Below are 71,492 nucleotides of genomic sequence, written 5' to 3'. Positions count from 1 at the left end.
TGAAGTCCAGCCCAGGAACGAGGAGCCGGATCCTAACCGACCTACGAAGGAGGCCAGATCCGTTGAAGCCCATGAAGTATCCGGATCCAGCACGTATTTGGAGGAAGGCGGATCCTTGACGTACACGGCAAGACTTTGTACCGTAGTTAGGCAACTTGTATTCCGGCTAGGACTCTCCGTGTAAACCCTAGATCCGAGCGTCTATATAAGCCGGATCCTAGGAGCCCTAGAGGCACAACCACAACTCATTGTAACAACGCGAAAGCGCCCAGATAATTCCAGACAAGCAGCAGTAGGCCCTGTCATCGTGCAGGTGTTCCGAAGCTGGGTAACTCGCGTACCACCGTCCCGAGTGCACTCCGCCCTATGGCCCCTACTTCTTCTCCCCCTCGTGAGGATCCCTCCTCCGAGGTACCGTCGAATAGGCAACGACAGTTGGCGCCCACCGTGGGGCCTGTGGCATCTGGAGGCCGGAACCGGGAGGGTTCCGCCATGGGAAGCTACGACGACACCATCGCTGTGGGGCGCGTCCTCTACGCCGGAAATCTGCCGATCGTCCCTCCGGATGAGTGCTGGATTCCGGCTAGAACAAACCCCGTCAAGCTCTCCATCGTCCCAATTGGCGGCATACACATCTTCATCGGGGAAACCGTCGATTCCGACGGAAACCCACTGGTAAGTAACGCAGACGCGACCGCCGCGGAGCTGGACGCTGTCGCGAAGATCCGATCTGAGACGCAGGAGCTTCCTAAGGAAGATTCCGCCTCGGATCTGGAAATTTCAAAGCCCACCCAATCCGCCCCTGAGCAGGAAACAACGGTGGAAGACCAATGCAGATCCGCCTGGGTCTCCCAGGTGTTAGAAAAGCAGAGGTGCCACTTCGTACACTTCTTGGCCCATACCGCCGGAACCGCCCCTCAAGAAGACGGAGCTGGTCCTGAGCAGGTAGAGGCACCGGAAAACGGCGCAGATCCGGATCAGGCTGAGCCTGTCGGAGAAAGCGAAGCTCCGGTTGAAGAGTCGATTTTGGGCAACCTGAGCCCAATTTCCGGAGATACCCCCTCCATGGATACTGACGAGTTCAACCGCAAGCTAGGGGAGTACGGTTTCGGTGATCAGCCTGAAGTCGACTCCGCCCAGCCTAAGCAGGTTCTCGCAATGGTAGCAGCGCAGGGACAAACTCAATCTGAAGAGGCAACCAACCAATCTGACCCTCAGCCATCCCACCAAGGATCTCCAAGGTCTCAGGAGCGACCCCGCAGAGATTCTTCCTCGGAGGAGCTCCTGACAGCTGAAGAGATGGTCGCGCGAGCAGTTCTTAACAAACCTATCACCCCGGGCGACGCCGCAGATCTGGAGGCTCTAGAAGCCACCAGACAGGAAATGCTGGCCACAGCCAAGAAGCTCGCCGATACCGAAGCCGCATTAAGGGAAGAGAGGGAGCAAGCTGCAGGTCTGGCGGAAACTTTCGACAGACAGGATCGCGAAATTACTGCCACACTCGAGCAGGTCAAGAGCATGGCGAAAGAGTGGGAAACAAAGATGGCCTATGCGCAGGCGGAGGCCGATCGAATTGTTAGAGAAGTAATTCCGCCTCGCAGGATCAACTTCGCCACGCCCGCAGAGCATCGGCCGCTGGAAACTCCGAAGGACAACATGCTAAAAGCCGCGGAGCTGCTGAAGAAGAAGGACGAAGAGGTCGATATCAACTACCTCCGCACACTTGTCGCTTCAGCAATGCAGCAGCAAAGCAAGGCGGATACTTCGCGCAGGTTGGAATCCAATCCGGATAACTGTGTATCTACCGCGCAGAAGGACGCCCGCGCCGATCGGCATCCCGATGACAAATCACACACCGGATCCTCGGAGCGCAGAAGAAGAACCAGGGAACACCCAAATCCGATCCCCGTTCCGTCAAAGACGCCTTCGTCGGATCCAAGGAAGGGAAAGGATGCCATGTACCCTGGACGAGACAAATATCGCAACCCCTCTCCTCCGCCCAACGGTTACCCGCGACCCCACCGCCGCCGTAGTCCAGCCGGAAACACCAGGCCCCCAGGGCATGGTGGAATTATTATCCGCGACAACGTGCTGCCAAGAAACAGAAACAGGGAGCGTTCGCCGGAACCTCGCCGGAACCAGAACAATGTTCACGAGCCCGAGCCCAGGAGGAGTCGGAATGAGGAACGCGGCCCAGAGCCTCGCCGGAGCCGCGACCCAGAGCCTCGCCGGAGCCGCGACCCAGAGCCTCGCCGGAGCCGCGACCCGGAACCTCGCCCGAATGACCAGGGCAGCCAGCGCCATGGCGAAGGCAGCCACAGGAGCCGGAGCCAGCACCGGGAAGGCCGAGGAGAATCAGATGGCGGAAGCAAGAAATCGGACCGCCCACCTCGCAGGTCTCCCTCACCACCACCCAGCGGTGGCGGCGGAGGTGGAGGCGGAGGCAATGGCCGGAGATCTCGCTCTCGCTCAAAATCTCCTCGCCACGGCTCGCGCGACGCGCGGGATCGCCTTAACGAGTACAGAACCGACTACATTGGTCCGAAGTGCTTTGGCAGGATGATTCGAGAGGAACCAAAGCCAAGGATGAACCTCAAGCTACCCGGAAATCTGAAGCATTATGATGGCACCGAAAGGCCGGATACCTGGATTGAGAACTACTATAATGCAGTAACCTTTGCCGGAGGAACCCCTAACATCGCCTGCCGCATGCTTTAGTTGTACCTTGTAGGTCCAGCCCGGATCTGGCTCAGCGACCTCGAGAAGAATTCCATCTTTTGCTGGTTTGACCTGAAGAACGCTTTCGAGAAACACTTCAGGGGCACCTACAAGAGACCTGCCACAACAAGCGACCTGCAGGCATGTATCCAGAAGAAGGGCAAAACATCGAGGAATTTCCTCACCCGATGGTTGGCATGCAGAAACGAGTGCGAGAACGTCGACAACCGCACAGCAATGCACGCCTTCATTGGGGGCTTGCAGCGAGGAGGATTGCTACGACACAAGCTAACTTGCTTGGTCAATGCAAACAAACTGACGTTGGACGACATGATCACCATCGCCAGCGACCACACTACCGCCGATGATGACGCAGGCGGTGATCTCGCAGCTACAGCAATCCCCCTGCATCAACAAAAGAAGAACCGTGACAACGGTAGCAGCAGCAGCCATAAGCGCAAGAACCCTGATGACCAGAAGAGTGGCGGATCCGAGATGGTCGCCATGGCATTTCAACGCGGAGGTCTAGGAGGCGGAAGAGGACGCGGACGTGGAGGCGGAGCCGGCAGGGGTCAGCAGCATACCTCCGAGGTCACGGCTGGCGGATCCCGCGCCCCGCAAACCTACGAGGAGTACAGAGACATGCCCTGCCTGGCCCATCTGGATCCGGTTACAGGGAAGTCCACTCACACCAACCGCAACTGCAAGTGGGTCAATGATCTAAAGAACGACCCGGAGGCAGGTTACAAGCGCGCCCGGAAGCACCGCCCACGCGGCAAAGGTGGCAAGGGCAAGAACAAGGACAAAGAGGAAGATAGTTCTGAGGCGATGGATGAGGATGATAACTCGCCGGATCCCAAGGCAGGATCCGCAGGTAAATCCAATCCATTCGATAAAAAGAGCGTGGGGGCTTACCACACTTTCCTCGGGACCCCAACAGTACGCGCCTCCAAGTCAGCTACCCGGATCCTGAACGCCATAGTTCCGGCTGTGCCGCAGTATGTCAGGTGGTCGGAAATCCCGTGCACATTTGATAGGAAGGATCACCCCGCAATTGTGCCAAAGGAATGCTACGCCTTGGTTGTAAGTCCCCGCATAGACGGGTATGACTTCTCCAAGTGCCTCATGGATGGCGGAGCCAGCCTGAACATCATGTACCTGGAGACTCTAGAGCGGATGAACCTCACCAAGGAACAGCTCAAACACAGCACCACTGAGTTTCATGGCGTAGTTCCGGGTAAGAAGGCGAATTCCCTCGGCAGCATCACACTTCCCGTGGCTTTTGGCGATGTTCATAATTTCCGCGAAGAGAAGATCACGTTTGAAGTTCTGCCCTTCAAGAGCTCCTACCACGTCATCTTCGGCAGGCCTACCTCCCACAAGTTCCACGCAAGAGCGTGCTACATCTACAACAAGCTCAAGATTCCGGGTCCTAAAGGTATGATTACCGTATCCGGAGACTACAAAAAAGCTCATGAGTGCGAGTTAGGCGAAGCCGCCTTCGCAGAAGTACGTGATATCTGGAGAAGAGCTGAAAGGCTACAGAGCCGCGGTGGATCCGACTGAGATGCAGACCACCAAGAAGCAGATCTCCGAACAGAAAACCTCCTTCAAGGCCGCGATAGAAACCAAGAAGCACGACCTGATCAAAGGCGACTCTTCCAAGCAGGTTTCAGTCGGAGCCAACATGGACCCCAAATAGGAAGACGCGCTCGTCGAGTTCCTCCGCGCTAACATGGATATCTTCGCATGGCAACCTTCTGACATGTCCGGAGTACCTAGGGAACTCGCCGAGCACTACCTCAACATAAATCCGGGGGCTAAATCGGTGAAGCAAGCTATGCGACGCTTTGGAGATAAGAAGCGTCGCGCCATAGGAATGGAACTAGCAAAGTTACTAGAAGCAGGTTTTGTAATAGAAGTTATCCACACCGATTGGGTCGCGAATCCCGTCCTTGTACCCAAAAAGAACACTGAAATACTAAGAATGTGCATCGATTACTCTGGCTTGAACAAGCATTGCCCGAAGGATCCGTTCCCCTTGCCGCGCATTGACCAAGTCATTGATTCGACGGCGGGGGCGGAACTTCTGTTTTCTTGATGCGTATTCCGGGTATCATCAGATCCGGATGAAGGAATCCGACCAAAGGCGACTTCATTCATTACCCCGTTTGGTACTTACTGCTATGTTACTATGCCTTTTGGGTTGAAAAATGCAGGTGCCACCTACCAACGTACGATGCGGCGGTGCACGAAGGACCAAATTGGCCGAACGTGCACGCTTACATCGACGCCCTCGCGGTCATGACCCGGAAAGGATCCGACTTGATCAGCGACCTCACAGAAACCTTCGACAATCTCCGCAGGTACAAGATGATGTTGAATCCGCTGAAGTGCGTCTTTGGCGTGCCAGCCGGAAAACTCCTTGGCTTCATAGTCTCTCACAGAGGCATTGAGGTTAACCCGGAAAAGATCAAGGCGATCCTGTGTATCAAACGGCCAACTTGTCTCAAAGATGTGCAACGACTAACTGGTTGCGTCGCAGCAATCAGTAGGTTTGTTAGCCGTCTTGGCGAGAAGGCGCTACCTCTGTACAAGCTGCTGAAGAAAACAGACAACTTAGTATGGGACGATGCAGCCGATGCAGCTCTTCGGGGTTGAAGGAAATACTCACCTCCCCACCTATCTTGGCAGCCCCAGAGTCGAGCCAATGCTCCTCTATCTGGCAGCTACCAACAAAGTCATCAGCCTCGTCATCGTGGTGGAGCGAAAGGAAGAAGGTCATGAATATGACGTCCAGAGACCTGTCTATTACATTAGCGAGGTGCTGACGGAGTCAAAGCAAAGATACCCTCACTTTCAGAAGCTAGCCTATGGAGTGTTCCTAGGCAGCCGGAAGCTGAGACACTACTTCCAAGAACACCCGATGCTGATTGTGAGCAAGGCTCCGCTGTCAACAATTCTCAACAACGGCGACGCAACAGGACGTACGGCTAAATGGGGCATAGAATTATCCGCCTTCGACATCGCTTAAAAGCCTAGGAATGCGGTTAAATCCCAAGTCTTGGCAGATTTCGTCACAGATTGGTAAGAAGCTCCGGATGCAAGTCTGGAGACGGAACCAGAAACATGGGTCATGCACTTCGATGGATCCAAGCAGCATCAAGGCTCAGGAGCCGGAGTCACCCTGAAGTCCCCTACCGGAGAAGAACTGCAGTACGTTCTGCAGATTCACTTCGAAGCTACAAACAACATGGCGGAATACGAGGCTCTACTACACGGTCTGCGCATCGCTAAGGAAATCGGGATCAAGCACATCATATGCTGTGGGGATTCCGACCTGGTAGCACAACAAGTAGCCGGAACCTGGAACGCCAGAAACTCCGTCATGGCGGCCTACAGAGACGAAGTTGATGAGATCGCCAAGTGCTTCCTCGGATACGAAGTCAAGTACGTCAGGAGAGACGATAACACAGCGGCAGACATGCTATCCAAGCTCGGATCCGGCAGGAAGCGAATTCCGCCTGGCATTTTCCTGGAGCATCTCCGGATACCCTCAGTTAAGGGCGCTAACCCGGAAAACCCAGAGGTGGCAGTATCTCCGGCTAGGGAAGTGATGGCTATCATTCCGGCTTGGATACAGCCTTTCCTGGACTACCTCATCGATCAGAAGTTGCCAGAGGACGAGGTCCTCGCGCGACAGATCGTCAGACGAGCAAGAACCTACACAATTGTTGATGGACAGCTCTACAAACGAAGTGCAACAGGGGTATTTCTCAAATGCGTCTCCAATCAAGATGGCATTGAAATCCTCAGAGAGATCCACGCAGGGGATTGCGGGCATCACGCCGCTCCCAGATCCCTCGTTGCCAAAGCTTTCCGGCTAGGATTCTACTGGCTCACAGCTAAAGAAGATGCTGACAAGTTGGTAAAAACCTGCCGAGGTTGTCAGTACTACGCTACCCAACCAAACGCTCCAGCCCAAGAGCTGAAGACCATACCTATCACCTGGCCATTTGCGGTGCAGGGCTTGATATGGTTGGTAAGTTAAAAAGATCATCTCCTGGCGGTTTTGAATACCTTCTGGTCGCTGTTGACAAATTCAGCAAGTGGATCGAGGCAAAGCCAGTGAGAAAAGCCGATGGTGCTATGGCACTAAAATTCGTCTGCAGCCTCGTGATGAGATTCGGCATCCCACACAGCATAATCACAGATAATGGCACAAACTTCGCTCAAGGAGAGTTGAGGGATTATTGTGACATAATGGGGATTCGACTGGACCTTGCATCTGTGGCTCATCCACAATCTAACGGTCAGGTTGAAAGGGCTAACGGTCTAATATTATCAGGAATTAAGCCGCGCCTTGAAGAACCGCTGCGACGAGCAGCTGGAGCTTGGGCTGACGAGTTGGAAGCTGTTTTGTGGAGTTTACGAACTACCCCTAACAGATCAACAGGGTTCACCCCATTTTTCCTGGTATACGGATCCGAAGCCGTGCTTCCCTCCGACATCATCCATGATTCACCGCGAGTTTCCGCCTATAATGAAGAAACAGCTGACGAGGCCAGACAGCTATCTGTGGACCTGATCGAGGAAGCTCGGAACCTAGCTGACCAGCGCTCCGCCATCTATCAGCAGAAGCTCCGACGCTATCACAGTCGTCGAGTTCGGAATCGCTCCTTCATGGCAGGAGACCTGGTCCTCCGCCTTCGACAGGTGAAAGACCATAAGCTGCAATCTCCATGGGAAGGACCCTTCGTCGTTAGCAAAGTGCTTCATAACGGGTCGTATTACCTTGTTGATTTCCGCGAGCTGAAGGATAGACCTGCTAATTGGCACCGGAAACGCAAGCGTGAGGATCCGGATGACATCTACGACGAGACAGATCGCCCTTGGAACATCGCACAGCTACGTCCTTTTTACACTTAGCATATTTTTTCCGAGTTACAAACTCTGTAATAGTTATACATGATCAATGAAATAAAGCTTATGGTTCACTCTTTGAGTCTTTTACCTCCTTTACTTGTTCATTTTAGATCGTGTATGTTTTTCCGACTAAAACCGCAGAGCTGGATGTTTCCGCCTAGGCGTGTATGAAAGTTGTGATTTCCAAAACCGTCCTTTAGGACGTAAGTTTAAGTTTTCTGATTAAGTTGTTATCTGTTGCGAACTCGTGGATTCCTAGTAGCGATTTCCGGCACCTATGCCTGGGGGCTTGTTTCCGCGGTTATGGACGGATTGCCATTGGGCTTCGTCGCCGCTGGCGAGCGTTTCCGGCTAAGGTCTTCCGGCTCGCGGAAGGTCAAGCGGGTAAGCCGGAAAACAACGAAGTCAGCACTTGCTTTCCGACATAAAACGAAACATGCACATAACATTAACGGATAGCAGGATAAGTATTTCCGCCCCATGCATAATCGTTTCGTTCCTAGCTACTTAAGAATTTAAAGTCTTATTACAAACCCTCGCTGGGGCCAAAATGATGCATTGTTTTTCCCGCAGGAATAAAAGTTTTCACTCCCCCTTAGCCGGAGAAGTCTTGCCCTCTGGATCCTTTTCCTTGGCGCCTTCGGCCGGAGAAGACACGTCTTCGTCACTTTCTTTTTCTTCAGAAGCTGCAGTGCTGGTCTTGGGTTCTTCTTGGGGAGCGTCCTTGGAGCTGGTCCAGGTATATTGGGTCCCGGATTCCGCAGGTCGCGCCTTCGCCTCGAGCTCCTTTTGAAGTTCCGCTTCCAAGGGCTCGTCTGCGGGAAGAACGACCTTGTCGTAGAATTCCTCGTGCCGGATCCTGCGCGCGATACGGGTGTCGTAGCCGCTCACTGCATCCAGCAGCGCGTTGACATCCGCATCCGGAGGAACGCCCGTGGTCACCTGATCAAGATCAAGATCCGGATTATGTGCTAGGCACATGGTCAAGGCCATTGCAGCTGCGCCTCGGGCTGATGATGCTTGTAGATCCGTCACCAGCTCCGGAAGAATGTCCATCTTTCCAACAAGCTTCCGGACGTTGCAAGTGCGGCTCCTCTTGATGGATAAGTTATAGCATATCTTGCGGGAGGCGGAGATGAGATCTTTGCAGTCATCGCCTGCGAGTTGAAGAAGGTCATCCCGTGGGAACAAATTCCGGCGCTGTTCCGGATACCCAAGCGGCTCTGCGTAAAGATAATCAGGATATAAGCATGCAATTTGAGCATAAAGTACAAAGCCGGAGCAAACATCTAGACAAAGATTTCAGCATCGTACGTAAGATGTTTTCGTTGAGCAAGTCCCAATGATGCTCCGCGGTCTCCATGTACTTCCGGAGTCCATTAAGCTCCTTTTGCTGCCTCTTGATGGTTTCACTGTCAGCATTCTTCTTCAATATCATTTCGCCCTTTTCTCTGATGAGCTCGGAGTTTTTCTCCGCCAGCTGCTTCTCGGCCTGCTCCCTCTTTAGTTCCGCCTCCTTTAGCTTCGTTTCCAAATCTTGGTACGAGGAGCGCAGGTTCTCAAGTTCAGACGAGGCTGTAGCAAGGGAAGAGGATGCGCTTATAATAACATAAGTTAACAGCAAGTTTCAAGTCGGAATATGACCAATGACGAAGAAGACGGAAACCAACCTTGGGCGTCCGCCAGTTGTTTGGTCAGCTCCGCATTTTCATCCTTCAGAGTCCGGATATTTTCCGCCTGATTCAAAGTAACGCGGCGCTGAAGGGCGATGTTCTTGTGCAGCTCATAGTGCAGCGCCTGTTGTTCCTGTAAGACAGAGCAGGAGTAAAAATTCCGCCTGTAACAGTGGTTTCCTCAAAAGCATTATTGCCGGAACTTTTCCGCCTAACGCTTGGGGGCTACTGATCCAATTTAAAAACTTTCCCGGAAGTAATCTTTCTCTAAGCATCTAAGCGCTAACTACTTTTTGAGTTTCCGCCTATATGCTTGGGGGCTACTGGGGAGTACCTTTTGCTTGCAGACGAGCTTGTCGAGGAACTGGCCGACGTTCTTCTTGAAGTCCTGGATTTCCGATGTCGCTGCATCAGGCTTCCCCCAGGCGTTGTTCAGCATAGCATTGAGCAAGTCTTGCTCAAGTTCCCATTTCTCCGCCTCGGACAGTTTGTTGAAAAATTTGGTAGCATACGCCTTGGGGGTGGAAGTGGTGTCAGCCGGATCTCCGAAATTCTTCGGAAAAACGACGATGTCGCCAGCGCCGTCTCCAGCCTTCTCAGAAGAAGTGACTTCAGCCTCTCCTTGGCCTTGTTCTTCCGCGTCTTCTTGGGCAGGGCCTTTGGCCTTAGGATCTTCTCCGCCCACCTTCTCGCTGCTAACCGGAATTATTTCCGGTGGAGTGTTTGCGGCCGGAGGGGGAGATGGATCAGCCTGAGGAGGTGACGGCTGAGGAGTAGGGTGGGAGGCACTTGGCGGAACCGGAGTAGAAGGACCAACTGCCGGAGACTTTTTCATATACTTGGTGATAGGTTCTTGGCTGGTGGTCCGCGTGGCAGTGGTGCTCGGATTCCTGCAAACAAGTAAAAGGGGTTAAATAAGAGATAATTTCGCTAAGATAAAATCGCATCATGTTCGGAAACTTACGGGGCGCCGGGGATGATGGGGCGCGAGCGCTGACCAGCTGTTGAAAGCATTCTCAGGCGCGCACGCTCCGCTTTCCTTGAGTCTAGCGGAGGTGGCTTTGTGGTCTTGGGCTTCTTGGCGGAGGCCTCGCCGCTAGCTCCGGCTTCAGAGCCGGAAGCCTTGGCGCGGGGACGCTTCGTAGGACGAGGGGCCGCCTTGCGGGGTGCCTGTTCCTCTTCCTCCTCATCATCTTCCGGAGCCTCCTCCGCCGCGTCGCCGGTGACAGGGACACGAAGAATGGTGCGGAAGCTTTCCTCCGCCAAAGTGTTGAGCTGGAAGGAAAATGAATAAAAGTTAGAGTTAACATCCAAAAACTTGTGAAGTTTGAAGCAAAGGACGAAGAGAACAAGAGCTTACCGGAGGACACTGGTCGTTTGTGTAGATGTCCTTGATCAGTTCCGGGACCTGTTGGCCCCTGGGGATCTTCACCAGAGTCTTGAACCTCCTTTTCAGGGAGTCGGCCGGAAGATCGTGGCGGGTAACCCGGAGGAGATCATCCGCCCCGGTATAGGCGCACATCAAGCGTGCGTTATAGCGCAGTGGCTGGATTCTCCGGGAAAACCAGCTAAGAGTGAGCTGGGCTCCGGTCAGTCCGTCGTGGACTAGCCAGGAGATTCTCCGCGCTGCCTTCTCCAGGATCGGGGTTTGGGCGAGCGAAGGAACGAAGCTCCAGCTTGCGAGCTCTTCCGGAGGCTCGTTGATGAACTGGGGCAGGCCTTGATGGACATCCGGAACTGAAGCGTTCTTCTCATAGAACCATCCGGCGTTCGATGCGGACGGATTCGTGCGAGTCGTGGGGAGGATACATGCGACTAGGGCGGAGCATAAACGTCATGCTCCCACAGTTCACCATTGCTTTGTCCTTGGTTTCCTTCTTCACCCGGAAAAAGAATTGCCATAACTTGACATCTGGCCGGATCCCAAGGTGCCCTTCGCAAAGAGTTACGAAGTTGGACATGAGGAGATATGAGTTTGGGCAGATGTTGTGGGGCTGGAGCCCGTATGTGCTGAGGACTGAGAGAAAAAACTCCGAGCAGGGAAGTGAAAGTCCGCGTTCCACCCAAGCTTTGGTCATAACAATTTCTCCGGCTTCAGGCTTGGGGACGTCGGAGTCACGTGTGAAACTCCAATGAGTGGAGATCATGCCCTCCTTCTGGAGCTCTCTAAGCTCCACATCAGTTGTTGCGCAAGGCCACCACTGACCCCGTTCTCCTTCACGGATCCGGGCCTTGGACGCCCTCTTGTTTTCCGCCTCCTGAACCTTTGCAGCCATCCTAGCTTGTCCCTCAAGTTCTTCTTGGAGCTCTTGGAGGGAGGGGATCCGGCTTGGAGCGGTGCTGGAAGATGCGGAAAACGGTTGAGCTAGTCTAGTGTCGGAAACATATGGTGGCAGGAATGATATGGGATCCGGGCATATTGGTTCTATTTGATTGGGATCCGGGCTACTCGGAGAGCTACCAGTACAATGCGAAGAATCGAGTGGCATGCTTCCGGCTGCACCCATACAAAGTGTTTGAGTACCCGGATCACCTAAGTCTATCTTCTACACTAAGTCTAAGTCTATCTTCTACGAGGCCGGCGCACTTACCGCTAATGGCGCGGTGGCTCGACGGAGTTCCGGTGAAGATGGGGTCGCCGGACTTGAAGAAAACCGACCCGCGAGACCACGAATCGGCGGCGGAGGGAAATTCCCGTTCAACCGCAGGAATCTTGGCGCGAGAGGGGTCTTGGTTAGGCGGCGCGTGAAGCTCACCGTGGCGAAGATCGCCGGAATCGAGATCCGTCGGGCGGCGCGGCGCGAGGAGGAAGACGAAGTGGTGAGGAGAGGTGAAAGAATGAATTTTTACCGGGCCGCGGGGTATTTATAGGCCGCACGCGGAGATTCGGGATTCGGATCCGACGGTGGAAACTGAACGGTCACACCGTTGGATGGATGACACGTGTTTTAGGTCAACTGCGGTAAAACGACGTGGAAGTAACTTAACCATGCACTCCCGAAATTTCCGGCTAAAGATTCGCATCTGCGAAAATTTAGCGCGGGAAATGAGGAGGTTGTGCGCGGGAAAATCGGAGCTTCCGTTGTTCTGCGTGATCTGAAGATGAAGGATTTCCGAATGAAAGAACCCGGAATCAAGTAAGAAGTTCTGAAGCTCTTCAAGATTCTCTTCGTTTCCGAGCAGAATGAAGTCGGAGGAATGATGAATCTCGGAGAACTTCGGGGGCTACTGTTGTGGGTATACTTTATGGGTATATCAACGGCATGGCTTAGATCCGGCAAGCCCGGGTGGCCCATAGTTGGTGGTGAGGCATGTGGCCCATCGGGCGGCCCGATTCTTGTAGATCCTGAAGGATGAAGTCCAGCCCAGGAACGAGGAGCCGGATCCTAACCGACCTACGAAGGAGGCCGGATCCGTTGAAGCCCATGAAGTATCCGGATCCAGCACGTATTTGGAGGAAGGCGGATCCTTGACGTACACGGCAAGACTTTGTACCGTAGTTAGGCAACTTGTATTCCGGCTAGGACTCTCCGTGTAAACCCTAGATCCGAGCGTCTATATAAGCCGGATCCTAGGAGCCCTAGAGGCACAACCACAACTCATTGTAACAACGCGAAAGCGCCCAGATAATTCCAGACAAGCAGCAGTAGGCCCTGTCATCGTGCAGGTGTTCCGAAGCTGGGTAACCCGCGTACCACCGTCCCGAGTGCACTCCGCCCTATGGCCCCTACTTCTTCTCCCCCTCGTGAGGATCCCTCCTCCGAGGTACCGTCGAATAGGCAACGACATCTGCGCCGGAGAGGGTCGGCATGCGGTTGGTGGTGGTGGATCTTTTGATCTATCACCGCGATCCGGCGGCGAGATGGAGGAGCATGGAAGCCGCCGATGGTGTCGCCGGTGGAGGGCTGGATTGGCCAGCCCGGGATGGTCGCCGACGTGGGGGGTCCGACCTGTATAAAGGCGGCGGTCCTAGGGCCTCTCTTGCGTGAAGAGGAGGACCTACCGGAGGCTTGGACTCGTGATCTGGCCGGAGGGTTGAGTTCCGGAAGGCTCCGCCGGCGAATGTAACAGTGCTTTGCCTGGAGTTTGCTGGATCGGAGGTATTCGGTCGTGCGCACCCATGCTTTTATTCCGACCGTTTGGTTCTGGAGGGAGCGGCGCGAAGCTCTTTTTCTGTGTTGACATCAAGTGACTATGGATCCATGATGAAAGTCGGAAGAAGAGAATTTCATGAATGCCGGAGGGGAGGACTAGCTAAGGGAGGTTCAAGTCTCCGCGCTGTTGAGAGACTGGCTTGGTGTTCCGGGCTTCACAGCAGCGGTATGAAAGTGGGGGCGACAACACAGGTGAAGCGCAGAGTCCTACCTTTCAGGGTGAAAACCCAAGGTCTGGCCTTAACTAGTTGTGCCTGGCAATGGCCTTGGTGGAGGCATTGTTTTGAGAGCGGGGACTATCTTCAGGGTGAAAACCTAAGATCTTTGATCGGGCGACGATGGTGTTTGGGCACTGTTCCCTTCTTGGAGGCGTCGTTTTTTGAAGAGTCTGTAATTCAGGTGTTGTCTTGGCGGTGGATGTACTGCTGTTGTTAGGCCCGAGATACTGTAGCGGGACTTTTGTTTCTTAGTTTTCTTTTCCTTTTTTTGGCTGTGTGCATCCGTAGTGCCATTAGGGTGATGCGTTGTTGCAGAAGCTGGATGCAATTGGTATCTTTTTGATATTAATATATTTTCTTTATCGAAGAAAAATGAGTGGTCAGCAACGAAGCTGCTGCACGCTGTCAGATAAAAATCAGAGCTGCTCCGTTCCGACATGAGGCGTCGCCATCAATCTACACGAATCGCACAAAAATAGCTATGCACATCAGCTTTGTAGTTATTGGGTTTATGTCTTAGCTAGCAACTGTTTGCCGGTTCATGAATGATCAGGAGCAAGTGGGCGCGTGTCGTCTCAGATCGATTTGCCTCTCCGACCATCTGCTGCTGCAAGCACGCCGGGGCGCCAGTACCGGTTGCCACTCGGATCGATCGAGACACGAGACTGGGAACTGGTCGAGAACGACCTTCCTCGTGCGTCTTGTTGCGTCGGCGTCACATACGGGCCACGAAAGCTTACGTTGGCGTTTCAGTGTAAAGGGGCAAGACGTTGTACACGTACATGTGGAGATCCTCAGGTCACGGGCCGTTAAGATTGATATTTTTATATGATCCTCAGGAGAGGCAATTCAGAATTTGAATGCTAGCTAAGAATGCACATTAACCAGTATCAATTCAAGCGATTCTCGCATTTGTTCAAAATAACTCTTTTTCAATCAAGTATGTGTTGATGGCTGTAATCTTTTATTTCATGTTGCAACACACTATCCATTTGTAGCCACCTTCTTTCTTCTCGCAGTGATCCGTGTCCATGGCTCGCAATAAGGTGGCATACATCCCGAACGACCCAACCCAGAAAAGCAAAGGCCGGCTAGCTGTCTGTCTTGTGCTGCTTCCAGGCGTGCCTATAATCATGCTCGAGGACCGGTCATGACACGTGTGGCCGTCGCTCCTGGAGGCGATGAGCGTTATCGACCGTTATAATTACTCCTTGCCCGAGGTTCACCATGTGATGGAAAAAACAAGGTTTGACTAAGATTTTGTTAAATCCCAGCTGTACAAAAAGGTGTATGTTGCACTTTTCTGAATTCATTAAGACCTTTAATTTTTTTTATTATATTGATACATACCAAAGCTAATTTCCTTTTTAGCAAACCACACTAATTCGACCGGGCGCTACAAAAGGGGTGTGTGTGTGGGGAGGAGGATGGTACCAATGTCGCTGGATTTGGCTCCGACGAGGCTCTCACCAGTTTAATTCATCGACGTCGAGATTGGGGATGATAAGTTTGGTGATGGTGGATGTCAGTGTTTTTTTCTTGGAAATTTTGATGTTGCAAAGGGTGTTTCAAAATGCTAAAGATGATTGTTCGCTTTAGTTGTGTGTTCACAAGTAATATGGTACAGTGATTTGTATTATACGAGGGATGTATCCGGGGCTACGACAGGTGTCTGTGTGATGTTGGATGCGTCATGCCCATATGTTGGATGTGTTGGTCTTTTTTGTTACAAACGGGATAAGTTGTTATTGTTTGCTACTTACTATCAAATGGAGATTTTTCTTTTGCATATGCCATTGCTGATTTTGGCAAGACGAGTATGTTTTATTATCGCAAAAGTTTGATCAACATTAGAGATCACTTGAAAAATGTTGCAAGCAATATTACACACACACACTAAAAGTCGTTGCGCTCAGGAGGGGGTGGGGTGGGGGGCTGTTGCAAAGATCGGCCAATGTAGGAGGCACTCAATTCTCCCCGAGAATCCTAGCATCAGCCACTTCTCTTAGGGCGTGTTTGGAAACGCCCTAGCTTCTCAAAAATCCGTCGATCTCGCTTCTCACATCGACTCCAGCGTCTCACCTGGAGCAGCGAACGTTCGGGTCAGCTCTACGTATTCCACTTGGGCTGACAGCCCAATAAATGTCGATTCGGTCTACTGGGAGAGAAACTGCCAGCCTAGCCCAATAAGCAACAGCCAGTGACAAATTGACCCCACGAGTCAGGATCTTCTTCCCCACGGATGCACGCAAATCCCAGCCCCATTCTCGCACCGATGCGCAGGATTCCACGCTCCCCACCCCTTTCCACCATCGGAGTGAGGCAGATCCTCCGCTCCCGGATCAAATCGTGGCGGAGCAGCCCGGAGAAGAGGCCTTGGTGGAATGGTGGGATCTAAGGAGCGAGATTCCACGTTTTGCTTGATGCCGGCGGCCATGGCGCACATCCATCACAGGCACGAGCTTGATGCAGGGGAGGCGCGCATGCATCACAAGCAACATCACGGGGAACATGGGGCGGCAGCGGACAGGCAGCAGTAGTGGGAGCTGGTCGCGGCCATGGTGGACAAAGCTGTTAGATGTATATATCTGTATATTGTAGTTTCTCCCTATGTTAGGGGGCTTTCTGCATATGTGCACATGTACATGTACTATATATTGTGGCCTTTGGCCCCCTGGTAATACAACAAGCATATTGCTCTAACATGGTATCAGAGCCCTAGGTCTCGAGTTCAAATCCTGGCTTTCACAATTTATTCTAAAAATTATCTATTCTCCCCCCTCTTCTCGTAGCCGCCGCCCGCCCCGGCACCCCGTTGTCCCGCGCCCGGCCTCTTCTTCTTCTCTATGTTGATGACATGATCATTACTGGTGATGATCCTGAGTATATTGCCTTCGTCAAGGCTCGTCTTCGTGATCAGTTTCTTATGACTGATCTTGGTCCTCTTCGCTATTTTCTTGGCATTGAGGTTTTCTCCACTTCTGATGGCTTTTCTATCTCTCAGGAAAAGTACATTCAGGATCTTCTTGCTCGTGCTGCTCTTGGGGATGAGCGCACGGTTGATACTCCTATAGAGCTTAATGTTAAGCTTCGTCCTACTGATGGTGATCCTCTTCCTGATCCCACCCGTTATCGCCATCTTGTTGGGAGTCTTGTTTATCTTGCTGTCACTCGTCCTGATATCTCTTATCCTGTTCATATTCTGAGTCAGTTTGTATCCGCTCCTACCACTGTTCACTATAGTCATCTCCTCCGTGTTCTTCGTTGCCTTCGTGGCACGATCACTCGTCGCCTTTTCTTTCCCCGTTCCAGTTCTCTCCAGCTCCAGTGCTATTCGGATGCTACGTGGGCGAGTGATCCTACGGATCGTCGTTCACTTTCTGCTTACTGTGTGTTTCTTGGTGGTTCGCTTGTTGCTTGGAAGACGAAGAAATAGGTCGCAGTTTCCCGTTCGAGTGTTGAGGCTGAGTTGCGGGCTATGGCTTTGTTGATTGCTGAGGTGACTTGGTTACGGTGGTTGCTTGCAGATTTTGGGATCTCTGTTACGACACCCACTCCACTTTTGTCTGACAGTACAGGTGCTATCAGTATTGCACGTGATCCGGCCAAGCATGAACTGACCAAGCATATTGGTGTTGATGTTTTTTACACACGTGCTCAGGTACAGGATGATGTTGTTGCGGTTCATATGTGCCTTCAGATTTGCAGTTGGCGGATTTCTTTACGAAGGCACAGACTCGAGCGCAGCATGATTTCTTACTCTCCAAACTCAGTGTTGTGGATCCACCATGAGTTTGAGGGGGTGTGTTAGATGTATATATCTGTATATTGTAGTTTCTCCCTATGTTAGGGGGCTTTCTGCATATGTGCACCTGTACATGTACAATATATTGTGGCCTTTGGCCCCTGGTAATACAACAAGCATATTGCCCTAACAAAAGCTAGCAGCGGAGGTGCTCCTGGTCCAGATGGGCGGCGACGGACGAGCTCCAGTATGTCGACGGAAGATAATCGGTCACCAGCAGGAGTGGCGGCGCGTGGCTCGGTCTGGGGTCGCGAACGCAGCTAGGAGAGGCTCTGTCGGGGTCGGTGGAGTGGACAGAAACGAGGATGGAGCCGGCGTTGGGGTGGAGGCGGCGAATCGTTTTTCACTTGGCGGTGGCAAAATCCCGTAATTTCACTCCGCTCCGCGTTTTGCTGTTCCGCGGATTTGGAAAAGACTCGCTCCGCGGTTTGTACATAGGAATGGGTCAGCTTCGCGGATCCAGCTTCGTGGAGTTGGAACGTTCGGCTCAGCTCCGAACAGAATTTTGGGAAGCTGGAAGCTGGGAGACATCCGAACACGCCCTTACATTGCTTCTCTTTTTTTTTCACAAGCACAAATAGCCATACTTACATCACACCCCGATACCCAATTTGCGATCACCCCACGAATAATACATTTACAAATAGATGATCCAAAGAAATATATTCGATCCCTAGCAACCTTCGTTGCAGGTTACCTACAAGCACGTGAGATTCCGGGACTGTAATCTAGGTAAACTAGATGACTCCCCGCGCGTTGCGGCGGGAATATGTGGCAAACAATTATGACTAAATTTTAGAAGATTTAATTAGTGAGTGTATATAAATAAATCAAATAAATTAATTGTTTCATTGTTGTACCGTGTAAGTGCAAATAGCCTAACTATCACCACGTTTCTTACAAAAGAGAACAGTTTGAAGAGTTCATAATAACTGTTGGAAAAATCATACCAACCATTAGTTTGATGTCGAGGAAGCCTTAACTTAGAAGAAATGAAGGGGTGTGAATTGACGATACATTACTATGGTGTGAAAATGTTCATCGATCAGAAAGAATTCCAAAAGTAAAATTCCAAATTGTTACGATTTCATATGTTTCTTGTAATGTGTTCACCTATATTGATACAGATTCTGTAGATGGAAAACATGAACAACGGATTCATACATGAAGGTATTATGGAAAGGCAATTAACATTTTACTAAGGCTAAATATTCGGATAAGACTAAAACAGAACATCAGAGTCTTACATTGTGAGTCCCCTTATAACTATAAGGGTACAGTGATCAGTTGTATCTCATTCGACATGAATAAGATTTTTGCGCCATAAACTTCTGACCGTACGTCCATGATCAATTTTCCATCCTAGAGATACAGCTTGAATGTACAGTCCGACTCGACCAACATGTCCCAACTTTTTGATTCATCCGTTAGTAGATACAGCCACAAAATCAGTGATAAAATAAAGGAAATCTAAGGGAAGTGTGAAATAAAAATGAACACAGAAATACATCTGCCTTTGCTCCATTTTCTCAGTTCCTATCGTAAAGACAAACTGGTCATTCCACCGTAATCAAACAGTAACATGAAATGGTACAGATAACCAAATACGTAGAGAGGAAAACCAGAATACTCGAATACAGATACCAATTTTTAGGATGACCAATGACCAAGGGATGACATAAAACCAGTGACAGTGAGAAGGGATACATCAATATCATACAGTACCAGCATCAGACTGATGACCTGAAGTCCAAAAAAAAAAAGATGGATGCAACACCTTTCACAATGGAGGTAGCGTCCAAGCAGTTTCTCCATTCTGCTTTTATTCTTAACCTACACAAATATATGTATGAAGATACAATGCTTTCATGATATACAGTACATAGATAACAATTCAGACTGAATTAAATGGAAATATTATTTTATCAAGAATATGTTAAGTAAGGTGACTAATAAATAGAAATGGTCATGGACATGGGTTCATAGAGTTAGTGGCACCTGCGACGGCGCGTCAGCAACTTGACACTGGAGAATGGCATCCACGATCCATGTCGCGGTCCTGTGCAGGAACTGAGAAACGACACACAAGGCAAACCGAAGCAAATCCAAGCAACTGAAAACCAATGCACTGGATTTGAGAGAGAAAGATAGAGAGTGAGATGATAATCTGAATCTGACCTGCGACCAAGAAAGAAAAGAAAAACGGGAGACAGTGGGGCACCATTACAGGGTGAACCCACATATTTGAACACGCTGTGCAGAGACTCTTCTTATCGTCAATATGTTGGGCGAACAATAGGGAAGACCTTGCGATCCGGGGCAGCCTAATACAACAACGGGGATTGTTGGGGATGGAGCAGCTTGAGAGCATGTGAGGTTCCACTTTACTTCTATATATGGGGAAGGCCAGATGTGAGGAAGTCCAGCAATCCCTTTTAATCTGTTCCGTGAGTGGAATCAGAGAAGGTGCAAATAAATGATAGTAATAAGGGATAAGTTGAAGAGTGAGGAGACCAATGGTTCTCGAAGACGGGAGGAACGCTGTGGAAGAATAATCTATAGTGGAGACCAGTGGGAGAGAAAGTGGTTGAGGAAATGGATCGACACACATATATGAATATAATTGGGCCAACTGGATTAACACACAGGAGTACTTTAAATGGCTTAGAAGAGGAAACGAACGGGTGTGAAAGCGAGGAGGTCATCAGCATGAACAGGGCGCCCAGCCGCACTTGGTCTGCATGCAGGGATGACTGGACATGAGGTTTCTTAAGTGGTGGACCTGCTCAGGTGTCATAGCTGCATGTTTAGAAAAATAGGTTAGTGGGGATGAACTATTTAGTTACTATATAGGATATACTATGCTTTCCGTTAGGTGCCTGTTGGAAAAACTTTGCCATGCAACCAAGAATCTCAAAATACCCGTCCTCCTGCGCGCCAGCCAGTGTCCTTCCGAAACCACGCACACAACCTTAATAAAAAAGGAAACTTCGACGCGCCCTTTCTCTACAACAGATCGCTTTACAAGAGTAGAATGCCGTTGGCGATTCCCTCCGGATAACAAGATTGTTCCTCTTATGAACAAGCCTGGCTGCTTCGTCTATTATTTCTGTTTGTGTGGGCATGCACTGCCTGATTAGAGCATCTCCACTCGTCCCCCCGACGAGGCCCCCGAGCGACGTTTTTTCCATCCGGACGGCGAAATTCGGCCCAGTCGCGCCCCCGGTTCCTCGTTTTCGTCCGGATTTGGCCCTTAATCCATCCGGCGAGCCCACGCCACCCCCGGCCCCCCGGGGCGCGCTCGGGGACTCCGGACGAAAGATTTTGGCGCGAAACGGCGTGTGGACCCGTGTAGTCGGCGACTGGAAAACCAAATCCTGTCGATTTTCCCTCCAATTTGCTTGCATATCCCCATTCCCTCCAATTTGCTTGCATATCCCCATTCTCTCCCGCCGAAATCCCCCAATCTCCTCGTCTTCCAGCTCCAGTTCCTGGCGGCGTCTTCTCGTCCACCACCACTCTCCTCCTCGTCTTCTCGTCCACCACAATGCCGCCGAAGGCGCCGGCGAGGAAGATGCGGGCGAAGAAGACGAAGCCGCCGGGCATGTCGAACGCCGAGTGGGCGGCGGACGAGCAACGGCGCGACGTGGAAACAAGCGCCAGGGCGGAGAGGGTGAAAAGAGCCGCCGCCAAGAGGTCGGCGGAGGCGGCCCAGGAGGAACAAGCGAGGCTGATCAGCATGGCCTATAGCGGCGGTATGTTCCCCGGCCAATGGCCGACGCAAGGTACAACAAGTTCCCCGTCTTCCTTCTCGTCTTCGCTGTCGCCGACTGCCGTGTTCCAAGAGGGCGCCTACGTCCAACCGTCCAAGCCCACACCGTCGCCGCCCGAGGTTGACGTCGGCGGCGGCGGCCTGTTCGAGGGCACCTCGCCGGCCCTGCGACGAGGGCCGCTCACGTTCGGTGCGATGGCGGCGCCGAACGAAGAGGAGATCCACGAGATGATCACCTCCGGCACCACCGCCGCCGCTGCGAGCCCGGGGTTCTTCATGACCGCCGCCGCTGCGTGCCCGGGGTTCTTCACGCAAGAGGAGACGAGGGCGACGGCAGCTGTGGCGGCGCGCAACGAGCATCGGGAGGATGTTGCCGACGGAAGCCAAGCCGTCGAAGAAGAAGGCGAGGAAGAAGAAGAGCCAACTCAATCCGCCGCCAACCTGTCGAAGGGGAAGAAGAAGAGGAAGAAGGACTCGCCGCCTGCCGAACCGCGTATCAAATGGACGCCGAAGGAAGAGGAGTGCCTCGCCGAAGCTTGGATGACCGTGTCCACGAACGGCATAATCGGGGCCAATCAGTCGTTCGACACATATTGGCTTCGAGTGAAGCAGGCGTACGAGGAGCGCAAACTCGGCGCCCTGAACTCGGCCAGAAGAAGCTCAAAGAGCTCAAAAAGACGGGCAATCCCGCCGACAGGATGCAGGCGTCGATCGACAAGTGCTGGGCCGACTTGAGGACGCACGCCGACGGGAGGAACGACAAGTTCGACGGCAGGTGGCGGGAGATGCTCGCCAACCAAGGCGTCCGGATCGCCCTGCTGAAGACGACGGCGGCGGCGAAGAAGAGGATCATAGACTTGGCGTTCCTCATGGGCGGCGGCGACATGGAACTGATGGACGAGGAGACGAGGAATTGGTACCAGGGCCACCGCAACGACATCCTCCGAGCCACTCCGGCCAGTCCTTCGTCGTCTCCGCCGGCTCCTACCTCGTCTGCCTCACCATCTACCTCGTCGACTGCGGCTGCTTCGACGTCCACTGCCGCTGGTTCATCATCCGCCGCCGCAGCCTCTTCGGCCACGACGTGTGAGGAAACTGGTCCGTCGGACGAAGCCGTGCCGACCGGGACTGCCGACGAGCCTGTTTCCGTGTAATTTCCCTCCGATCGCCGATCTGTGGCTGATCCTTTTGCTCCTTTTGCCGATCATCTGGCCGTACTTGTAGCGCGGGACGGCGGTTTGTTTGAATTTAAACTCTATCCGCCGAACTCCGGGTGGACGACTGGAAATACGGTACTCCCCACGCCTTAATTTCGTCCAATCCGGAGGTAGTTTCGTCCGGATTTGGGCGTGGGGAGCCCAAACGAGTGGGGATGCTCTTATAGACAGTTAGTGCACGAATAATTTTGCAGTAAATATAGTCTCCTCTCCTGTTAACATCTCGATTGGAAGAAATGTAGCTTCTGAATGATCGATAAATAAATAAGAAAAATAACATTCCAAGAAAGCAAGCCAAATGAGGCGTAGCGAGATATCCAATATTTATGAGCAGTCGTCTCATCATCTTATCCTTGCACCTACCAGCGCGCCGAACTTGCTGGCAAACTAGATCGTAAGAAATTCTATACTAGTCCGATATCATCGATCCCTCCTCCGTGTAAGCTGGAGGATCCATGGACGGCCAAGGATAGAATAACAGTGCACTACTACGCTAAGCGCCTACTAAAAAAAGGTCACGGAGAAGAGATCGATGGAGGGGCCGCTGCCCATGCGGCGCTCGCGTGCCCTAGGGCCGTTCCCCACGAGGCCTCTCTGGAAGGGGTGTGGCAATGGATAGCACTAAAAAAAAGAACTGTTGCAAGTAGTCGTGCTCTGCCGCAACCACCATGTCGCCCGTGCAATGGCGAAGGATGAAAATAATCTCCTAACAAATAATGCAAAAACTAAAAAATCGTAATAAGACATTAATGACATATATTATTGTAACACAGTCATTTAGAAAATAAAACCTATTTTATTTGATTATAATTAGAACCTACGGGCATACCAAATTGTCATCTGAATGGCAAAGCTTTACCTTTTTCTAAAAAAATCTAATTCTATCAATTAGGACTTTTGATTATCTCTTGTTCGTTGCGTAACTCGGTCTTGACGATTTTACCATCGGGAAGTATGTTTAAATTGTTATCATCGCACTGGTAAAAGCAAAGCCAATTCATTGAGCCGACAAAATCGTTGGAGGAAACATGATGTTCCTTTCAAATATTAAGAAATCTCTGAAGCCACTAATTCTTCACGTATGAATAACAAATAGCTCAATGTTATCTTATATAATGAGGTTTAAGATAAATCTATGTAATTCTAGCAATCTTATTCACGTTGAACCTAGAAAATGAGTCTATATTTCTTATATCTAATTCTTTTTTTTTTTGGTTTGAAGTCGGTTTTACGCAGTGTTCATTAAAAAAAGCATAACTTTCTTATTCCTAATTCTTATTTTTGGTTCAAAGCTGGTTTTATGCAGTGTTCATTACAACAAGTATAACTTTTTCATACGAAGTTCTTTTTGATGTATGACCACTTAAATTTTTCAGAAAAAATATGTGCATCCAAATGTAGTCATCAAAAATCACGGAAGGGTGCCCTGCCTTGCACGTACGGGGAGCTTCGCCGTCACATACGGTGGCCGTCGGTCGCTTGGTCCGATGGAGCACCCAGATCTCATGCATGATGGGTGTTGACTCCTTAATGAGTGAGATCTACTTTTGTACGGATATCGGGATATGATTGGCACAGTGTGTCCTTTTTGTTACGGGCTACTGTAGCTTTCATGTGCACGATGGGTACGCGGCCATGCCTACACTACACTAGCTATTATAAGTGTTGCACGAGGAAATTGCGTAGACAAGTAACTCTTGGAGCAAACATTGTACAAACCAGCCACTTGAATTTATTTTTGCAGAGACCAGCAACTCTACGTGTAACTCATTGCGTGTGTTGTAATGACCAAATTAAACATGTTAACAACATAGTAACTGGTAAAGGAGACCCACATATACAACACCTTAGTTTTAAAAATAAACAGCTCCAGCTGATGATGTAGATGTAAAAGAAGCCTAAAAAATATTACACTCCCCACCCCCGCGAGCTGCAGCACCGTGGGGAAAAAAAGCCGTTGTCGCTCCCCGTCGCCCGTTGGCCCTCGCCCCGCCTCGCCGAACTCGTCAAGCAGCTAGAGATGGCCGATGCGCGGCCACCGCGGTGAAAATCCATCGCCCACCAGCTCGATTCCGGCTCGCCGTGGCCATTGTCGGCCATCTGGGCCGCAGATTGTCGGGTGACCTTCTATTTTAGCATACGGATCTAACTCGTACATGTGGGACTGTGACACCTTCTAGGCGACGCACCCACCAGCTAGAACGAGGACGGTGAAGCCCCCGAGGATGAGGACGAGAATGAGGGCAGCAACGAAGCACCTTGGCAGAAGTTCCGCGACAACATGGTCGACTTTGGATGTCATGGCTTAGAGCATCAAGGAGGAGCATGATCAAGAAACACCGTCAATTCGATGTAGTTGCCGGTCAAAATCGCCCTCCCCTTCGCCTTGGCCACCGCGCCATCGAACGCAACGCAGCCATAGCAGGCGGTGTACTGGCCACAGGCTCCCGCGCCATCATTGCCATGGTCGCCGCCGGTGGTCTGCCATCGACGTCTAGGCATAGGTGGCGCCGATGCTAACCCTAGTTTTAGCTAAGATTTTAGGATATCTATGCTGTTTTTTTTTCTTTTTTCCCCCATGTAAATTATATTTTTCATACATGACATATCATTAATTAGGCTTGTACGTGCTTGAAGCCGCTGGATTCATCTCGATCCGAACGGACAAAAATAAAATATTTTATGTCGGAAATAGATCAGCCTAGAGATTCGCTTATACATAGTTTTTCTACTTTTTAGATCATTGTAGAAATGCCAAATTTGAAGCAAAGCAGCTGTCAACCATGGGGCTAGTGCACGCGCAGCACATACCAAGCCACGGCATATGCCAAAGTATGGTGCTTGACGTTGTAATCTAATCATTTCAGCGCCATGCAATGGATTATACGAGCGCCATGCAATGTATTATATGGAGTCGCTGGTTTGCGCAAAACAAATTTCAAGTCACTGGTTTGCGCAACGTTTTTCCCAACACTTTATGGTATATGCAATTTTCTCGTGTTGCACACACATTAATTCATGTTGGTTTATGTATATCTTGCTGAGAGTGAACTAATGGAACCGGGCGGTATGTGATCCTGCGGGAAGTCAGCTTCTGATTGGTCCAATTTATTTGCGTGGGGTCCACTGCTGGAATGGGTGTTGTCCATATACAGGTACAAAACGACAGTACATACGCGTGTGGGCTCTCTATCCTCTCCCCCGCCCCATCATTCCCCATCCTCTCCCCATCGATCCCCATCACTGCCGCGCTCGGCTCCTCCCCGAGCTCGCCTGGACTCCACATCGACGCCGCCCCGTCCACGATGCCACGTCGGCGCCGCCCCGTCTCCGATGGCATCCTGCCGCCCTGTCCCTGACGCCGCCCCGTCCTCGACGCCAGGTCGACGACGCCCCGTCCCTGACGCCAGGTCGACGACGCCCCGTCCCGACGCCGCCTGTCCTCGACGCCGCCACCGTCGTGCGGCAAAGAATAGCGTCCGTGCGGCGGCAACGTCCACGTCCGCCACCGCCGTCCCGCTAGCTCCTCCTCCTCCTTCCCGGCCAACGGCGCCGCCTCTGGATGTTGGTCGCGGAACTCCACGTCGTCGCGCGGGACGCGGAGCGCCGGGCCACCGTCTCGCGGCAAGACGACGAGCGCGCGGCACCCGTACGCGAGCGCGCCATCGCCGGGCTGTTCTCGACCCGTTCGCGAGCACGCTAGGGCCTCCGCGTCGTCGTCGCCGCACCGTTCGCGAGCACGCCGCACTCTTCGTCGCGCCCGCCATGTCCGCGTTCGCCCCGCCGCCGGCCCGCGCGCTTCCACCACGTCGGCGCGCCCGCCACGTCGGTCGTGGCCGTGGAAGGAGCCGGGTGGAGCAGCAGCCCTGTCCCGCACGCCGGCCCCATCCCGACCTCACCCGGACGCCACCTCGGCGGCGCGGGCTCCTCGCCGTCCGGCCCGACGGCCGCACGTCGACGCCGCCGTCCCCGATGCCGGCCCCGCCCCGAGCTCGCCGGGACCTCGACGCCGCCCGTCCCCAACGCCACCTCGACGACGCCCTGTCCCGGACTCCGGCCCCACCCCGAACTCACCCGGGATGCCACCTCGGCGGCGCGGGCTCCTCTGTCGTCCGCCCGCCCGACGGCCGTCGCGCCTCCACCATCAGCTTCTCGCGCGCGCGCCGCGCCTCCACCATCAGCTTCTCGTGCGCGCCGCGCCGCCGCCATTTGCCCCGACGGCCGCCAGCTACTAGTAATTTTGGAGGAGAGAGGAGAGACAGGGCGTGATTTGGAGGAGAGAGGAGAGAGAGGGCCTGTGTATTGTACGCGGGTTATCTGTATCAGACACATGATCAACTTCTGTACAGGGCCCACCCAAACACCTGGACCAATGGCAGCCTGATTTCCAGCAGGAGCATATGCCGGCCGGTTCAACGATGCACTTTCCATATCTTGCTTCCATCCTTCCAATCCAAACATGAATCGTATGCACATACACACCACTAAAGCGTAATAGGGATTGCGTACAATTAATTTCTATCTTTATATATACCACGTGCGCAAAAAAGGCATAACACATCTCCAGCGCAGCGACCTAAATGGAACGAGGATGTCTGTTTTAGTCTAGGCAGACAAGAGGAGAATCAAAGCCCACCCCCATCGAGGCCACGCAAACGTACCGATGCGTACAGAGCGACCCATTTCTAGCCCAAATTTAGGTTGAGACCACGTCAGGGCGAATGCGTCGCGGACCGCTCGCATGTCCACCAACGTACTACTAGACCAGCATGACAGCCCGAACGGCCTCTTTCCCTTTTGCCTTGCTATATATTAATTGTTGGTCGAGGTCTATGCCGCCATCATTGTTGGCCGCTCGACTCCTGCGTCGGTATTGACGGTGGTCGCCAGCCAATCCTTTTCAAGGCAAGCAGTCGCAAGGCCAGTCCCCCATTGCCATTTCCATTGTCACTTCCAGCCCACCTTGCTTCCGAGAGCACCGACAGTGGAAGCCTTCTCTCCCACCATCGGCATGGACAAGTTTTAGCTAGACTGGCATGAGGCCACCGAGTTTGCCAGCGGAAGCATTCAACACATTTTTTTTATATTCATGTACAATTCCTCTTGTTTCTCCAATTAGTTAATATTTTTTTCCATCTTAGAATAAAAAAATGTAAAAAATATATGCATCACGCCGTTCAGTTTGCCCACGATCCAAATGGTGAACAAGAAAGACACACCTGATCTTTTATCCACGGGCTAATCTAAACAAACTAAAACAAACATATGTTGTGTCCGAAATGGGTTGGACAACTCAAGAGGCCTCGGAGAAGTTTTTGTTTTTTTGCGGGTAAAACCAGATCTTCATTAAATAGTAGGGATTACAAAAGATTCACCTTCCAGAGCCTGAATAACAACATCAGGTCCAGAACCCAGCCAAACCTCAGTTCTATCTATGTTCTACCCTCGCCCAATTGGCGAGAGTGTGGCTAACCCTAACTTACTCTCGATCCACTTTTACAAACTTGCAAACTCTAACACCACTAGCTAGTGACTTAATTTCAGAAACCATATGCGTATAAAGTGAACGGTCTTGAGATTTCTCCAGAACACCAGATACTAATTGTGAACAATCAGATTCAATAATGATCGGCAGGTTGCTGTGGAGGAGTGCCAGCTCCAAGCCCTGTGCACAAGCACTCACTTCTGCCTACAAAGGCTCCTCGCCCGTGATCTGCCATGCAGTGCAGAAATTGGTTGCCTACGGTAGATAAGATTTAGGGTCTGTTTGGATGGGAGCCCAAGGCTGCCAATCCAAATAATTGGTCGTTGACCAAGTGGTTGGCCGTCGTTTGGATTGAAGACAATTCATTGACGCGTCCATGCTGCCTTCAGCTTTGTAGTTAGTTTTGCGCCCAGGAGTTGGTAAGGTGCGCGCGGTAGAAAGCTGCGCCAAAATTTTGGCTCGCCCTTGCGTTGGCAGGGCAAATGCAGGCAAAAACCAAACACACCCTTAGCTTCGCACTCCAGCTTGCCCTGGACGATTCCTGATCGGTATGTTATGGTCACTTGTGGAAACAGAGGATAGTGTGGCAAATTGTTGGTGTCTGAATCAATAATTCATGCATCCATGACCATGTGGCTCTCCACGAGTCACGGATGGGCGCGACGATGATTTGTCGCTCGCTCACAAGGAGATGGCGTGGTTGCATGGAGCGCGTGTACGTTCCATTTGTTTTCTCGTCACTGATTCTGCGTGCAGCGTTCCGCATTCGGCTTTTTGGCAGGAAAATAACAAGGCTTGGGCCCGCTGGACCGTGGGCACTGACCGCGGCCAGCCCAGGCGGTTCCGCTGAGCCACATGGGCTTCTTCCGGGCCTAGGATGCAAGAGCCAGTTTTGTCGGTGTGGTGGGCTTACATTTTTGTGTACTGCCAGTGAAAAAAGCTTAGTGGAAGTAGGCCGCCCCACCTGTCACAGGGCCTCCAGCGTGCGTGCGTGCGAGAGGTGCAGGTGCAGGGACGACGACGCACAAGAATCTCATCCGAGACCGCCGATCAACCGGCGAGATCTCTCGGTTTCCGGTGGATGATTCAGGCGTTGAAAGCGCCCGTCCCGTCCCCTGCACTGCACTGCTGGCTTCGACCTCGCTTCAGTACTCTGCTGATGGTCTCTGTCCTATGCGAATGCTAAACCAAGGAGCCAGCATCATCGACGAATCAATCAGTAACCGACGAGCGGCAGCTAAAGGGGCCAATCCCCTTGTGGCTGACTGGCTGCACCGTGGATTCTTGCAAGGCTGCAAAGGAAACTTAAATTAGCACCCGAGGTACGCTGTGCCATTGGAGGACGCAGCGCAGGATAAGGTTGTTGGAAATGGCATGGCAACAGGCGAGAGATAATGTAAGATACTGCTGCCATTGTTGGCCACTTACCGAGCCAGGGCCGGCTCTGGCCCAGGGCAAGAAGTGCGACGGCCCGGGGCCCAATAAAAATGGGGGCCCATTATTTCTGGCACAGTGTATATAGGAAAAGGTAGAAGAAAAAAAATTAGGTTCATCTAGCAAGCATGCAGCCTAAATTGGGCCTATTTATAGAATTCGCCCTGGGGCCCTCCAAATCCTAGAGCCGGCCCTGTACCGAGCACACACCACCGTCCACCGGCACAGCAGCTTTAATCTCGTTTCTCCGTTTCGATCAAGCTTACGAAGCAATGATTGAATGCCCGTTTAAACCAGTAGCTTGAGACTGCTTCAGTCGCGTAATTTGACTGTATGAACATCACAATTAGCCAGCATTTCATACTGCCATCATTCTCTGTCAGGACTGAATGTGGCTACTTGTCTCTGCTTTCTCGCGCGCTTTATTTCAGACGGAACGCACCCGAGTTGCCCCGTCCAGCCACTAAGATATGATTATCACTTTTTTCAGGGGACAAACTGTATAGCCACAGGTCGCGTCTCGTCCCATCCATTGGCCCGTTGATCATTCTTCTGCACTTTTGCATCTTTCCATGCTCATTGGCATTGCCTGCCAGTGTGTAAAGAACACAAACAGTTTTACATGCTCCTTTTCACAGTTTTATAGAGTAGAGATAACTAACAGAAATGCCCAGCACCTTTCAGATCATCATCGGTTAAAACAAGGACTCGTGAGTTCGCACGCAACAGGACTCTGCTGTCAAAAGGAACCTGTATTTTCGTTTTATGCGGCCAACGGCATATCCATTCCTAGCTTAACTGCAGGTCTTCAGTTTAATATAGCAAGATCTTTTGTTCACGCAACTCTTAACACTGGTTACCTCGCAGCTTACGGCACTCGTGACGATTGAAAACTTCTGCAACCAGGACTGTGTTGGCTGAATCGAAGTGCAGAAAACGATATCTGCAGGTTAGATAAAGTATCGCTAATTAAGTACACGTGATAACATGTGCACCAGGTAATACTTCTCTTTGATCCTGCATTAATCTTCGGTTGCTTTCCTTTTCCTGAAACGAACTGATGAACAAACGTTTTAGGTAGGGTGCTCCGCTGCTCAATGAGAAGCTCACACACGCGAGCAGGTTACAAAGCTGAATATAGGAAGGCAAATAGGGATTCAGCAAAGAGGAATTCCTTTGCCTGGCTGCAAATTAGTGGAGTGATTCAGAAGCGGCGGCATGTTTATGCATGGAGGTTGGTTCTATCTGCTCGGCACAATACTCAAACGCCACTGGCAGCGCGCGCATTGCCTCCTGACTTGGCCTAAACCCAACCTAACAAATGGGGAATTTCGATTGGTCGTGCAATCCCATATAAGGGGACTCTGCGATAATAATGCATGTTTTTTAGCCCGTTGCTTTGCCTGATTGGGGGTATGCACATTGCAGATAGCCTTTTCCTTGTACCGTAAAGAGATCAGATAACCCACCAAAAATAGACCATGTCTTGTCATTAGATATTGTTCACGCTATGTTTGGTTGGTGGAGCCTGTAGCCACACTAAAAGTTGGTCTCGCTACAGGTCTCGGTGCAATTGCTGTCTTGTTTTGAAATGCATGAGCTTTGTAACTTATAGCACCTGCTCCTGTTGCAATTTCCCGATTTCGAAATGTTGCAAAGCCCGGGGTAGAAAAAAAGGGAGAAATGCTGTGTAAGAGTAACTTTAGGGTACGTCCTGCAATTTAGGCCTTCAAAAATGTTCTGCGGGCTCTTCTTACAGTTCAGGGTTGTTTCTACGGACTCTACAACTGTGTGCAGAGTTAGATGCCCTAAACCAGGCCTCTATATATTTAAGCTATCTTCATTTTTTTATTTTAGAAATAAACTTGAAATGTTTTAAACATGCTCAAATGTTCATACGAACACTACCTCATGCATCCAGATAATCCTGAAATAAATGATTAAAATAGGGACTAGGATAACAATAGCAACAAATGCACAATGTACGAAAATTTCTTTCTTGAGCGCATATTTTTGATCTTTTTCATCTTCAACCTGGTTGTATTGTCCTTGATCTTGTGTTGATGAAGGATATTAACCAAATAGAGCTCCATTTGCATCTTATCTTCTCCAATTCTATTATTTTCTTCTTCAATTGCCTTTTTCTTCCTTGACCTTCTTCATTGCTTTGTTCATCTTCGAGGTTGCTAGCTCTAGCTTCTCATCAGCCATCATTTGTGCTTCATTCGATTTCATCTTCTGGTCGATTGTGACGTTCAAATCTTCCAAAAGAAGCATTTTTCTTCGATACAATGCTTCCACATGGACATGATACCCTGAATACCACATTCACACGATGATTCCTAAAAAATACTCCCTCCGGTCTCTTTTAATTGACTCGGATTTAATACAACTTTGTACTAAATTTGAGTCAATTAAAAAAGAACGGAGGGAGTAATAATTAAAATCAAGTTGTCATAATTCAAAAAGGCAGGTATCCCGCAATATCAATGGTAAAAAATCAAGACTTCTCAAATTTCTTGTGCAGAGAGCCTGACATGTAGGACCCTTCAGCCAGCAGCATCCTCAACGTTAACAAGGTGACAGAGGATCGAAAGAAAGAAAAAGTAAGTAGCCATAAATCAGGGTTAAAAATAATCCGAGAAAGGAAACGTTTATTGTACATAGAGGCCGATATATGGAACCTATTTTGCAGCGGCGGCCTCAACATTACAAAAGGGGTATGGGATCGAAAGAAAAACCAAGTAGCCAGAAATTAGGAGTTAAAAGTAGGGATTTCTATTTTCGTGCCCCTGCTTCGTTAGTTGTACTCAGTTTTCCCCAGCTCGTTAGTTTTTCCTCAGCTTTCCCCTCCCTCTAGTTTGAAACCCCTCGAAGACGCGGGTTGCCGTCAGGTCAGAGGCCTTACCGTTACCGTTAATCTGACGGGTGGGGCTGCACAGAGGTGGGGCTGCATAGAGGGCAGTTCCTCTCTGACCGTCTCGTGCTGACGGGTAGCCATCCATCTACCGTTGACGCGTGGATCGTTTTATTTCCTGATTGTATACACGGTGCTGCCAATGACAAATGGGGCCGCTCTATGGGGCTGCCGCAGCCAATGACCAGTGGGTCGTCTATTTATTTATAGAAAATTATATTGCCGCTCTGTGGGGCCTCCGCAGCCAATGACCGTTGTGGCAGGTGACTATTTTCGCAACTTAATCTAAAGTGACTCTTATGCTAAACATTGTGCATCCCGACGTTGACCTAGCAGTGGCGGCGAGCATAGCCGTTCTGACCATGCCGATATCGGCATCGGCATCGGCATCGTTTGGAGGATGTGGTGCTCGAATAATAGTGGAAATGCGACATTATCTTTTACATGTGCATAATATATAGAAAATAGTTAGATCTCTAAATCGATGCATATGAAGCTACATATATATTCTTGGTCATAATCCCCTTACCTAAAGGGGATGGATGCATGGCTTCACGTCGTCGTCGCTTTCATCGTCAGTATCTTCGTCGTCCGAGTAGTAGTACTTCCTGCACATTGTTCCGTCGAACACCTTCACTGTGAGCACATCATCGCCTTCATATTTGAAGTGTACGAAGCAGCCGAAATCCACACCGTGCGCGATGGCGAATTTCTCCCAGCCCTTGTCGAGGTACATCCGGCCTTGACCGTCAAATAGGACATCCACGGTCCAGAGACGAGGACCACAGTCAGCTGCTCGCAGATACACCTTAGCTGGCTCCTGGCCGTCAAGATAGTCCGCAAACTTTTTTGGGAGAGCCTGCAAAGAGATCGAGCGCCGATCGTTTGAAATTAAAGGATATAAGAACATGCCCATAATTAATCACATGCATCATATATGTGGGAACGCGTACGTACCTTCTTGACCAAAGGGTCTTCATAGACGACGATGAAGAACTCCTCTATGATCAATGGCAGTGTTGACGGTGGTGGTGGCAATGATGATGATCCACTTCCCCTTCCCCTTCCCCTTCCCCTTCCGGTCCGCGTCCGAGACGTGGAAGCCATGGCAATGGATCAAGTGTATGTGAACGAAGAAGAGAGAGGCAGAACCTATTGACACAAGGGATGGCCGTGTGGGTGTTTATAAGGGAGAGATGACCGTTGTAGGGGTTTACACAATAAAATAAGGAGGAGGTGAACGTTAGTGGGGGTTTACACAATAAATTAAGGAGGAGATGACCGTTGTGGGGGTTTACACAATAAATTAAGGAGGAGACGACCGTTGTGGGGGTATATATCTCAACAAAATTAAAAAGTAATGCGGACTATCTTGATGGAAATGGAACTTCGTGATATAGTTTATCATTTTACCGTGAAAAATAATGCCTAAAACAAATGGTAATTTGTGATAGTTTATCATTTACCGTAATGGCTACAACAAATCATTGATGGTTTATCATTTTTTGCGTGAAAAGTAATGGCTACAAGAAATGGGTGATGGTGTATCATTTTTTGCGTGACAAGTAATGGCTACAACAAAATCGGTGATGGTTTATCGTTTTTTGCGTGAAAAGTAATGGCTACAAGAAATGTGTGATGGTGTATCATTTTTTGCGTGAAAAGTAATGTCTACAACAAAATCGTTGATGGTTTATCGTTTTTTTGCGTGAAAAGTAATGGCTACAAGAAATGGGTGATGGTGTATCATTTTGCGTGAAAAGTAATGGCTACAACAAAATCGGTGATGGTTTATCGTTTTTTGCGTGAAAAGTAATGGCTACAAGAAATGGGTGATGGTGTATCATTTTTTGCGTGAAAAGTAATAGCTACAACAAAATCGGTGATGATTTATCGTTTTTTGCGTGAAAAGTAATGGCTACAACAAATCGGTGATGGTGTATCATTTTTTTGCGTGAAAAGTAATGGCTACAACAAATCGGTGATGGTTTATCATTTTTTGCGTGAAACGTAATGCCTAAAAAGAGTTTATAATTTAGCTCATGAAAAATAATGCAGAAAACCAAACTTTGCGTGAAGCTAACCGACGACAGAGAGAGAGAGGGTGGTGGCCCCGACCAGAGAGAGATAGGGGTTATCCTGCCCGTTAGATCATACGATCAACGGTCGGCGGGCACGATCCGCGTGACATGGGCTAGACCAATCAGGGCAATGTTGGGCGTCTGTGAGAGTTTGTGAAGGGAGAGGGCAAAACTGAGTAGTATCAAGAAACCAAGGGCAAGTGAGTAGTAAACAGACTAAGGGATTCAAATATGAGATTTAAAAAATGGAAAATGCGTGTTTTGTACAATGAAACCCATCTTGGCCTACCTCAAACTATTTGCAATACAAATCTACATGAGTGTGAAAATTATGGCCTCATTCAGACAAAGTATGTTTTGGGGAAAGCTGTTTTGGGTAGGGCTTATTATGGAAAACCATGCACCTTCATAGCTACTAGGTGATTTGAGAAGTGGCAATTTGTGGTGAAACTTGATTTATCTATGATTTATCTATGATTTGAGAAGTGGCAATTTGTGGTAAAGACTCAATGAGTAAGTGCCACTCTTTTTCGGAATTTTTTGCACATTAAATAACTCATTTAACTAGTTAATCCCATTTGTTGACTCTCTGTTGACCAGCCACTTGAGGGTAAAACTGAGTATATTGCACTAGCCAGTATTAGCACTCAAGGGGAAAACTGAGCACACAAAAAATGCTAGTATATGACTCGAGGGTATACCTGAGTATATCTAAATTTCCAGGGTTAGACTCGAGGATGCGTGTTGCGATGCAGAAGTGGAAGACTGATACGTCTCCGACGTATCGATAATTTCTTATGTTCCATGCCACATTATTGATGTTATCTACATGTTTTATGCACACTTTATGTCATATTCGTGCATTTTCTGGAACTAACCTATTAACAAGATGCCGAAGTGCCAGTTGCTATTTTCTGCTGTTTTTGGTTTCAGAAATCCTAGTAACGAAATATTCTCGGAATTGGACGAAATCAACGCCCAGGGTCCTATTTTGCCACGAAGCTTCCAGAAGTCCGAAGAGGAGACGAAGAGGGGCCACGAGGGGGCCACACCCTAGGGCGGCGCGGCCCCCCCTTGGCCGCGCGGCCCTGTGGTGTGGGGCCCTCGTGCCGCCTCCTGACCTGCCCTTCCGCCTACTTAAAGCCTCCGTTGCGAAACCCCCAGTACCGAGAGCCACGATACGGAAAACCTTCCAGAGACACCGCCGCCGCCGATCCCATCTCGGGGGATCCAGGAGATCGCCTTCGGCACCCTGCCGGAGAGGGGAATCATCTCCCGGAGGACTCTACGCCGCCATGGTCGCCTCCGGAGTGATGTGTGAGTAGTCTACCCCTGGACTATGGGTCCATAGCAGTAGCTAGATGGTTGTCTTCTCCCCATTGTGCTATCATTATCGGATCTTGTGAGCTGCCTAACATGATCAAGATCATCTATCTGTAATTCTATATGTTGCGTTTGTTGGGATCCGATGAATAGAGAATACTTGTTATGTTGATTATCAAAGTTATGTCTATGTGTTGTTTATGATCTTGCATGCTCTCCGTTACTAGTAGATGCTCTGGCCAAGTAGATGCTTGTAACTCCAAGAGGGAGTATTTATGCTCGATAGTGGGTTCATGCCTGCATTGACACCTGGGACAGTGATAGAAAGTTCTAAGGTTGTGTTGTGTTGTTGCCACTAGGGATAAAACATTGATGCTATGTCTAAGGATGTAGTTGTTGATTACATTACGCACCATACTTAATGCAATTGTCTGTTGCTTTGCAACTTAATACTGGAGGGGGTTCGGATGATAACCTGAAGGTGGACTTTTTAGGCATAGATGCAGTTGGATGGCGGTCTATGTACTTTGTCGTAATGCCCGATTAAATCTCACTATACTCATCATAATATGTATGTGCATGGTCATGCCCTCTTTATTTGTCAATTGCCCAACTGTAATTTGTTCACCCAACATGCTGTTTATCTTATGGGAGAGACACCTCTAGTGAACTGTGGACCCCGGTCCAATTCTCTATACCGAAATACAATCTCTTGCAATCTTGTTTCTCAAGTTCGCAAACAATCATCATCCACACTATACATCTAATCCTTTGTTACAGCAAGCCGGTGAGATTGACAACCTCACTGTTTCGTTGGGGCAAAGTACTTTGGTTGTGTTGTGCAGGTTCCACGTTGGCGCCGGAATCCCTGGTGTTGCGCCGCACTACATCCCGCCGCCATCAACCTTCAACGTGCTTCTTGGCTCCTCCTGGTTCGATAAACCTTGGTTTCTTTCTGAGGGAAAACTTGCTGCTGTGCGCATCATACCTTCCTCTTGGGGTTCCCAACGAACGTGTGAGTTACACGCCATCAAGCTCTTTTTCTCGCGCGCCGTTGCCGGGAGATCAAGACACGCTGCAAGGGGAGTCTCCACTTCTCAATCTCTTTACTTTGTTTTTGTCTTGCTTAGTTTTATTTACTACTTTGTTTGCTGCACTAAATCAAAATACAAAAAAATTAGTTGCTAGTTTTACTTTATTTGCTATCTTGTTTGCTATATCAAAAACACAAAAAAATTAGTTACTTGTATTTACTTTATCTAGTTTGCTTTATTTACTGTTGCTAAAATGGCCAACCCTGAAAATACTAAGTTGTGTGACTTCACAACCACAAATAATAATGATTTCTTATGCACACCTATTGCTCCACCTGCTACTACAGCAGAATTCTTTGAAATTAAACCCGCTTTATCAATCTTGTTATGCGAGAGCAAGTGTCAGGTGTTAGTTCTGATGATGCTGCTGCCCATCTTAATAATTTTGTTGAACTATGTGAAATGCAAAAATATAAAGATGTAGATGGTGACATTATAAAATTAAAATTGTTCCCTTTCTCATTAAGAGGAAGAGCTAAAGATTGGTTGCTATCTCTGCCTAAGAATAGTATTGATTCATGGACTAAATGCAAGGATGCTTTTATTGGTAGATATTATCCCCCTGCTAAAATTATATCTTTGAGGAGTAGCATAATGAATTTTAAACAATTAGATACTGAACAAGTTGCTCAAGCTTGGGAAAGAATGAAATCTCTGGTTAAAAATTGCCCAACCCATGGACTGACTACTTGGATGATCATCCAAACCTTCTATGCAGGACTAAATTTTTCTTCGCGGAATTTATTGGATTCAGCTGCTGGAGGTACCTTTATGTCCATCACTCTTGGTGAAGCAACAAAGCTTCTTGATAATATGATGATCAACTACTCTGAATGGCACACGGAAAGAGCTCCACAAGGTAAGAAGGTAAATTCTGTCGAAGAAACCTCTTCCTTGAGTGCTAAGATTGATGCTATTATGTCTATGCTTGTGAATGATAGGACTAATATTGATCCTAATAATGTTCCGTTAGCTTCATTGGTTGCACAAGAAGAACATGTTGATGTAAACTTCATTAAAAATAATAATTTCAACAACAATGCTTACCGGAACAATTCTAGTAACAACTATAGGCCATATCCTTATAATAATGGCAACGGCTATGGTAATTCTTATGGGAATTCTTACAACAATAATAGGAGTTCACCCCCTGGACTTGAAGCCATGTTTAAAGAATTTATTAGTGCACAAACTGCTTTTAACAAATCTGTTGAAGAAAAGCTTGGGAAAATTGATATACTTGCTTCTAAAGTCGATAGTCTTGCCTCTGATGTTGATCTTTTGAAATCGAAAGTTATGCCTAATGAGAATCATCATAATAAAAATTTTACTACAGCAAATGCCATCCAAGTTAGAATTAATGAGAATATAAGATTAATGGCTGAACTGCGTGCTAGGTGGGATAGAGAAGAAAATGAAAAACTAGCTAAAGAGAAGAATGTAGCTAAAGTTTGGACTATTACCACCACTTGTAATGCTAATGCTACACATGTTGCTGCACCTCCTACTAATAATAATAAAAGAATTGGTGTTAGCAATGTTTCCACTTCTAATGCAAAGCGAGAAACTGCCAAAACTGCTAAAATCATTAAAGCTCGTGATAAACCGCTGAATTTTTTCCAACATTGGGGATGATGATCCCATTGCTTTAGATTATAATGGTTTGAATTTTGATGATTGCCACATCTCTGAAGTTATAAAGTTCTTGCAAAAACTTGCTAAAAGTCCTAATGCTAGTGCTATAAATTTGGCTTTCACGCAACATATTACAAATGCTCTCATAAAAGCTAGAGAAGAGAAACTAGAGCGCGAAGCCTCTATTCCTAGAAAGCTAGAGGATGGTTGGGAGCCCATCATTAAGATGAAGGTTAAAGATTTTGATTGTAATGCTTTATGTGATCTTGGTGCAAGTATTTCTGTTATGCCTAAGAAAATTTATAATATCCTTGACTTGCCACCGCTGAAAAATTGTTATTTGGATGTTAATCTTGCTGATCATTCTACAAAGAAACCTTTGGGGAAAGTTGATAATGTTCGCATTACCGTTAACAATAACCTTGTTCCCGTTGATTTTGTTGTCTTGGATATTGAATGCAATGCATCTTGTCCCATTATATTGGGAAGACCTTTTCTTCGAACTGTTGGTGCTATCATTGATATGAAGGAAGGTAATATAAAATATCAATTTCCTCTCAAGAAAGGTATGAAACACTTCCCTAGAAAGAGAATGAAGTTACCTTTTGATTCTATTATGAGAACAAATTATGATGTTGACACTTCATCTCTTGATAATACTTGATACACACTTTCTGCGCCTAGCTGAAAGGCGTTAAAGAAAAGCGCTTGTGGGAGACAACCCATGTTTTTACCTACAGTACTTTGTTTTTATTTTGAGTCTTGGAAGTTGTTTACTACTGTAGCAACATCTTCTTATCTTAGTTTAGTGTTTTGTTGTGCCAAGTAAAGCCGTTGATAGAAAAGTAAGTACTAGATTTGGATTACTGCGCAGTTCCAGATTTCTTTGCTGTCACGAATCTGGGTCTACCTCCCTGTAGGTAGCTCAGAAAATTAAGCCAATTTACGTGCATGATCCTCAGATATGTACGCAACTTTCATTCAATTTGAGCATTTTCATTTGAGCAAGTGTGGCGGCCTAATAAAATTCGTCAATACGAACTGTTCTGTTTTTGACAGATTCTGCCTTTTATTTCGCATTGCCTCTTTTGCTATGTTGGATGAATTTCTTTGATCCACTAATGTCCAGTAGCTTCATGCAATGTCCAGAAGTGTTAAGAATGATTGTGTCACCTCTGAACATGTTAATTTTTATTGTCACTAACCCTCTAATGAGTTGTTCTAAGTTTGGTGTGGAGGAAGTTTTCAAGGATCAAGAGAGGAGTATGATGCAACATGATCAAGGAGAGTGAAAGCTCTAAGCTTGGGGATGCCCCGGTGGTTCACCCCTGCATATACTAAGAAGACTCAAGCGTCTAAGCTTGGGGATGCCCAAGGCATCCCCTTCTTCATCGACAACATTATCAGGTTCCTCCCCTGAAACTATATTTTTATTCCATCACATCTTATGTGCTTTGCTTGGAGCGTCGGGTTGTTTTTGTTTTTTGTTTTTGTTTTTTGTTTTGTTTGAATAAAATGGATCCTAGCATTCACTTTATGGGAGAGAGACACGCTCCGCTGTAGCATATGGACAAGTATGTCCTTAGTTTCTACTCATAGTATTCATGGCGAAGTTTCTTCTTCGTTAAATTGTTATATGGTTGGAATTGGAAAATGATACATGTAGTAATTGCTATTAATGTCTTGGGTAATGTGATACTTGGCAATTGTTGTGCTCATGTTTAAGCTCTTGCATCATATGCTTTGCACCCATTAATGAAGAAATACATAGAGCATGCTAAAATTTGGTTTGCATATTTGGTTTCTCTAAGGTCTAGATAATTTCTAGTATTGAGTTTGAACAACAAGGAAGATGGTGTAGAGTCTTATAATGTTTTCAATATGTCTTTTATGTGAGTTTTGCTGCACCGGTTCATCCTTGTGTTTGTTTCAAATAAGCCTTGCTAGCCTAAACCTTGTATCGAGAGGGAATACTTCTCATGCATCCAAAATACTTGAGCCAACCACTATGCCATTTGTGTCCACCATACCTACCTACTACATGGTATTTTCCGCCATTCCAAAGTAAATTGCTTGAGTGCTACCTTTAAAATTCCATCATTCACCTTTGCAATATATAGCTCATGGGACAAATAGCTTAAAAACTATTGTGGTATTGAATATGCACTTATGCACTTTATCTCTTATTAAGTTGCTTGTTGTGCGATAACCATGTTCACTGGGGACGCCATCAACTACTCTTTGTTGAATTTCATGTGAGTTGCTATGCATGTTCGTCTTGTCTGAAGTAAGAGAGATCTACCACCTAATGGTTAAGCATGCATATTGTTAGAGAAGAACATTGGGCCGCTAACTAAAGCCATGATCCATGGTGGAAGTTTCAGTTTTGGACAAATATCCTCAATCTCATATGAGAAAATTATTAATTGTTGTTACATGCTTATGCATAAAAGAGGAGTCCATTATCTGTTGTCTATGTTGTCCCTGTATGGATGTCTAAGTTGAGAATAATCAATAGCGAGAAATCCAATGCGAGCTTTCTCCTTAGACCTTTGTACAGGCGGCATAGAGGTACCCCTTTGTGACACTTGGTTAAAACATGTGCATTGCGATGATCCGGTAGTCCAAGCTAATTAGGACAAGGTGCGGGCACTATTAGTACACTATGCATGAGGCTTGCAACTTGTAAGATATAATTTACATGATACATATGCTTTATTACTACCGTTGACAAAATTGTTTCATGTTTTCAAAATCAAAGCTCTAGCACAAATATAGCAATCGATGCTTTTCCTCTATGGAGGACCATTCTTTTACTTTCAATGTTGAGTCAGTTCACCTATTTCTCTCCACCTCAAGAAGCAAACACTTGTGTGAACTGTGCATTGATTCCTACATATTTGCTTATTGCACTTATTATATTACTCTATGTTGACAATATCCATGAGATATACATGTTACAAGTTGAAAGCAACCGCTGAAACTTAATCTTCCTTTGTGCTTCAATGCTTTTACTTTGAATTATTGCTTTATGAGTTAACTCTTATGCAAGACTTATTGATGCTTGTCTTGAAGTGCTATTCATGAAAAGTCTTTGCTTTATGATTCACTTGTTTACTCATGTCATATACATTGTTTTGATCGCTGCATTCACTACATATGCTTTACAAATAGTATGATCAAGGTTATGATGGCATGTCACTCCGTAAATTATCTGTGTTATCGTTTTACGCTGGGACGAGCAGAACTAAGCTTGGGGATGCTGATACGTCTCCGACGTATCGATAATTTCTTATGTTCCATGCCACATTATTGATGTTATCTACATGTTTTATGCACACTTTATGTCATATTCGTGCATTTTCTGGAACTAACCTATTAACAAGATGCCGAAGTGCCGATTCTTGTTTCTGCTGTTTTTGGTTTCAGAAATCCTAGTAACGAAATATTCTCGGAATTGGATGAAATCAACGCCTGTGGTCCTATTTTGCCACGAAGCTTCCAGAAGTCCGAAGAGGAGACGAAGAGGGGCCACGAGGGGGCCACACCCTAGGGCGGCGCGGCCCCCCCTTGGCCGCGCGGCCCTGTGGTGTGGGGCCCTCGTGCCGCCTCCTGACCTGCCCTTCCGCCTACTTGAAGCCTCCGTTGCGAAACCCCCAATACCGAGAGCCACGATACGGAAAACCTTCCAGAGACGCCGCCGCCGCCGATCCCATCTCGGGGGATCCAGGAGATCGCCTCCGGCACCCTGCCGGAGAGGGGAATCATCTCCCGGAGGACTCTACGCCGCCATGGTCGCCTCCGGAGTGATGTGTGAGTAGTCTACCCCTGGACTATGGGTCCATAGCAGTAGCTAGATGGTTGTCCCCATTGTGCTATCATTGTCGGATCTTGTGAGCTGCCTAACATGATCAAGATCATCTATCTGTAATTCTATATGTTGCGTTTGTTGGGATCCGATGAATAGAGAATACTTGTTATGTTGATTATCAAAGTTATGTCTATGTGTTGTTTATGATCTTGCATGCTCTCCGTTACTAGTAGATGCTCTGGCCAAGTAGATGCTTGTAACTCCAAGAGGGAGTATTTATGCTCGATAGTGGGTTCATGCCTGCATTGACACCTGGGACAGTGACAGAAAGTTCTAAGGTTGTGTTGTGCTGTTGCCACTACGGATAAAACATTGATGCTATGTCTAAGGATGTAGTTGTTGATTACATTACACACCATACTTAATGCAATTGTCTGTTGCTTTGCAACTTAATACTGGAGGGGGTTCGGATGATAACCTGAAGGTGGACTTTTTAGGCATAGATGCAGTTGGATGGCGGTCTATGTACTTTGTCGTAATGCCCGATTAAATCTCACTATACTCATCATAATATGTATGTGCATGGTCATGCCCTCTTTATTTGTCAATTGCCCAACTGTAATTTGTTCACCCAACATGCTGTTTATCTTATGGGAGAGACACCTCTAGTGAACTGTGGACCCCGGTCCAATTCTCTATACTGAAATACAATCTACTGCAATACTGTTCTACTGTTTTCTGCAAACAATCATCATCAACACTATACATCTAATCCTTTGTTACAGCAAGCCGGTGAGATTGACAACCTCACTGTTTTGTTGGGGCAAAGTACTTTGGTTGTGTTGTGCAGGTTCCACGTTGGCGCCGGAATCCCTGGTGTTGCGCCGCACTACATCCCGCCGCCATCAACCTTCAACGTGCTTCTTGGCTCCTCCTGGTTCGATAAACCTTGGTTTCTTTCTGAGGGAAAACTTGCTGCTGTGCGCATCATACCTTCCTCTTGGGGTTCCCAACGAACGTGTGAGTTACACGCCATCAAAGACGTGCCATTGTTGACGCGTGTCGCGGTGCAGACGTGCAAATAGTGGACGCGTAGGACGCGGGTCGCATTTAGGACGCGTAATCCCCTCCCTCCCTCCCTCTGCACACAGTCGTCTCATTCTCGCTCACGCACGAAACCACCCCTCTCACGTCCCATCAACTTCTCCAAATCGAAAAAACCCCAACCGCCGTACGCATGCTACCCTGCCGGCAATGGAGAAGAAGAATGCGCCGGTGGTCGTCGCCTCCGAGCCCGTCGCCTCCGCGCCCGTCGCCTCCGAGCCCGTCGCCGCCGAGCCCGTCGCCTCCGAGCCCGTCACCGCTGAGCGCGTCGCCGCCGAGGGCGGCGCATCCAAGCGCGGCGCCTCCATGAATCGGGCCTCTCTCTCGGCTGATGGACCACTTCACAAGATCGGCGAATGCTTGCGGCGAACGAGGAGTACGCCGACACCTACTCGCTATGAGGCAAGTCCGTAGAAATTGGCGCTCAGGTTTGCACGAGCCCGACGTGCACCTGGATGAATGGATCATGCTAGACCACGCCCTTCCACGCGTCGCTGAGTTCACCTTCCTCCAACTCGGCACATCACGCTACGTCACCATAGATCTATCGGAAGTTCATACAAGGTTCAAATTCCTCCATATCTACCTTTTTATTTTCAATCTTAAACATCTTAGTGCTGAATGTTATCTTCATCAATATATTTTAGATACTACTTCGTCGGCTTTTGCCGTGGCGTCATCGTGCTTGCCCAGAAGAACCCGCCGCACAAGATACGGCTGCTGAACCCACTCACAAAGAAATCGAACACTATGTTTGAGGCGCAGATGCCATCTGTTTTTCGAAATCGATCGCTGTTATCAAATCCCCGACTATGGTCTTCGTTGCCGCAAATTACCCGCCGGAAATTGGTTGGGTCGATGAGAGCACTCCAACTAAGGATATAAATGAAGATTGGGGAGAAGGAAGATTTTCGATCAAGAACCATTGTTTGCGTTGCATTACCCCGTTCAATGGTGAACTGTATGCGATAGTGCGGACAATTTTGAGATCGGAAGAATAGTGTGCACCAATGTACGGTTGCAGCAGCGCGAGCACCTTTGTCAAGATGGAGACACTAATTTCATTTCCAGAATTTGGACGTCGAAGTTCTACCTTGTGAAGTCGGATGGTGATCTCTTGCTTGTGTTGTTGGTCGGCGAGGCTTTGGCGGGCAAACCATTGGTGTACCGTGTGGACACTCAGAGCCGCTCTCTCCATCCGGTCGGTAACATTGGCGTAATGCCTTCTTCGTGAATTATATCCGGTGTATCTCCGTCGACACTGAGTGTACCCGACACTTCAACCTGGCAGCATCTACTACACGGATTTGGGTTATATCAGAGAGTACTCTCATGATACAAATGCCTGGGATGAGTGGCCACTACGTGTGGATAGAATAGGACTCTACGGTTTGAGAAATGAACACAGGCCATACCGTTTGGAGGATGTATTGGCCTTACACTGCAGACGGAAGGAGTTCAATGCATATTTCCTTGTGGTAATGCACGAATGGAGGGAGGAAGAAATATATGGGGAGGAATGAAGAACAAATTCATTCATCCTGGGGTCCCTATCCTAATCTTCTTGTTGTCCATACATTGCGTGCGTCTTGTATATTTTTCAGTTTAGTTTGTCGTTAGCATTAACAACGTTATTGGCTGCTTTTGGCTGCTGTATGCAGTTTATGTATTATACTTAGTTTTCTGATTATGCTGTTGTGAATTTATCATATACTAGCTTCTAGATTTGCTGCCATATTGGGCAAAAAACGAGGGCCAAAAGGCATAAATAACCCCAGAGATTTGCTACTAGATTTGCTGCCATATTGGGCAAAAAACGAGGGCCAAAAGGCATAAATAACCCCAGAGATTTGCTACTAGATTTGCTGCCATATTGAAGAAAGACAGAAATAGAAGCTTCTCTAGATTTGATACTAATTTAGTGAAAAATACAGAGAGAGAAAGAGGGGAAAAGGTGCTCTTAAAAATACCAATTTGGGCCGAGAGAGACAAAACCCAGCTCCTGCTCACGTGCAACCAAACGCTTCTCGTCCTGTCCCACGCGGTCCCTTTCTACCAGCCCCACGCGACGCGGCCCCACGCGGCCCCACAGACGACGTGGCGCAACACGTCAGCACAGAACGTCCAAATAGACGGATTCCTTCCGTCTGAGCTCCTTCTGCGGGTTTCAGACATAGGCTTGGGGAAAACTGAGGAAAAACTAAGGGGCTGGGGAAAACTGAGTACAACTAACGAAGCGAGGGCACGAAAATAGAAATTCCTTAAAAGTAATCCAAGAAAGAAACCATTTACCGTTTAGAGAGGATACCATGTGGAACCAATCATCTAGTAGCTTTCTCAACGGTAACAAGGCAGGGGATCGAAAGAAAAAGATAAATAGCCAGATATCAGAGGTAAAAAAATAACCCAAAAAGAAAACTTTTATTGTATATAGAGGCTGATATATGGTACCCATTTTGCAACAGTGTCTTCAATCTTACAAAGGAGGCAGGGGATCAAAAGAAAAAATTCAAGAAAGGAAAGGTTTATGGTCATAGAGGCTGACATATGGGACCCATGAGCCAGTAGCGGCCTCAACGTTACAAAGGCAGTAGGGGGATCGAAAGAAAAATTAAGTAGCAAAAATCAGGGATCAAAAATAAATCTAAGAAAGGCAACGCGCGGGACCCATGAGGCAACAAACTCCTCAACGTTTTAAAGGCGACAAGGGATAGAAAGAAAAGGTCACGTAGCCAGAAATTAGGGGTAAAAAATGCAAAAATACAACGTTTATTGTACATAGATGATAACATATGGGACCCATAAGCTAGCAGCGGCCTCAACGTTTTAAATGCGACAGGGGATCAAAAGAAAAAAGGAAGTAGCCAGAAATTAAGGTTCAAAAAAATCTAAGAAATAAAACATTTATCGTTCAGAGAGGATGACATGTGGGACCTATGAGCCAGTAGCATAAACGGCTCGATCAGAGAACGTGAACAAGAGGGTGCGATAAAAAACAGCGGTAGAGACGCTGCCATCTGGGCCCTACCATCCGTGGGGTGCAGATTTGCATTGAGTTGGCCGGCGCACTCGAGAATTCATCATGCACTATGTCCCAGGCCACCATGCCCGACGTTTTTCCTGATTCCTTGGTGCTAGATGCCCTTAGAAACGAGAAAAAAAGTTATGCGATGCACCACGGAAAGAGCAAAAATTGTCGAGGCAACTTCATCTCTCATGGTGAATTTTATTATAGTTAGCCATCAATCAAGAACAGACAAGTAGCACGTAGAGTTTTCCCTATGTGGGTCAGAAACTGGGTAAATTGTGTCCCCTTTATAGTTTGTACGCCGAAGAAATCACCATCGCGCTCTCTCCCTAAAACCCAAGTCCTTAAAGTATGGGCATTGCCGCCGGGCAAGGAACCCCTCCCATGACTTAATCAATTGGGTTTTACTGAAAAATCTTTATGTAAGATTGCCCCACAATGGCAAGGAAGTTCTAGATAATTCTTCTAGGAGCTATATTGGTAACAATTTCTGGAAGTAATGACAATTGGAGGTTGAAAAAGGTACGGAACATGTATTAGCTATGATTACTCTTGTATTGATTTTTTTGTTTCTCTTGTTTTCATTGATATGAGTGAAAATTATGGCATTGATTCTAATGTTTTAGTTGAAATCATCAGAACATTGCCTTTCCGTTGCTACGAGCGTATGTTTTTTCCTTTCCACCACTCCATTTTGTTAAGGGGTGCGTGTAGTAGAAAACACATGTTCAATCCCCCATGGCTACAATGAATTCTTTTCACATTCATGTTCTTGAACTCGGTGGAAGTGTCCATCCTTATTTCAATTTTTGGCACAAAACTTGTGTTGTCGTATTTATACAAAGGTTTTGGACTGTTCTTGAGTTTCACTTTTGAACTTAGGTAGACCACCTAAGTGAAATATGAAAACTCATCAACAATAACAAGACCATACTTACTACCACCATGCATGGTTCTCATGTGATGGATGTACAAAGAGATCCATATGAAGAAGATTCAATTGCCTTGTCCTAGTGATCGAGTTCTTGGGCACACAAGGTTCTCCAACTTGTTTTCTTACAATGCAAGAGAAACATTTCTTATTATTATCAAAATAAATATTTGTTAGTCCAACTACATCATAGTCATTTTGAAGATTATTCAACATCCTCATGCTCATATGGCCAATTAAGCCTCATATGTCATAGCCAACATTTGTTTGCCTTCGCTATCAAGCATATACCATTGCCTTATTTATGTTTGGATAAATCCACAACAAAAATAATTCCTCAATGTAGCCTTTGATGATGATTTAAAATTTGTCCCTTCTAAAGACAATCACATCTATATCGATAAATGTGCAGCTGCAACCCAATGTATCAAACTGATAATCAAAAACAAGATTGTAGCCTAGGTATTCGACAAGCATAACATTCTCCATGGAGATCATGTATTATGACTATATTGCACAATCCCAATTCCTCTTCAATTTTGTCGTCATGCATTGGCTATCATGCTTTTGGTTGATGTTGTATTCTTCACAATCTTGCTGAATACGTCATATGATTGGTCATCCAATATCGATCACCCATTCATTTCCATGCATATTCCTACAGATCAAGCCTTGACCTTAGGGACCCATTGTAGTAAGGGTCCTTTGGTGTTAGTAAAAAGGGTTTTAGAAAATCAAATAACATGACAATAATTAGCATAACGAGCACCAATATGTTTGGCACAAACACTCTCGCTATTGTGCTCGCATAGCACATAGAGGGTTTAAAGGTGCCTTTGGATCTATCATAGGTGGCATATCTCCTATTGGCTCAACTTCCTTCTATGCCCTTGAAGTTAAGGTAGGTAGCACATGTCCTATTGGCTCTACCTCTTTCCGTGCACATGGTGGAATCAAACGGAATTTTGCGCAAGGGTCTAGTTTTTCTCAGTCTCGACTGTAACCTAGCATGCACATTTGGAATGAGAGAAATGTGAGTCTTGTAGCATGTTGATACCTCAGATATCATCATAGCAAAGATCAAGGAGGAAGTGGAAAGTTGGCTCCTTGCGAGTGTCGGGCATTTGAGTAACTTGATATCAAGAGAGTAGCCCTTTTAGTTTTGTCCAGCTTAATTTCTTATAAGTTTTGATGTGTTGTTGTGGCTTTGTAATCGATGTTTGTACTATCTTTCTTCTCTTAATTAGTTATAAAACATAGCTCGTGCCCGTTCTGAAAATAAAGTAAAAATAGAATCATCGATCTTCTTTTCGAAGGTAGTAGTAAACTGCATCTCAAAAAAAAGGTAGTACAGTAGTAAACTGCACATAATGTCTTATGCTGCCCGTAATCCTCTTGGTCTCTCTACCGCCCGCGATTGCTGAAAACTGGATCTCAGTTACCAAAAAGTATAAAAGTTTATAGCGTGCACACCGAGTACATTGACCTAGCCGGATCATTTCGTGCGGCTGCTCCGTGTTATCCCACATAGAACATAGGTCGCTTTCCTGTCGGTACCAACTACGGACCTGTCTATGGTCAAGGGCACGTACAGACCATGCTGCTAACCAGGAGACGTTCCAGATTCAGAATGGAAATCCATCATGGTACTGAAGCGATCAAATATGGATGAGCAAAAACCTCAATTTGATCCCTGCATCTGACAGATCCTACATAGGTACAGAAACTCTTACTTTTCTGAAGGAACACACAACCTCCACCTGCTGTCTTGCATAGGAACTCCGGTGTTCGATCTGAACAGGGGGATGAGCTTTACTGACGGTCAGACAAACATCACAAACCAGAACTATCACATCCGGTGAAAATGTCAATCTCACCACCAATTATCACCGCGCATCGGCCGGACTCACTCGTCAGCAATATCTCGAGAGGATTCATGTCACTTTCACTTAAAATTTTCTCCTGGCCAATCACCACCCATCACATGGCCAGGCCAACCTTTCCTTCTCAATAGTTCCTACCCCCAGTATAAATAGCCAACAGTCTCACAGTCTCGTTCCACAGACGTACACACCACACTCTCCCACTCAGCAACACGGACACGAACACCTCCTGCTGCCGCGACGCAAAACGATGAAGCTGGACGCTTCGCCAAGGCAGAGGAGCCAAGAGGCAGAGCAGAAGCAGGGCATCGTCGCCATTGAGGTTGAGCTATGGAAGAACCACCCCAAAGGGCTCACCTGCTCCGTGGGCTGCGAGGAGGAGTCGCCGCTGGTGCCGCCGCTCAACTTCGCCATGGTCGACGATGGCATCTTCCGCTCGGGCTTTCCCGGCGCAGCCAACTTCCGGTTCCTAGGATCCCTCAAACTGCGCTCCATCGTGTGAGTTGCCTGCTAAAATTTGCCTGCGACAGACAGGTACTACCAAAATTCTCATCAGTTCTTAACGGTGGCGACGCTTGGTTCATCAGGTACCTGTGCCCGGAGCCGTACCCCGAGGAGAACGCGCGGTTCCTCGGGCGCAGCGGGATCAAGCTCCACCAGTTCGGAATCCAAGGGCGCAAGGTATGTACTAAATCCAGTGAATGACTCTCTGGTTTTTCATTGACGCGGATGGCAAAACGATCTTCGCATCGAACTGCCTTCCTTTTTTTCTTTGCCTGGTGGCATACGTGTGGCAGTAAATAATCCATGGATCAAAGCAGCTAGTGGCATGATCACCGGGTTAGTTACAGTGGATGCATAGGCTGCTTTCGGTAGAGATGTCTGCTGAAATAAATCTACAATCTGTCTCTTTCGCCTCAGTTTTCAATTTTGCTAACAGTAATAGTTATATGTATAGGTAGCCCACTACTATTTTGCATGTGTGTATGGGGCATAAGGGCGTTTTTTTTTGTTTCTAATTTTCTAGCCTTTCTCTAGAGCCACTACGATTGCTTAGCTCGACTTTTTACCTGCCATGCTACCTTCAACATTTGTTATCTGCTGGTGTACCGTAACTAGTAGTAGTATCCAACTGCACCAATGACTCAGCAAGAACATATTCCAGTGTTGGCTCATGTTCTTGAAGCTTTGACCTGCTAGCTAGTGGAATGCTAAAGGTCGTCCACACTGCAAAGTTGTCGATTAACAATGTATATGATCGAGCTGACTCGCCATTCCCCGCGATCCTGATAACTCGAAAGCTAATGCTCTGTCTGAAGACATATCTGAAACGTGTCCTGTTGATGCAGGAACCCTTCGCCGGCATCCCTGAAGAAACAATCCGAGAGGCGCTCAAAGTCATCCTTGGTATGTACTTCACAAATTAAGATATTTACTGAAAGACACAAAAGAATCACACCAGAACACTCGAAATTAACCGATCTCTAACACCTGCCCTTGTATCGATTGATCCAGACGTAAGAAACCACCCGGTGCTCATTCACTGCAAGAGAGGCAAGGTACATAGGCATTCATCATTCTGCAAGCATATTGCATTCCAAATTGTTACGAAATTCGACAGTTTCCTGATAATTATCATTTTCTTCATGTTTCAGCACCGGACCGGATGCTTGGTGGGGTGCCTGAGGAAGCTGCAGAGGTGGCGCCTGTCATCGGTCTTCGACGAGTACCTGCATTTCGCGGCGGCCAAGGCGAGGAAAACCGATCAGAGGTTCATGGAGCTCTTCGACACGTCAAGCCTGGTGCATCTGTCGACCTAGCTCACGATGTTAACGAGAGGGAACAACCGTTTTTGTTTAACTTCTCCCGGTCCTCCTGCCACCATGCGCGCGGCTGGAGTCTAGCAACCTGTTTTTGCTCTTGTCTTGTTAGTTGCTAAGATTCAGCAAAGAATAATGTTAGAACCACCATCATCAGAGAGATTGACTCATAGTCGAGATAACCTTTTCGATCTCCTGTGACTCGGTGACTGTGAAAGCTTCGGTTGATTCGTATTTGAACAATCTGAGTTTACATACAAACGGTACATGCATGAGTGACGAATCTTGCAAGAATCTTCATCACCGTATAATCATCATCTAAAATTCCGTTGGAGAAAACACAAAGCTCGTTTCAGAAAAATAAAAACAATTTCAAAGTGCTGGGTTGGGCTGGATGTTTACTAGTCTCAAATGGCAATTGCGCCAGCCTTTCTTTATCATAAGCCTCGTGATAAACATGGGCCAGATGGAGGATGTTCACCCAGACGACAGAGATAGGTTGTGACTCGGCCCATCTGGGCCCTGTAAGCCCGTAGCGGGTATCGTAGAGACCACGCTGACGCTTTTCTTCCCCAAATCCCTACTCTCCGGCAGAAAGCCCCCGACTCCGCCGCCGCCGACACCCACGCACCCTCTTCTCCGGAGGATTCAACCCTAGCTTCCGGCGATGGCCCCGAAGCGCGCCGCGAAGAAGGCGGCCCCGCCGCCACCTCCGCCTCCGCCGGCTGAATCCTCTGATGAAGAGACCCAGTCCCGCTCGCGCTCCGAGGATTCGGAGGACGAAGAGGCCATCGCCGAGTCCCCTATCCCTGCCCCAACTCCCGTCCTCAAGAACGCGCCTGCGCCGGCGCAGAAGGGCGATGAGTCGGAGTCGTCTGACGAAGAGGAGGAGGAGGAGGAGGATGAGGAGGAGGAGCCCGCCCCCGCGGCTCCCGCGGTCCCCAAGAACCAGCCTCCGCCGCCGCAAAAGAAAGAGGAGTCCGACGCTTCCGGCAGCGAGGAGGAGGATGACGATGAGGAAGAGGAGGAGGAGGAGGAGCCCGCCCCCGCGGCTCCCGCGGTCCCCAAGAACCAGCCTCCGCCGCCGCAAAAGAAAGCGGACGCCGACGCTTCCGGCAGCGAGGAGGATGACGATGAGGAAGAGGAAGAGGAAGAGGAAGAGGAGGAGGAGCCCACCCGCGCGGCCCCTCCCTCCGCTCCGAAGAAGCAGCCCCCGCAGCCGCAGAAACAGGAGGACTCCGACACTTCCGGCGACGAGGAGGAGGAGGAGGAGGCGCCGCCGCCGCCGCCGAAGCCTGCCCCAAAGAAGGCGGCGGAGGTCCCGAAGCCCCCGGTGGCGGCCGAGGCCAAGAAGCCAGGCGCCTTCGAGCGCCTCTGGTCCACCAACGACGAGGTCCGCATCCTCGAGGCCCTCGCCGCTCACCGCAAGCAGCACGGCGCCCTCCCGCAGCCCGACGCTCTCGTCGACGTCCTCGCCGGGAAGCTGGACAAGCGTGCCTACGGCAGCAAGGAGCTCCAGTCCAAGGTCAAGAGCCTCAGGTTCCGGTACCTCACACTCAGCAAGAGGGGCGAGGTCCCGAGCAAGGAGCACGACCGCCGGGTCCTGGAGCTGTCCAAGCTCGTCTGGACAAGTGACAAGACCTCCCCTGTTGCTGCTGCTGCTGCTGTGGCGAATGTGGCCAACGGTCATGAGCCCAAGGGGTTCGAGGAGATGTGCGAGCTGTACCCGCACCTAGCGGAGGAGGTCAAGGGGCTGGAGGCGGCGCGCCCGGGCATGTGCAAGAGGGAGTTTGGGAAGATGGATGACGACAAGGCGCGTGCCATGGACGAGAAGATCAAGAAGCAGAGGGTGATGCAGATAAAGGTGGAGATGCGCCACGCCGACCTCATCAAGGAGGTGACCAAGGCTCTGGTCGACCTTGTCGATGCATGAGGAACTTACCTGAAACTGGCTGATGAGAGCAATGCTGGAACTGCAAGTTGTGATGTCTTGGTAGTGCAGAAACGTATTATGCGTGACATTGGCGTATGGTAGAATGGCAAATTTCTTGGTGGTGCAAGGATGTTCTAGAGTTGCAATTGTGTCGTCTCGATGGAGTGTAAGGATGTTTTGTCGTGATGAGAGCATTGCTTGAATTGCAAACTGTGGCATCTTTATGGTGTATAAGAATGTTTCTTGTGTGATGAGAAGTGCAAATGTTTGGTGGCCTGATGGTATGCTAATGTTTTTGTGTGATGATAGCATATGCAAGAATTGCGTTTTGTTTCTCCTGATGGTGTAAGAATGTTCTAAAATTGCAAATTGTGGCATCTTGATGGCCTAACAATGTTTTCTTGGCTGGAATGTTAAATTGTGGCTTGGGATGGTGTAGCAGTGTTGGTGATGTAGGAGTGTTTTTGTGTGAGGTTATGGAATGCTCGCTGGATGTGTTTGTTCACTAGAGGTTCTTATTGTTTAACTGTTGCAGCTTCTTTTAGTGTGTGTTTCTGAATGTGGGTACAGACTGGAGCAAATGAGTCTGAAAATGCATTCCTGGGTAAAATGTTATGATGACCCAGATCGCCTTAGATCTCATCTCCGGCAATCTCATGGCTTGTTTGTCCTCGCCCCAGGTCACCAGCTCATCAGAGATGGCTGATCAGTGGCCGCTGCTAAATGATAGCGTTCAGTGACTTTGTCTAACAGCAAAACACCACCTGATCATGGTTTCATCGTCCTGGGGTACGTATCTTCAACTGCTAGACTTGCAAATTCGTTTGTGTCTTGATGATGTTTATGTGCGACGACATCATAGAATGTTCTAGAATTGCAAATTGCGGATCATGACGAGAGCGTTGATAGAATGGCAAACTGTGGCATGTTGATGATTGTGTGAGGTTATGAAATGCTCCCTGGATAGGTTTGTTCACTAGCGGCTTCTGAAGTTCACTTTTACAACTTGTTTTTGGCAGCTTAATGATTTTTTTCTCGATGGTTGATGGTTGCTACAGTGTCGGCTTTGTGTCCTGTTGATGGTTGTAGGATTGTTCCGTGAGGTTATGAAATCCTTGGTGGATGTGTTTGTTCACTAGAGAGGGCGTCTGTTCTTTACTTCGACAGCTTGTTTCAGTGCTTCCTTCAGAATCTGAGCGCAGAGTGGAACAGCAAGTCTGAAATACTAACACACGGATGAAACATACATGGCTTGGATCGCTTCGCTCCTTCACATATCACATATGACATATGATCAGTGTCTATCGCTAAAATCTGGGTTTAGCGACTTGTCTATGCCCTATTTATTTTCTGATGATGGTAGCCCAGTGACAGCACGCTTCGGACCACTCGCTGCCTAACAAGTTTCACCGTCATGGTGGTATCCTGAATCAATGCTGAAAATCGTGGCTGGTTTAGCCTGATCGAGCCCTACGCTCTGCCCGTGTGCCAGCCGGAGCCACGCATTTCTGATATATCTCAGCTAATTCTGCATATTTCGTGTGGCACTGCACTATATCAATCTCCCTGTCAGAGGAAGACGGAGCCGGCACCGTTAGAATGTCAAATTCACGGCGTCTCGATGGTGCGACAATGTCTTTTGTCTGACGATTGTGAAGCTAGAATGGTGTGTTTCATCAGAATTTTGGGTGCAGACCGGAGCAGCGAGTGTGAAATAGATACAAAGATAATGTAAATTTTTTTTAGACTAGAGCGTTGCTAGGATGGCGAATTGGAAAACCCGCAACGATCTAGTGTTCAACGGTAACGCTGCCACCGCGAGCTTCACCCTCAGACGCGCTTGCTGGAATGGCAAGCTGTGTCGCGTTGAGGATGGATGTTGGAGTGTTTTGCGTGGTTATGAAATGCTCGATGCATGTGTCTGGGTTTGTTCACTAGAGGTTTCCTGTTTTTAACTGCTGCAGCTCTTCTTCTTTTTTGCGTGCGTTTCTGAATTTAGAGTGCAGACCAGAGCACGCGGTACATACACGGGTAAAATGTTTGGATGAACAAGATCGCGCCAGCCCTCCGGGACGATTGTCCTCGCCGTCGCCGGAGACGATCAGTGGCCGTCGCTAGACAGACCTGGCCTACCCCCAATTTATTTCACGAGAATAACTGAACAAACACCATTCTGAATTCCTGACCATACACGCAAAGCCAGCACGATTTGAGGCCACCCGTGCCGGTATCTCAGAATCAATGCTGGAAATCGTGGCCGGTTTAGCCCGATCGGGCCGACTGACGTGCCAGCCGAAAACCACACACACACGCATTTCCGGTAGTATTTGATGATGTCCATTTGCACGGCAGCAATCTCCCTGTCAGAAGCAGACGGAGCGGCGGCGTGAGGGATTTTGATCCTGGGCCATCGTGGACCTGCGTGCAGCGGCGAGCCGGCGACACGGGGGGGCCGGGACCGCTTTGGGCCGGTGGCGGTGGCGGTGGGTGGGTCTTCTCGTCTCCGACGTGGTCTCCTCCCACCCATACACCGCTCCCGCTCCCACCACCCACACAACCCAATTCCTCGCGCTCCCCTCCCCTTCCCACACACACACATCCCACCACCACCACCACCACCCGCCTCCCTCCGTACGCGAATCACTCCGCCGCCTTCCCGATGGGCGACTCCTCGGTGGCGGCCGGCGCGCTCGTGCCGGCGGGGCCCAAGCCGGACCCGGCGCCGTCCACTGGCGGGGACGCCCCCCAGACCCAGGCGCAGCAGCACCCGGCGTCGCCGGCGGAGGACGCGGGGGCGGAGGGGTCGGCGTCGCCCTCGTCGTCGCCGGAGGAGGACGGGCCGGGCGAGGCAGCCGCGGCCGCGCCCGACAGGGAGCTGCTGTGCCCGATCTGCATGGCGCTCATCAAGGACGCCTTCCTCACCGCCTGCGGCCACAGCTTCTGCTACATGTGCATCGTCACGCACCTCACCAACAAGAGCGACTGCCCCTGCTGCAGCAACTACCTCACCAAGGCGCAGCTATACCCTAACTTCCTGCTCGACAAGGTTCGCTCGCTTTACTTGGCCACTGCCCTGATTCGGCCTACCCATTGCCCGTGGCTGCGTGATATGTGTGACCAAATAAGCAGCGTGGTTCATGTAACCTGGAAACGTTAGGGCTTCTAAGTTATCGGTGCCATTTGTTTGCTTAGAATTACATGTGATTTGGGCTGTGGGGCGAGCAGACCTGATTTCAGCAGAATGTATGTAATGTGCTCCAAGCTGTCCGTAAGCCACGAGCTTTTAGCTATGTTTAAGGCAGTTATCAAGCAGCATCTAGTGTTTTTTTACCTGCAAGGTATTGGAAAGAAACCCTGGAAAGATAGTTCTGTTTATTTTACCTGTGCCCAATGTTTTAAATAGCCCGCCATAGGAGGCTATAGCGGATTAGCGGTTTGAGCAGGTTGGCGCCAAACGGAATCCATGTACAGGTGGCCGCTATAGCCCTGTTTAGCTCCGCTTTAGCTGTTCTGGAGGGTTGCCATTAGTTTCCAATTTACATAGCCCGCCATTTAAAACATTGCACGTGTCCATTGCAGTTTATCTTAAGTGCCAGGTTTTGTCGGTAGCGAGAGTGCGTTACTTTTCTGTTTGTTCTGCCTGTTGCTACGTGCCCTTGCTATGGATATGCTGATTCTCTGGTTCTAATAAATTAGGATATTTCTTTGTGTATGGTTACCGTGGTACGCATTCAAGCTGCCAATCATTCTGTTTTTATTTGCTGCCATTTGCTTAGGTTTACAGAATGTATGCAATGTGCTCTGAGTCGCGTGTAAGTCACTAGATTTTAGCCATGTGTGGTGCAGTTATCAAGCCGTATCTAGTGTTTTTTTCCTACGCTTAGCAGTACTTCTTCAGACAATGGAAAGAAATCCCGGTAAGATAGCTCTGTTTATGTTACTTCTATCCGATGTTTTAAATAGCCCGCCGTATTAAGCTAGCCATTTGAGCAGGTTTCTGCCGCCAAGCCAAAAACCATGTACAAATGACCCCGTTTAGCTCCTCTTTAGCTGTTTTGGAGGGTTGCTGTTATCTTCCATAGCCCGCCATTTAAAACATTGCTTGTGTCATTCATTTTAGTTTATCGTAAATGCCAGGTTTTGTCGGTAGCGAGCGCGCGCTACTTTTGTGTTTGTTCTGCCTGTCGGTGCTTGCAATGTGCCCTTGCTATGGATATGCTGATTCTCTGGTTATAATAAAATAGAACATATCTTTGTGTATGGTTGCCGTGGTACACATGCAAGCTGCCAATCATGCTGTTTTTATTTGCTGCCATTTGCTTAGATTTACATGTGATTTCGGCTGTGTGGCGAGCAGAGCTGATTTCAACAGAATATATGCAATGTGCTCTGAGTCACGTGTAAGCCACTAGATTGTAGCCATGTTTGGAGCAGTTATCAAGCCGTATCTAGTGTTTCTTGCTATGCTTAGCGGTACTTCTGCAGACAATGGAAAGAAACCCTGGTAAGTTTATTTTACTCGTGTCCAATGTTTTAAATAGCCCGCCATATTAAGCTAGCCGTTTGAGCAGGTTGCTGCTGCCAAGCGGAAACCATGTACACTTGGCCCCTGTTTAGCTCCTGTTTAGCTGTTTTGGAGGGTTGCCGCTATCTTCCATAGCCTGCCATTTAAAACACTGCTTGCGTCGGTCATTGTATGTTATCGTAAATGCCAGGTTTTGTCGGTAGCGAGCGTGCATTGCTTTTGTGTTTGTTCTGCCTGTCGGTGCTTGCTATGTGCCCTTGCTATGGCTATGATGCTTGTCTAGTTCTATGAAAATGGGATACGGTCTTTGTCTATGGTTTCCTTGGTACACATTCAATCTGGCAATGATGATGTTTTTATTCATGCTTATTGGATACTTGAAACTGGCATTACAGAGAGAAATCACTAATGTTTTTTTTTGCACTTGTGCCTACATAGGTCTTGAAGAAAATGTCGGCCCGGCAAGTTGCAAAAACAGCATCTCCCATTGATCAACTTCGACATGTTGTGCAACAAGTAAGTCACTCCACATGTGTTGCTTTGCACGTGTAGAATTTGCCTGCCCTGGAAATATAGTTGGAAAGTTCAGCCTCTTTAATGCTCACTGCAGTGTGGCTAATGGGTATATGCATTGTTCTGAGCAAACATAATTACTAGATTTTCACTGTTTATGCACCCCTAGGTTTATCTTCAGGTTGCATCTGTTTTCTGTTATGAACAGGATATATACCTGCATCCACTAGCAAACGCCCAAATCTAAGTACTGCAATCCCTTACTAAGTATCTGAACAGGCCTTCCTTCTTGCACGTTACGCCACTGCCAAATCTATACAACCACCATTTCATATCTAGTCAAGGGAAGTTATCAGATTAATTTTGCCTCGTACACTTATCTACTCCCTTGGGAGACATTTATATTCCTCACTCCTGGTACAAGAAAATCTCAGATGATAAACCAAGCACCACGGAAGATGAACTCCCACTAACATTGTCGAGCTGGCATTGTGATGCAAAAGTAACAAATTTGCAAATACCTACCAATACTCCAATAGGCCTTGCTGGTTCTCTGTTCTCACATACCAACAACTCTACCACTTTGTTTTAAGTTTTCAGCACAGGACAGCATCATCATATAGTCATGCTTTTCATAGTCACTATTTCTCTTACTATTTTAATTTATTTTCTGGCTTGCACTCTCCAACATTCTCTGTTTTCCCTTGAAAACATAACTTCCATAACTCTTAACCCCCTTACCAATGCTCGTTTTATAGATACACACAAAAAAGTTACTGAAGAATGATGACATGTTACTAGTGTGTTGAGTTTAATTCTTCTTATTTATAGGGAAACGATATGTCGGTTAAAGAGCTAGACAGCCTCATGACTTTGATTGCTGAGAAGAAGAGGCAAATGGAACAACAAGAGTCAGAGACAAATATGCAAATATTGCTAGTATTCTTGCACTGCCTTAGAAAGCAAAAGCTGGATGAGTTGAATGAGGTTTGTCTCGATTCCTAAATATATAGATATAAGAGTTTATCTTCTGATTCCTCTTACCATATGCTACAAATTTTTATTCATGATCCATTAAAAACAAAAAAAGTTACTGCTTTTGTTAGTACAGTAGTTCTTTTGCATGAAATTATCATTGTTAATAATGTTGCCTTCTTTTATACAGATTCAAACTGATCTGCAGTACATCAAAGATGATATAAGCAGCGTGGAGAGACATAGATTAGATTTGTATCGAACAAAAGAAAGGTACTCCATGAAGCTGCGCATGCTTTTGGATGAACCTGCTGCATCAAAGATGTGGCCCTCGCCTATGGACAGACCTAGCAGTCCCTTTCTCCCCAATTCCCGGGCACCACTTAATGCATCATCTCCAGGGGGTTTAAATAATAGGAAACATGATTTGAGAGCTCAAGTAAGCCAGCAAGGATATCAAAGAAGAGATGCCCTTGTTTGCCCAGACCCTCCTAATCCCCCTATACAGTCGGGTAACGTAATTGCTCGGAAGAGGAGAGTTCAAGCACAGGTGTGTCTCCTTGAGCAAATTTTTTACCTTTCTACATTCTAATTAGTTTGCTTTGTTGCACATCCCAAGTAAGTTATTGCCATACAATGATAAAAAGTAGCCAAGAACATAGACTAGGTAGTAGTTGCATATTCTTTTTGATGCTAGATGAAATCATTGGTGTCCCATGCAATTTGCATCTAATATAATGAGGTAAATTGCAGTTCAACGAGCTTCAAGAATACTACCTGCAAAGACGGCGTACCGGAGGACAGTCACGCAGGCAGGATGACATTGTTGCAATGAATAGAGAAGGTTATCATGAAGGTCTTGAAGATTTCCAGTCTGTGCTAACAACATTCACTCGATACAGGTCTGCTGATTGTTATACTAATATAATGTGCTCACATTAGTGTTTATGCTTTCGTGGTTCCATTGAGCTTATCCTGTTTTTGGTTCTTCGTCATGTATCCTACAGTCGCTTACGTGTAATAGCAGAACTGAGACATGGAGATCTTTTCCACACTGCAAACATTGTATCCAGGTGAGTATTTTGAAAAATATCTACTTATTGGAGTGTATTTTATTTCCATGCATAGTTTTATTTCCGACAAGTACTGTTGTAGCAAACCGTGCAGCTGGCATAGGGGCAGAGGAGTGAGTGGTTTGAGGTGGCAGATTTACAGTGCCCCTGTTGATCAACTTTAAGAGTGTTCAGTTAGCAAAAAATTCTACCTTTTAATAGCAGTGTATTGCTAACATTACAATATATAACAAGGGACAAATCTAATAAAAATCGATCGCTGACATAATTCTAGTATTTGTTTGGCTTGAGGGTGCATAAATCGCTGCATTTGTTTTCACTGTATGTAGTCCTTATGTTATGGATTAACTTCTTTGCATTAAAAATTAAGACGATTTTGATATTTGTTAAATGCAGTATCGAATTTGATCGTGATGATGAGCTATTCGCTACTGCTGGAGTGTCGAAGCGTATTAAAGTCTTCGAATTTTCTACAGTAAGTGAACTCTTTCAGGGGCATCTTTTTGGCATAAGTCCATTACTAGAATTGCTCAAATTTAACTTATGCTACTTCTTAGGTTGTTAACGAGCCATCAGATGTTCACTGTCCAGTTGTTGAAATGGCTACCAGATCTAAACTCAGCTGCCTTAGCTGGAACAAGTACTCAAAAAATATTATAGCAAGCAGTGATTATGAGGGCATAGTTACTGTTTGGGATGTTCAAACCCGCCAGGTAACCTTACTCTGTTCCACGGATCATTTTGCAAAATTCTGTATAGTTCACTATAATTAATGGTATTTGTGTATTGCTTTTTGACAGAGTGTGATGGAGTACGAAGAGCATGAGAAAAGAGCATGGAGTGTTGATTTTTCGCGTACAGAGCCCTCAATGCTCGTATCTGGGAGTGATGATTGCAAGGTATTTGTGAGCCGAAATGATTCAATTATATTTTGTTATTCCCAAAGGGAATTAAACTTGAGTGTAACCTTACTGGGTGGGTAATAATGGGATTTTTTTTCTTCAGATGGAAATATGTGAATGTTACATATCTGCCTTGCACTTCTATAGTGCTTCTGTAATGTCTAATCGGAGTATACTGCTGTGTATGCCAGGTCAAAGTGTGGTGCACAAAACAGGAAGCAAGTGCCATTAACATTGATATGAAGGCAAATATTTGCTCCGTTAAATATAATCCTGGATCGAGCTACTTTGTCGCCGTATGTTTCTTCCATTTCCTCAACTTATATCATATGAATGATATGATTACTCACCGGATGCTGCAATATTTCAGGTCGGATCTGCTGATCACCATATTCATTATTTCGATTTGCGAAATCCAAGTGCGCCTCTCCATGTTTTTGGTGGGCATAAGAAAGCCGTTTCGTATGTGAAGTTCTTATCTAACAATGAGCTTGCATCTGCATCGACCGATAGCACGTTACGGTTATGGGATGTCAAGGACAATTGCCCAGTATGTCTCACTGTGATCATCCGTCCCTTGCTTTTATTTTATTCTTGCTTCTCGTGCTGGCACAACATAGGGATAGTTGCGTGCTTGGATGTGCTCCTATCTTCAAAATAACAAAAATGGAGATCTATGGTTCTCTAAACTTCTCCAGATCTCATGGGTCAAAATCAGAGGATTTTCTGCTATATTATCTTTTGCTGTAGAATAAGTTCCTGAAAAAATGATAAATAGTACAAGTGACATGCATTACCAAATGTCAACTTAGCAAATTGACTTTTCATGTGTCATGCGATATTCATTACTAATTGACCCCATTTAAGTAAACTGATATGCCGAGTGATTGATCATAGTATTTGTTTTCACCTTTATCTTTTAGCATGTCCAGTGGCCTGGTTCAGCTATTATGGCGTGCTAGGCTTGAAAGAAAATGATATTACAAAATAATCTGTTGTTGTTGACCTTATTGCTGAACTGGTAATACTTTGCAGGTAAGGACGTTCAGAGGGCACAAAAATGAAAAGAACTTCGTTGGGCTATCGGTAAATAACGAGTATATTGCATGTGGGAGTGAAACAAATGAGGTTTTTGTTTACCACAAGGTAATTGCGAGCTTCTGATGACATTCCTCTTCTTCCCTGTCACATGATAGATCATTTTTCTGTCAATCTAACTTGAAGCAACACTGCACCGATTGCAGGCTATCTCAAAACCTGCTTCCAGCCATAGGTTTGTATCCTCCGACCTGGACGACGCCGAAGAAGATCCTGGGTCTTATTTCATTAGCGCTGTCTGCTGGAAGAGCGATAGCCCTACCATGCTAACTGCTAACAGTCAGGGGACAATTAAAGTTCTCGTGCTTGCTCCTTGATGTGATCAAGGGGTTCCGTCGGATCCATAGGTAGCTTGTATATCCTATATATCCTGTTGCACCATTGTGTTGTGCCGTTATATGCCCCGAAGTGGGAGTGGAGGCGCATTGATCTCCAGTGTAGGGCGCGGAATTTTTGGAGATAATCATCTGACATAGGGGTTTGAGGGCTCAGAATGTGCACATAGTGTTGATTCTGTTATATAGGTGTAAAGCAGCCAGCTTGTCGGTTACATGTGTACCGTGAGAAATAGACCTTAAATAAAAGTTCAGCTTGGTTTTCTAAGTGGCTGTTTATTATTGGGCCAACGCTGGTTGATGTGTGGTGCTGAATTTGTGCAACTTGCATTGGCTGATCGCGCCTCTTCGGGCTTGATCCAGAAGCATGGATCAAAATCACTTAGTTGCAACTTGCAAGATCGTACTGCCGCCGCTGCTTCATGCAGCTTGGTGGTTTTCAGCCATTTCTTTGCAGTGGTTCAAGCGAGTGGCTGCCTGGGACGGTGTTCTCTCTAGATCAACTCGGCGGCCAAAGGATGGTGGCACAAACAGCAGAAGACATTTCACTTGTTAGCTGCAGCCTATCCCTTGCCGTGTTTTCCTTGGAAACCTGGAACTAGTTTGTGTTTTATTGGTTCTATATATTTCCTGTCGTCGCTCCTCGTGGACACCTGAAACCGGAGGGTCCGAGTGGTTCATTGTGATCAATATGTTGCTGGGTCTATGTGACGAGGGACGCCTGCTGATGTGCGTCCATTGTTCCACCGTACAACCAGTGTTTGTTTTATACTGTGACAGTGAGATTGCGTTCTTTTTTATTTCTGCAGATCTGGCTTAAACCACGTTTTGGTTTAGTCGGCTGGATGAACTGAACCTCCTGTGTCGAGCTGGTTTGTTTTTAACTTTCTCCCAGATCTGAACTCTCAAGCACCCCAATCACCGGCTGGCAGCAGCAGGGGGGAAGAAAGTCGCAGGCCGCAGTGCATGAGAGTCAGTACGCCGCGTCGCAGTTTTTCACAAATCAAATGGAAGCCGCCGGGTCGGAGAAGAGAAAGCAGCAAGAAGAGTCAGTGATGGCCCTTGGGACGCCCAACGGCCTATCGGATGTGAGCAGCCGAACCAACGGAGGAGCGCGGTCGTGGATGGTCGCTTGATCAAGGTAAACCACCAATGATTTACTCCACTTTGCGAGTCACTTTGAGTAAAATAACTAGCGTATCAGCGTAAGGACGCGTCGTTGTCGCGGTTCGAATCTAGGAGCTGTCCCAGTCCCAAGATGAATATGGCGCGTAAGTGGGACATCATATGACATCTCTTAGAGAACGCGACGAAAACAAATGTTGATTATGTATTGTGCTCGTATAAAAATGTTTGGGGGCTTGTAATGATTTCCATGGTATTTTGAGCAAAAAAGATAAATTTATGACGAACATAGGGTGAATAGTACATATACTTGGGGGCTTCCGATTTTGTTTTTTTTACCTAGGATACAATGATAGTAAACCTCTCGTGATTATTTTAATACGAATATAATACTTGATCGTCTTTGTTTTTAAAAGATTTGGATTTTTTAACTTTTTAAAATTACTATTTATTTTTTGAATGTATGGGTGCTTGGCACCGTGAGCATGAATGCATTTTCCGTGTGTTACAGGGGTATATATAGCGGAAGAGGATCCCTTGACGCCATTGAGTCTAGCGGAACAGGATCCCTTGACGCCATTGAGTCTCTGTCGTGTCGGGCCAGCCAGCCAGCCGTGGGACTCACCTGTCAGCGACCGACGGTCAGCGCTGTGCAGGATAGCTACGTCAAAGGAGCCTCGTCCTCCCACTATTTTTTTTTGAAGATGAACCATAATATATTATGTAAGTAAGCCGCCTCATTAAAAACCTTTCAGTTTCCTTCGGTACCCTGGAAGGAAAATAGTGCGTAAGAAACTTGCTGCTCCGGAGTTAGAGAGTGGTTACATCAGGTAAAAGTAAAACAAGAAAACCTAGGCAACTAGGGGCTCATCGACCCAATTACAATCCTCGGCCGCCAAGGAGCCAGGAACAGAATCACGTATAGAACCAGAGCCACCCTTCTTGCCTAAATGTGCCAAGCCATGCACCAAACCATTGCAAGCACGATCAAATTCGCAAATAGATAGCTTCCATCCTTCAGTATATAGGATCCAACATGAGGATCTATCCTTCACATTGCTTTGTAGAGTTTTGACAGTGCGCAAATCAGATTTCAAAATTGCCTGCGGGATTTGAAGATTGATTAGGCATTTTAAACCCTGAAGACACGCCAAAACCTCAGCTTAACTCTGCATTAGCGCACCAAGGAATAAATTGCCATTCAGATAAAATGACTCGGCCCACATAGTCTCCTATAACTATGCCAATCAGACTTCCTTACTTGGAGCGTCTCATCCAGCATCCACATTTGCTTTGATCACTCCATTGGGGGGTGCTGGCTGTCCATCGACTAGGGGCCGGTGGACCCTCAGAACTTGAAAGGTTCCCAGGTTCGGCTGGGAAGATTGATTATTTTTCACCGTGGTTGTGTGAAAAGTGCGCACCAGTGGCTCGGTGTGGTGATTATGGGTTCTCAGTGATCCCATTGCACCCAAGGAAGCAGCGCACGAGGACAAACCCCTCCCCAAACTCAGTTTAGGGTAATTAGCCTTAATTAAACTTGAGCCCTCTGAATCTCATATCCAAACCCAGTATTTTATTATGGATAGAACAAATCGGCCATTGGTGCAAAACAGTGTGGCGTTTCACGTCCAAAGATTCGTCTCTTTATCCGGCCAAGCTCAAACAGCTCGACGCATGTCTAATGAGACTATCAAAAATAAGCCAGATATGTCGGCTAGCCTCGAGGCAGACAGTCTGGCTAATCTCGCGCTAGACAGTTCGGCTAGCCTCGCAATGTCTCATGACCGTCACCGCCCACAAGTCATTGCTGATAAGCCGACAACAACATACATACATACATACTACACGCTACATATTCATATAAATAAGTTAGGCTATACGTACATGGTTACGTATATTCGTTTAATTTTTTAAAAACCATCGTACCCTTAATTATAAAAGGGCATTGAGCAACCTTGGCTGTCTTTGTGTTTGAGTTTGTCTAAGCTTAAGGAAGGGTAACGCCTCACCGCATTTGAGTGTTGGCTTCAACTGCTGGGGAAGAGATCGATAGCTAGCGTGTATTGCTCCGCCGCCGGCGAAATCGGCGGCCCGTGCATCAGCCAAAACGAGCAAAACAAAGGCATATACGCCAGACCTACTCAAAACAAAAGCGTGGCTCAGATTCCATTGGCTTGTCTCGGAGATCTGATTTGGCCGGGTCCCCAGCCTACACGCCCGACGTGCTCAATTTCCAGCCTTGGAGAAAGTGCGTCTCCTCGCTTCTGCACAGGATGTTTTGATGTCAACAGGATCGGCACCTCTACTCGCACCATGTTCATTCTTCTTGATACGCAATGAAAACAATCATCAGACATTCTAGAGCTGAGCATGCCGATAATTAACTAACTCCGGTAATGTCAGGAGAAACTGAACTAGTGCAATACTTAACAGATCGGCCACCTGAATCCTTATTAAACCAGCGCTTTATCACTTTCTCGTGCCCTTTGCGGCGTGCATCCAGACAGCTTGGTTGCTCCAACAGACCGAGAGGCCGTCGCCCGACTCCGAGCTCGACCGAGACGCCGCTTTCAGCAGCCAGCTCGTCCGTATCTCGATTCGTCTGGGCATGGACGTCATCACGAAATATCTCTTGTTCTCAACAGTGAAAAGCGAGAATATTCTAGCCACCCCTCTGAGACTTTCTTTTCTTCTTTATGACATGAATGAATCAAGTAGCTAGCTATGTGATGGCGATCGGAAGGCTGCATGTATGCCAAAGGGCCAAGGAGTTTTTCTTAAGCGACGCTGAGCTTTCGTGGTGCGATCGAGCTGGTGATTTCTGATCGATGGGGATGTTTCGCTTATTCTGATTCAAGTGGAATCGGTCAGTTGCATACATTGGACAAGCTCGATCGAGCGGTGAATGTGATGTACTGTACTGATGTATCCATCCAGCCCAGGAACAACGATGTTTCGATTCTCTAATGTTGTGTGCTAGCTGCCTGCATCAGTTCAATTTGGTAATCGTGTCGCGCTAGCTGTTGCTCAGCCTGGTGCATGCATGCACTGATCGTTTGCATGTCTGAACTCATTGGCATCACACGCTAATCAAATGTCAAAAGAAATATTCACGAAAAAAATGTCAAATAAGATTTTTTTTCACGAAAACGCGAAAGACTTGCGTTTCGATGCATTGATAGATAGAAAGAAAGGTTATATGTACATGTCCATGAGAGGACGAACACCCCGCACTACAACTCGACCCAAGCAAGAAGACCTAATCTAGGGAGGCAATGCCCGAGAGCGCTGACAAGAACTTCCGACCACGAATGCCTAGCTACAAATATCTGCTGCACAATGAAATATCTATCATCCAATATGCACACGACACCATTTTTTATGTTTGAGCATGATGTTGAAAGTGTTTGAGACTTGAACTTTATTCTTTGTATCTTTGAGAAATTAACTACACTGCAATTAACTTTGGTAGAAGTAAAGATACTTCCTCCGGCTATAAGTATTCGTGGCAGTTTCGATGATTCTACACATATTTTAGCCTACATTTTGCCTAAATCCCTGAAAAATATTTAGAGTTGGAGAGGGTACCTGTTTTGGAGCTGCTGTTGAGAGACATGATATTTATGCATATATTTTCACTTGAAAGATTGGCGCTTTCCTTTAGATATTTAGGCACTCCTGATATGCAATTAAAAGGCTCACCAATAGTGATTGAGAGGATGCTCAAAATAGATTGGAGAGAAAAAACTGCTAGTTAGAAAGGTAGTTTAGATTCAATTGGAAATAGATTGATTGAAGTTAGTCTCAAATGTACTTCGTTACATCTTGTCCTTTTTTAAATATTCGTAAGGGTGTGTACTAAAAAAAATTTAGATATCTATAGAGCAAGAATGCTCTGTCAAAAGAAACTAGGGGTGAGAAAACCACACGGTTTGATGGCTAGATGTATGTCGACCTAAAGACCATCGTACTTTAGGATTTAAGGATTAAAATTTAGAAAATATAAGTTTATTTGGAAAATAATTTTGGAGATTAGAGAATGAGAAAGAGAATTGAAAAGATCTTGTCAAATCAACGTATTGAAAAATGAAAAGGAGATTGTTCAGTGTACCCTTTGGAATTAACACTATGCACAGCCCCGCAGTCTCCAGGATTTGGGGGCCCTGGTGCGACCTACAAAATGGGCCTATTGTTTTTGTTCAAACTCAATAGCTAGTAAAATCAAATCATATGTTCACTTATATGTGACTTCAGAATGTGTATTCTGTAAAAATGATCAGAGATATACCCAGTATTCATTCTAAGAGTAAATATAGCAGTAAAGTTATAAATAAACCCCACATTCTACCGAAAAGCATCAATCGTCTAGTATTTCTTGAAATAAAATCTTCAATGCTTAAGTGTACCCCTCAAGTTTGAGACAAGCATCCTTTAAACACTTACCATCCAAGGATCGCCGCCTATCCGAAGTAAACATGAAACCAAAAGTTTTTTCATACTCTTGGTATTGCTCAAATCTGGTGTTAAGTGAAAAAAAAGCTTGATCAACAATACAAAAAATAGTAATTCAAAAAATAATTCAAACAAATTCACGACGAGGTGCAGTGTTCTTAGTCTTACCTTGCCGTGTTAACTTGATCGGGTGAACGACAAAGCAGGGGGTTGATTTATGTGCTGCAGGCTGCATCTGCTTCCTAGCCGGCTCGCCCTTCGATCGATCTGACCAGCAACGAGTATGAAAGAAATGAGAGAAGGAAGCGAATAGGGGGGAGCACCATGGCCAGCGCGACCGTGCAACGGGATCAGGAAGGCTCGCGAGTCGCGATGGAACTTCCTAGGCGGAAACTGCTGAAGCGGAATAGCCCGTGATCGACATGTCGTTCGCTCTCGCGATCGTAATCAAACTAGGCTGAAAACGAGCGAAAACCCCAGCCGGGCCTTGGGCTACACAAGCAGATATTGCCAAGCTACATGCATTTGGGGGCCTCAGAAATTTGGGGGCCCTGTTCGGTCGAGCTGACCGAACATGGCCATCGACGGGGCTGACTATGCATAGTTTTTTTTGTAAGATATATCAGCAATGCCTTGTTGTTTTTGTTTGCAGAGACAAAAGCTAGTAATGATATGCGTTTTTTGTATGTCTTGTAGAAAAACTGGGGACCCGAGCTACTCTATCTTAATTAAATAGAATGACAAGTTTTATGTATTTTTTAAACAAGATATACTTGCTCGGATATTTGGAAACGAGAAACAAATCATAATTCCAAGGTATAAGGTATGGCGATAATATTAATCTTAATGCCACAATTTTTGCATGTCATGTCGAACATGTGAGCCAAAATCTAGAGAGGAAAGCTTAAAAACATCTTCAACGGGGATAGCAAGATTGCCTTAATGGTGCATGAGTGTTGGAGATATGCCCAAGAGGCAATAATAAAATGGTTATTATAATATCTTTGAGTTTATGATAATGTTTACATATCATGCTATAATTGTATTAACCGAAACATTGATACATGTAGTATGCCTCTTAACTAGCTTGTTGATTAATGGATGATTAGTTTCATAATCATGAACATTGGATGTTATTAATAACAAGGTTATATCATTGTATGAATGATGTAATGGATACACCCAATTAAGCATAACATAAGATCTCGTCATTAAGTTATTTGCTATAAGCTTTCGATACATAGTTACCTAGTCCTTATGACCATGAGATCATATAAATCACTTATACCGGAAAGGTACTTTGATTACACCAAACGCCACTGCGTAAATGGGTGGTTATAAAGGTGGGATTAAGTATCCGGAAAGTATGAGTTGAGGCATATGGATCAACAGTGGGATTTGTCCATCCCGATGACGGATAGATATACTCTGGGCCCTCTCGGTGGAATGTCGTCTAATGTCTTGCAAGCATATGAATAAGTTCATAAGAGACCACATACCACGGTACGAGTAAAGAGTACTTGTCAGGAGACAAGGTTGAACAAGGTATAGAGTGATACCGAAGATCAAACCTCGGATAAGTAAAATATCGCGTGACAAAGGAAATTGGTATCGTATGTGAATGGTTCATTCGATCACTGAAGTCATCGTTGAATATGTGGGAGCCATTATGGATCTCTAGATCCCGCTATTGGTTATTGGTCGGAGTGAGTACTCAACCATGTCCGCATAGTTCGCGAACCGTAGGGTGACACACTTAAGGTTTGATATTAAAATGGTAGAACTTGAATATGGAATGGAGTTCGAATATTTGTTCGGAGTCCCGGATGAGATCCCGGACATCACGAGGAGTTCCGGAATGGTCCGGAGAATAAGATTCATATATAGGAAGTCATATTCCAAGTTTGGAAATGATCCTGTGCATTTATGGCAGGTTCTAGAAGGTTCTAGAAAAGTCCGGAAGAAGTCACCATGGAAAGTGGAGTCCCGGAGGGACTCCACCTTGCATGGTCAGCCAACCCTAAAGGGGAGGAGTCCAAGGTGGACTCCCCAAGGGTGGCCGGCCAACCCCCCTCATGGAAGGGGGGAATCCCACCCCAAGTGGGATTCCCACCTTGGGTAGGATTCCCTACACATGGGAGGTTTTTTGTTCGGGTCTTATTCGAAGACTTGTAGTCCAACACTTGGGGCTTCCACCTATATAATGAGGGGCATAGGAGAGGGGGCTGACCACCACAAGCCCATAGCTTGGCCGCACCCATAGGTGGCCGGCCACCCCCTCTCCCAAACCCTAGCCGCCCCCTCTCTCCTCCTCTTCTCCCGCACGCTTAGCGAAGCTCCGCCGGAGATCTCCACCACCACCGCCACCACGCCGTCGTGCTGCCGGATTCAAGGAGGAGCTACTACTTCCGCTGCCCGCTGGAACGGGGAGAAGGACGTCGTCTTCATCAACACCGAACGTGTGATCGAGTACGGAGGTGCTGCCCGATTGTGGCACCGTGATCAAGATCTTCTACGCGCTTTTGCAAGCGGCAAGTGATCGTCTACCGCAGCAATAAGAGCCTGCTCTTATAGGCTTTGGAAATCTTCAAGGGTTAGTCTTGATCATCCCCTCGTTGCTCTCGTCTTCTAGATTGCATCTTGGCTTGGATTGCGTTCTCGCGGTAGGAAATTTTTTGTTTTCTATGCAACGAATCCCTACAATGAGATCTTCAGGCAAACAGTAGATAAGGAATGTAACTGTTGTTGGCCCGGAAGAATTGTCATGTGTTTAAATATCCATGTTGTCGGAGAACTTGCAGTGTTATTTTCTCAGAGATGTAATGTCCTCTACTGAAGTCTGTCCATGTTGTGCTTTTGTTTTCGGTTTTGCTAATTCAACTCTAGGAACAACGGATCGGCATGAAGGTTTGTGTGCCATGTGAGTTGCAAATGAGATTTTTTTGAACATAGACGCTCACAAACACGCACGTACAAACACTCATATGAACGCACGCACGTACACCCTACCCCTATGAGCACCTCCGAGGGACTGAGTCGGCATATCTTGAGGTTGACAAAGTCACCACTGGCACCTCGCTATTGACGGGCACGTCACCTACCACTGAAAGCATAGCGCCGGTTAAATCCTGAAGTAAATCCAGGTAAATACAAACAATCATGCCAAGTCTAGGACTTGAATCTGAGTGGGCTGGTTCCACCACAAGGAACCAAACCACCCTAAATGAGATTTTTTTTAATTCCATGTAGGGTTGCAATTGAGATTTTTTTCCAATTTCAAGTGGGTTGCAACTAAGATTTTTCAATTGACAATGAGTTGCAATTGAGAAAAAATGTAATTCATCTGCAGTAAAAATATTAACTTAGTAAAAGATTCATGTAGTCCAAAATCGTGTGATGACATCACTTGAATGGAAATTGAGCTAATTCCTAGCTGAATGAGAATTAGTCGGACCCTTTTCTTCTCTTTATGTTCTTCAGTTTTGTCAGTTATAACCGAAGACGCATGTGCTTTTTGTGAGCAGATATA

The 71,492-nt window shown here is 47.4% G+C and overlaps 3 protein-coding genes across 3 annotated transcripts; all 3 read left to right on the top strand.

The window, feature by feature from the left end:
- Positions 1–49,380: 49,380 nt before the first annotated feature.
- On the top strand, positions 49,381–51,220 carry LOC127305999 (inositol diphosphatase DSP2). The gene is made up of 5 exons (XM_051336601.2): positions 49,381–49,707; positions 49,797–49,890; positions 50,559–50,616; positions 50,725–50,768; positions 50,865–51,220. The coding sequence occupies exons 1-5, from the start codon at positions 49,460–49,462 to the stop codon at positions 51,027–51,029; spliced, it is 609 nt and encodes a 202-aa protein (XP_051192561.2). The 5' UTR covers positions 49,381–49,459; the 3' UTR covers positions 51,030–51,220.
- Positions 51,221–51,590: 370 nt separating this feature from the next.
- LOC139832914 (uncharacterized) lies at positions 51,591–53,213 on the top strand. The gene has a single exon (XM_071822915.1). The coding sequence runs from the start codon at positions 51,697–51,699 to the stop codon at positions 52,960–52,962; it is 1,266 nt and encodes a 421-aa protein (XP_071679016.1). The 5' UTR covers positions 51,591–51,696; the 3' UTR covers positions 52,963–53,213.
- A 2,176-nt stretch (positions 53,214–55,389) lies between these two features.
- Positions 55,390–62,651, top strand: LOC127305998 (E3 ubiquitin-protein ligase COP1). The gene is made up of 13 exons (XM_051336600.2): positions 55,390–56,008; positions 57,926–58,003; positions 58,832–58,987; positions 59,166–59,525; positions 59,729–59,877; positions 59,983–60,048; positions 60,445–60,523; positions 60,606–60,761; positions 60,849–60,947; positions 61,142–61,246; positions 61,321–61,500; positions 61,986–62,096; positions 62,195–62,651. Exons 1-13 carry the CDS (start codon positions 55,622–55,624, stop codon positions 62,363–62,365), a joined length of 2,097 nt encoding a protein of 698 aa, XP_051192560.1. The 5' UTR covers positions 55,390–55,621; the 3' UTR covers positions 62,366–62,651.
- The last annotated feature ends 8,841 nt before the right edge of the window (positions 62,652–71,492 follow it).

The sequence above is a fragment of the Lolium perenne genome, chromosome 6 (genome assembly GCF_019359855.2).
Source record: "Lolium perenne isolate Kyuss_39 chromosome 6, Kyuss_2.0, whole genome shotgun sequence".
NCBI lineage: Eukaryota > Viridiplantae > Streptophyta > Magnoliopsida > Poales > Poaceae > Lolium > Lolium perenne.
This window is presented reverse-complemented; position numbering and strand designations above follow the sequence as displayed.

Excerpts from the sequence above, each read along its gene's own strand:
- LOC127305999 (XM_051336601.2), top strand. The coding sequence starts at position 49,460 with ATGAAGCTGGACGCTTCGCCAAGGCAGAGGAGCCAAGAGGCAGAGCAG. Across the intron at positions 49,708-49,796 it reads CTCAAACTGCGCTCCATCGT|GTACCTGTGCCCGGAGCCGT; the intron begins GTGAGTTGCCTG and ends TTGGTTCATCAG. Across the intron at positions 49,891-50,558 it reads TCGGAATCCAAGGGCGCAAG|GAACCCTTCGCCGGCATCCC; the intron begins GTATGTACTAAA and ends CTGTTGATGCAG.
- LOC139832914 (XM_071822915.1), top strand. The coding sequence starts at position 51,697 with ATGGCCCCGAAGCGCGCCGCGAAGAAGGCGGCCCCGCCGCCACCTCCG.
- LOC127305998 (XM_051336600.2), top strand. The coding sequence starts at position 55,622 with ATGGGCGACTCCTCGGTGGCGGCCGGCGCGCTCGTGCCGGCGGGGCCC. Across the intron at positions 60,049-60,444 it reads ACTGCAAACATTGTATCCAG|TATCGAATTTGATCGTGATG; the intron begins GTGAGTATTTTG and ends TGTTAAATGCAG. Across the intron at positions 61,501-61,985 it reads ATGTCAAGGACAATTGCCCA|GTAAGGACGTTCAGAGGGCA; the intron begins GTATGTCTCACT and ends AATACTTTGCAG.